General features: G+C 39.8%; 3 protein-coding genes across 3 annotated transcripts; 2 read left to right on the top strand and 1 right to left on the bottom strand.

Moving 5' to 3' along the window:
- Nucleotides 1-2,180: 2,180 nt before the first annotated feature.
- LOC147621105 (replication protein A 70 kDa DNA-binding subunit A-like) lies at nucleotides 2,181-5,575 on the top strand. Its single transcript, XM_086823830.1, has 2 exons — nucleotides 2,181-2,473; nucleotides 3,158-5,575. The coding sequence occupies exons 1-2, from the start codon at nucleotides 2,205-2,207 to the stop codon at nucleotides 5,412-5,414; spliced, it is 2,526 nt and encodes an 841-aa protein (XP_086679956.1). The 5' UTR covers nucleotides 2,181-2,204; the 3' UTR covers nucleotides 5,415-5,575.
- Nucleotides 5,576-43,488: 37,913 nt separating this feature from the next.
- On the bottom strand, nucleotides 43,489-46,297 carry LOC147621104 (uncharacterized). The gene is made up of 3 exons (XM_086823739.1): nucleotides 45,366-46,297; nucleotides 44,827-45,269; nucleotides 43,489-43,512 (listed from the first exon to the last, which is right to left on the bottom strand). The coding sequence occupies exons 1-3, from the start codon at nucleotides 46,207-46,209 to the stop codon at nucleotides 43,489-43,491; spliced, it is 1,311 nt and encodes a 436-aa protein (XP_086679865.1). The 5' UTR covers nucleotides 46,210-46,297.
- A 4,148-nt stretch (nucleotides 46,298-50,445) lies between these two features.
- On the top strand, nucleotides 50,446-51,236 carry LOC147621103 (uncharacterized). The gene is made up of 2 exons (XM_086824481.1): nucleotides 50,446-50,993; nucleotides 51,077-51,236. Exons 1-2 carry the CDS (start codon nucleotides 50,515-50,517, stop codon nucleotides 51,234-51,236), a joined length of 639 nt encoding a protein of 212 aa, XP_086680607.1. The 5' UTR covers nucleotides 50,446-50,514.
- Nucleotides 51,237-72,089: the final 20,853 nt, after the last annotated feature.

Here is a 72,089-nt window from a genome sequence, read left to right as displayed (position 1 = left end):
ATCCAATTCCTTCTTAGTTCTTAATGCTCTAAAGAAGATCTTACTGGGAGTATCACCAACCTTGAGCCAATTTGTACCTTGGCTGCCTTAGCCTTTTGGGACTTAGTTCCTTTTATGTACTCCTCTAGTTCCTTCATAATCTGCATCATTATACAATCTTGCTTGTTCTCATTACAAATTTGTCTAAAACATTTTAGTGCATACCACATTGCCCTTATAGGCAACCACAATGTTAAGAATGTAATCTCTCCACTACTCTGATTCAACCATAGCTTGGAAGCCTCCTTTACCAACAAAATAAAACCTAGCCAACCTAGCTTTGGTTCCATACATCGCTTGGAACCACTTGAAAAACACCTCTTCAGGTGGCTTCCCATAAAGTAGAGGAAAAACCCACAAGTGAGGGCTTTGTGCATGTCAAATAGGGTCTTCCCCAAAGAAAGCTCTTTGCCAGTTTTAAGAACTTTTTTACCTTCTATAAGCTTGGAAGCCATCCTACCCACCTCTTGGTAAACTTCCTTCTAAAGCAAAGCCTTGACATTATTTGTTATGCCTCCCTGGGCTCCAGTGTTAGCATACGACTGCTTATTCCTGCCTTCCAAGTCGACTATGAAGAAACAACTGTCATCCACTACCACGTGTCTTTTTTTCGGGGGCCTTGCCCTACCATCTTCGCTCATGTTGTCCTCCACTGCAAGAGGGTACCTGTGCTAACCCTAAAGCCTGCAAAACCGCGTCATGTTTTTTCCCGCTCTCGCTTTACGCTCTCAATTTCCTAAATGGAGCACTTACTTACATGTTACTTTCTAGAGGTACTTGCCACCTCTCTTTAGCTGCGTTGGTAGCTTAAAATTACTATAATAACCTTGCCTTTAAGGAGAAGTACGTAAAAAAATCTATCTTTAGTTGATGAAGGTACATGCCCCCCCCCCCCCCACACACACACACACATTGTATTGTATTTATAGCATGCTTAATAAATTATATAATGTATTTTAAAAGTGTAATTCAACAATTAAGACTAAATAATAATGACAAAGAAAATATGTTTTGTGAACTTTTTTGGTGCTTGATATAATTTAATATTATGTGTTTGAGAGTATTTCATTAGGAGATTTTTTTTTTGAGATGACATAATTACACAGAAATGATGTTTTTATAGAAGCCTATAACAGCCATAAACTAGTGCTACGGCTCACCACTAACCAAATAAAATGGCTTACCAAAGCATAAGACAACACTAGTCGGGTCCCAACTGAGTTAGTGTAGTGGTCAAGCTTGTGACTTGTAACCTCTAGGTTATGAGTTCAAGTCCCACTAGGCTCTCTCATGTTATAAAGGGACACCTATGCTCGCTTGATGTGTTTGGTTGCTTGGGCTCTTGCCCCTTGAACACTCGAGTGACTCCTCCTCCTCGGGTAGTGGATCACCCGAGATAGGAGGATCCATACGAGACCCCTCCGCTGTTCCAGCGCTCGACTCATCGCAATGATCATGGGGGGTGCCTAATTCGTGGCTCTTGCCCGATGGTACGTGGCCCTTGTCTGACCATGATTGGCTAATTATTGAAAGGGGAAATCGGCTCCACCCACTTGAGTGGGCCTCGGGTGTGTACGGAAAAAAAAAAGACAACACTAGTCGGTTACTCGTGTGCTCCGCACATTTTTTCAGCTTTCTAAAATTCAAATTTTACCCTAAGTTTCCCCAACGTCCTCAAACCTCCTCCTCCTCTTCCTAAACCTCCAAATTTATACCACGTGGCAGCTTTGTGAAACTCTTCCTTAAGATAATACTAGTTGGGAACCCATGCTTCGCACATCTTTTGAGGCTTCTAAAATCAAATTCTACCCAAACTTCCTCCTTCCCTTCCCGAACCTCCAAATTATTGTCACGTGGCAGCTTTGTGAAACTCTTCCTTAAGATAATATAGAGAAGAGAAGAGATATATACAAAATCCTTAAGATAATATAGAGAAGAGAAGAGAAGAATTTCTCTATAAGGGATAGTCTTTTGTTGAAGAGAGAAAAAAATTATAATACTAAAACTGAGAATTACTTATTAGTACTTTATGGCCTACAAATGAAAGGTCAGTTTCAAATCACTGGCGGGAAAATGTATTTTGAACTTTGCATTCATTTTACTAACCTCATCCGCTCCCTGTCCCTGTCCCTGTCCCTGTCCCTCTTCTCTCTGTCTCCCCAGCCATGGCGGCCTCCCTTACTCCAAACGCCATTATTGCCCTCAACAGTGGAGAGGTCGACCTGCATCCCCTAGTGCAAGTCTTGGATGTCAGGCAGATAGGCACTGGCCAGAGCGTACAAGAACGGTATCGCCTTGTCCTCTCCGATGGCAACTATGTGCAGCAAGCAATGCTCGCCACTCAGCTCAACGAGCATGTCAAGTCCGGCGAGGTCCAGAAAGGATCCATCGTGAAGCTCGTCGAATACATCTGCAACACTGTTCAACAACGCAAGTAAGTCAAGATATCTGCAAACCCCAGGTTTTTTTCGTCTATGCCCGATTTCTGTGCTTTCTAGCCTTGCTCTTAGGTTTTTTTTTTCTCTGCCCTAGTATTTCTTTCCTTTTCGGCTTGCAATTAGGGTTTTGTTTTCTTGCGGCTTGCAAATGTATTTCTAAGGGTCTCCGGCATAATGCCATGATGACATCATCAAGGGACGCTATAGTGTTGTGCTTGTCAGGCTTGCTTTTAGGTTTTGTTTTCTGCTCCAGCTCTGTGCTTTTCAGGGATTGCAACAACTAGGTCCTATGTTTTCTGACCCTTGCTTTTTGTTTTCTAATGACCTTAGTTTTCATTATGTACCTGAAACGGATTATGTACTGTGCTTCAAAGCTTTATGTAATTCACAATATCTTAAGTTTTTGAGAAAGAATGGAGTGCCTGGCCTGTCATTACGATTGCCCGTTGTCATGAAGTATGACCTCTTCTCAAGCCTTTGAAGCAAGAATCCAAGCAGTCAGCAAAGCAAAAGCTTGCCATTTGTTGAAGAAAAAATGGCATTGTTTGGCCTCTGTTTGATATCATCATTTCAAGTGTTCAGCACAGATCAAAAAATTGGTTTTCCCGTTTGACATGATATAGTTATCACTAAACTACTTGTAGAATGACTTCTGAGGCAATGTCGGGTTTTGCATGCAGAATCATTATAGTGCTCAATATGGAGGTTGTGGCTTCAGTTTCTGAAATAATTGGAGATCCAAAGCAAGTGATAACCAATGATCAAACATTGAATGCTGCCACCTCAAAAGGTGGTGTTCAGCAACATCAGAGACCTACTATGCAAGCACCTGCAGTGGCACTCCAACCTCAACAACAGGCTCAGGCATATGGTAGCATGTCCAATGGTGGATACAATTCTGGGCAAGGGGCAGGGGTTCAGCAGATGAGGATGTATGCAAAAGAAGGTGCTGTTCCTTCATATGCTTCTCCTGCTTCAAAGTCTGCTCAGCCTGCTGGCTACCAAGGACATGGAGATAGCTCTCTAGGAGGAAGTGCTGAGGTGGCGGCGGGTGGAGTTGGAGCGCATTTAAATCTTCAAGCAAGTTCATATGGAAGACCAGTAGTGGCTCCCTCTTCTTATCAGCCTGCCCCTCTCTACTCCAACCGAGGCCCTGTTGCAAAGAATGAGGCGCCTGCCAGAATTGTGCCTATTGCAGCTTTGAACCCTTACCAAGGTAGATGGACCATAAAAGCTAGGGTTACCACAAAAGGAGAGCTGCGCAGATTCCACAATGCAAAGGGGGAAGGCAAGGTCTTCAGCTTTGATCTACTGGATGCAGATGGCGGTGAGATCCGTGTCACATGTTTCAACAATGTTGCGGACCAGTTCCATGAACGTATTGAACTAGGCAATGTGTATATGGTATCAAAAGGATCCCTTAAACCTGCACAGAGGAGCTTCAATCATCTGAAGAATGACTGGGAGATCTTTTTGGAAAATTCTTCAACTGTAGAGCAATGCTCTGATGAAGATGGTTCAATACCACAGCAACAGTTTGATTTCAGGCCAATAAGTGAGATTGAAAACATGGAAGGGAATGCTATGGTAGATGTAGTTGGAGTTGTTGTGACAATCAACCCTTCCACTACGATCATGAGAAAGACTGGGACAGAGGTTCAGAAAAGAAGCCTTCAGCTTCGTGATACTTCTGGTTGCAGTGTTGAGCACACTATGTGGGGAGCCTTTTGCAACAATGAAGGCCAGAAGCTGCAGGACTTGTGTGATTCTGGCCATTTTCCTGTTCTGGCAGTTAAGGGAGGCCGTGTGTCTGATTTTGGTGGCAAAAGCGTTGGCACAGTCTCCTCCAGTCAGTTACTTATCAATCCTAACCTCCCGCAAGCTCTTGAAGTAAAGGAGTGGTTTGAAAAAGTTGGTAAAAACACATTACCGCAGTCTATCTCTAAAGAAGGTGGCCATGGGCCTCGCATTGACATGCGAAAAACTGTCTCTCAAATTAAGGATGAAGGACTTGGACGATCTGAAAAGCCTGATTGGATTGCTTTGAGGGCCACTATCTCTTTTATTAAGACTGATAACTTCTGCTACACTGCTTGCCCTCTTCCAGTGGGTGATCGCCAGTGCAATAAAAAGGTAATCAATAATGGTGATGGGACATGGAGATGTGATCGTTGTGATAAAGCTCTTGCAGAATGTGATTACAGGTATCTCCTATCTGTTCAGGTCCAAGATCACACAGGAGTCACTTGGATAACAGCTTTCCAAGAGGCAGGAGAGGAGATCATTGGTGTATCAGCAAAGGAATTTTACATGTGGAAACAGGATGAGAGTCCCAAGTATGGGGAGTTAATACAGAAGCTGCTTTTCTCCCAGTACGTGTTTAAACTCAAAGTGAAAGAGGAAAATTATAATGATGAGTTGCGTCTGAAATGCACGGCTGTGAAGTCAGAAAAACTTGACTATGCAGCAGAAAGCAAAGTTCTGATTGACATGATAGGGAAAGTCTCAAGAGGGGAGCCAATCAGTGGACCTACTTTAACTCTTTCGGGAACGGCAAAGTCAGGCTACCATAATGCTTCTGGTGGCTCTAATTTTGGGGGGAGTGGGCAGCTGGGGCCTCCTGGAAATGCAAGCTCAGTTTTTGGAGGAGGATATGCTAATGGGGCCTCTAATAATTATGCAAATGGTTCTTGCTTCAAATGTGGAGGGGGTCATTATGCAAAAGATTGCCCTAATGAAAGGGCCATAAACAATGGTAATTTTGGTGGAGGATTTAATGCTGGTAACTCGATCGAAAGTACGAGCGCTTGCTTCAAATGTGGCCAAGGTGGACATTGGGCTAGGGATTGCCCTGGTCAAGGTGCTAGTGGAGGTTTTGGCAGGGAATCCAGCTATGGAGGCTACGGTGGGAATTCAGGGTATGGTAGAGGATTCTGAAATGCACATCTGATTCTACATAGTAATACCTTGTGGGCTTTAGACCCCAACACCTCTTATATTTTATTTGATTCAAGCAGTGGTCCTGTTGAAATGGTTGTAAATACTTAGGCTGCATGTAACTGTATCATAGGTTTTGCATAAAGATCATTTTTGTTGGAGACGATTTCTGATGCCTTCTCAGATAGAGAAGCACATATCCACAAAAAACATTTCATGGAAATTTGTAGAGTTCTCTGTGACTGGTAATATGAATAATTATCTATCTTTCTGCTCAAGGTCCCATAGAAGGCATTTTTTATATTCATTCTCTTTATAACAAAGTGCACGTACAAGTTTCGTTTTTTATATTCATTCTCTTAATAACAAAGTGCATGTACTAGTTTTTCAAATGCTTAGTCTCGAATGTCATGATATAAGAGGTGGAAGTTAAGAGTATGCAAATAAGTGATTGGAGAGTGGTTCTGCACAGTGGAAGTGGAGATGCTGGCTACAGCACAGTGGGACGAAGAAGGAAGTAAACTACTGACTGATCTTCAATTTCTTGGTGGTTCAGGATAGATTACCAACCCTGTGGACGGATTAAGTGGAGGCTCCAAGCTGGATATGTCTACAATTCATTGATCATCTAGTTAAATGCTAAGTATCAATCCAATCCCACTAACCTGTGAATAGGGCAACCCCCATACATTCGCCATTGTTCTCAGTAATGGGAACTTGATCTTCGTCATACAATCGTCTTCTGATGAGGATGCTGCAGATTCTTACATGTTGATGTTAGCTTGCTAGAATTTCTTCATTTGTCAGCTTTGTCAGAATTTCTTCCAAATTCCTACGATGTTGACGCATTAAAAGATGCGTTAAAGCCTTGTCCCCTCGGGGCGATGAGGAGGTTGTTCCACGTGAGGATTTGGAGTACGCATTCTAGCTTGTCAGACCATCATAACATAGTAAGACTCCATTAATTTCATTAGACTTGCTGCTGTGATAATGGAGTAATGAGTATTAAAGGAAGGTTGAGATGTTGTAGGGGAGGTGTCGTTAGAAACTTTAAGAATTTTTACTTAAGGTGTTAACTTACTTTGAATAGTCACTGTCATTGTATATTTTTATAGGTATAATAAGTTATGATGTGACTTATAAACTCATTATTACTTATGAGACGTGGACTTGTAAGAATCATACTTATCATTACTTTTTTTTATGCATATCTTAGTCACTTTCAGATGTGGACTTGTAAGAATCATACTTATCATTACTTTTTTTTATGCATATCTTAGTCACTTTCATTCATTTTTTGATCCTCCCAAAATTCAAAATTTAAATTTAAAACTTTTGATTTGTTTCTTTTTCCTTCTTCTTCCTCTCCTCCTTCTTTCCTCCACTTGCTGTTCCTCCTCCATGCCTCTCATGCATGCTCTCACTCCACAACTCTACCTTTGCCTCTCCTCTCATCCACATCACCCACATCACTCACTAAGGCTTTTTCTCATGCGCTTTTCTTTCACGTAATTTGCACTCACCAAGGCAGGATAATGCACACTCACCAAGGTAGGATAATCCATGAATTCTAATGTAAGTGCCATGTTGGGTGGCAGTATGTTGAAGATTCCATGTCTATCTCGGATGTAACATCCTTTTACAATGAGTTCAATAACATTTACTTGAACTTGGTGATGGTTCAACGAGCAATGATCAAGTATTACGAATTGACATAGGATAAATGCAACGGAATAGTTGTATTTGCCATCAAGTTGGATGAATGTCAAGTGGTCAAGGGTGTTGAAATATGGTGCCCGTCATGTCATGTATGGGATATATGTATGTGGGAGCAAGGTAGATGAAGCCTAGAATAATATGAAATAGGAATGTATGAAGGCTAAGGTTATTTGGGTATATGAATGGATGAATGTAAGGAGTCAATGGTCAAAAAGTAGGCACATGGAAAGTACAAGGGTGCATAAGGCATGTGGGCATTTATAAACACATGGATGGCACAAGAGTGTGGATGAGAGCTCTATGAGAGCTATAAATGGATGTATCAAGCCTATTTTCTTAATGCAAAAATGTGAGCATGTGATTAGCCTTAATCTATACCTTGTTTATCTTCATTAAGTGTCAACATATTATGCTCTAAGCATGTTTTCCTCTATCTTTCATCCATTATAGCTTTTATTTCCTCATGTTCATGCACTCAAATCCATCTCATTTAACATGGTATCTCAGAGACAAGGTATCCTAATTTCACCTCTAACACACTATACATTAGCAAGTGTTAACACACTCATTACTGTTAATAACAATTATTAGCAACATTATCTTCTTATTTCACTTGGTTGAAAATAGTTGGTTGGTTGGTTGAAAGTAGTTGGTTGTTTGAGAGGTTGGCATTGCCAACACACTTCACCATTGCCTACAAGCCTCTACAAGTATCTTCACGACTCTAGGACGCACTCGTAAACCTGGTGGAATTGAGACAATTTAGTCGGAATTGTGTAGAGGAGCTACTGCATGTGGTGGTTCACATTTTGGAAAAAATCGCAAATTCGCAACTGTTGAGAGATCCGTCAATTCCATCAACACTCCAGGGTTTTCACAAGCATGCTGAACACGCTGATGATATTGGATCTGCAAATGGCTTAACAGAAGTTGAGATCTAGGCTGCATTCTCTTCTCATTAAGGTTGTATTAAGCTCACTAATCCTTAAAGAGAAGTTGATTAATCCCCAATATCAATAGCTCAAGATTACCTTCATCTAGTGCTTTTTTATTCCCTAAATGTGATTGGTTCAATTTTATGCATAACTCTTTAAATTGCTTGCTCAAAATTTGCATTCACCTTTTTCGGTTTACCACGAGATTAGTGTAATTAATGAGTGATGAGTGACCAAGCTAAGCCAAATCTCATCTCAAATCTTTGTAAGGGAGTAGACAGTACTGAGATATCACTATAAATCTCAGCATGACCCTCCTCATTGCATCATGCCTAATTAAATCTCAATATATAAGTTTAGCGGTGAAGGGTTTCATACATGGCAAACAAAGGTCATGTATTTACTCATGCAAAAGGAACTTTGGGGTGATAAATGGAGATGAGCTTGATGAAGGGAGTGATGATAAAGTCAAAGCATGGATAAAAAAGGATAGAAAAGCCATGGCCATCATTGGGTTAAGTCTTGGGGATAACATCATTCATCATATCAGTAAAAACAAGGAGCATACCAAAGAAGCCTAGGATGAATTAGAGAAAGTTTTTAGGGTAAGGGCATAAAATTCGGAGATAAATCTCAAAATTCAGTTCTATGGGCTGAATATGGAGTTAAAAGACTCTTTTGTGGATCATGTAGGACAAATGAAGAATATTATGATGCAGCTTGCAGGTATTAAAACTCCAGTGAATGAAAAGGATGCTATTGCCTAAGGAGTTTTCATCCATGGTCACTACTTTGAGGAATGTACCCGATCTTCCACTTGAAGGAGTTGAAGCATCTCTTATGGAAGAGGACAAGAAGCAAAAGTGTGATGAACAATCAAGCTCAACATCGAGGGGATTCAACAAATCAAATGTCATCATTGTGGAAGGATGGGGCATGCAATGGCCCAATGTCATCACATCGAAACAAGCCTAAACTTGTATATGATGCATGTGGCAAGGTAGGCCACCTCGAGAAGAGTTGTTGGTCAAAGCAACAAAGCAACTTGATGGTGGAAGCAACTCATGAGGATGCTCCACAAGAACACCTTTTCTAGGTGTGATGATGATTCATGTCATAAATTATGTTGATGTCAATATTGGGGTTGGGCTACCCTCGGTGAAGATGTGTGGATGTGATGATGTCTATGATCATGTCTATGATGTCATGCCATGTTGATGTAATCACGTCTATAGCCACCACCGATGATGTAGGCTAAGTGATGTATATATGTGTCTCCATTAAGAGGGGCGGCAAATGTCATGTCTATGTATGTCACATTACCTTCTTGGGATGAGACCCATTTGGACACCAAGGGGGAGTGTTGAAATATGGTGCCCACCATCATGTCATGTATGGGGCATATGTGTGTGGGAGCAAAGTAGATGAAGCCTAGAATAATATGAAATAGGAATGGATGAAGGCTAAGGTTATTTGGGTATATGAATGGATGAATTTAAGAAGAAGTCAATGGTCAAAAAGTAGGCACATGGAAAGTATAAGGGTGCACAAGGCATGTGGGAATTTATGGATGGCACACAAGGGTGCATGAAGCATGTGGGTGAGAGCTCTATGAGAGCTATAAATGGATGTATCAAGCCTACTTTCTTAATGCAAAAATGTGAGCATGTGATTAGCCTTAATATATATCTTGTTTATCTTCATTAAGTATCAACATTATGATCTAAGCACGTATTCCTCTATCTTTCATCCACCATAGCTTTTATTCCCTCATATTCATGCACTCAAATCCATCTCATTTAACAAAGGGTCATCAATCACAAGTTAGAGAGGGTAAGGTTGACATTGATGAATAGAGCATGAGTGATAAAGAGACATCTGAAGATGAAATTATGACACCTTTGGATTTGAACCAAGATGACTTAATGTAAGAAATTCCAATTGATGATGATGAAAGTGCATCAAGTACTATACCAAAGAAAACAAAAAATAAAATGAAAGAGAAGGAATATTTTGGTGTGTAATCTGAGAAATACATTTGGTGGCTGGTTGCATTTGAGGTGTCGATGGAATCACATGATACACTCAAATGGTACTTTAAAAGGAGTTCAACTTCAAATGCAATTAAACAACAATCTACACGGATGGATCTAGAGGAGGATGACATTGGCACATTCAACGTTGAGTGGCACTTGGCAGGTGATCTGAAGACTCTGAAGTGCATGCATGGATGTAAACATGTGACAAACTCAAAATTCACATGCCTTTACTATTGCCACACTAGAATTGAAGATGACAAAGGAAAAAATAAAGTTGATGCTGCGAAGACGGAAAAGAAAAGAATGAATGTAAAGCAAATAGGAAAGATAAATGGAAACACAAAGGCAAAAGGAGAAGACAAAGCACACACACCAGATGGGCCAATGGGATCAAGAGCTACAATCAAAGTCTTCCCTCGAATTTGCATGAAATTGATAAAGACTGGGACCCAATTCTCAATATCCCTCTTCATCATGTCTATCCATGTACACTACATTGCAAGGCTTAGGATACTAGACAAACTTCTCTTGTTGCACGTCAACTATGCAAGGAACATGGAGTCGGAAGAGAGATGTACATAGTCTATTGCCAAACTAGAGGGGATTTTGTAAAAAAATGGGCTTGCATGGGGATCAATCAAATTCACAAAGGATGCTAAGACCTCTAGGCAAACACAAGATTGGCCTAGTAAAATTAGCATGGGTAGCTCAAAGGCAATCAAACTATACAAAGTTTAAGGTGTGGAAGAAAATATGTGACTACACGACACAGAGGAAAATATGTGACTACACGACACAGAGGAAACGAGGCGAAAATGGGATTGAAGCGCGCAAAGGTATGGGTTTGCCTCGATGCTCTTGTTCCTCTACTTGAGTAAGCAAGACTTACAGAGGAAGAGATGAACACCTTCAAGAAGAGGATCGACAAGTTTATTACAGCCATGGTCAATGCATGGGGAGAAACACATATTACACATTACATGGTAACAAAGATCTTGCTAACATGTATATAAAAATTAAATTTATTTATTATACTTTTTTTTGTGTTTTCCAGCATATATTTTACGCACATAGTCCCTTTTTTCTTAACGAATCCAAGTCACTCCCTTTGGAGCACATAAGGAATGGAGCGATCCCATTACCTTGCGAAAGCAGTCTTCTTCAAGAACACTAGGCATGGTAAGGAAATCAAGAAGAGTAACACCCTCCATGAGATGTTCAATGTAATCCCAAAAACAAAAGACTCCCTTATGTTTTATTGTAAAAAATTTCATAAGTTTGCGAAGATAGCTTGACACATGTGCAAGAAGGCCATTGGCGATGGTTTGTAACATGGTGTTGACCATAGCAAGAAGGCCATTGGTGATGGTTTGTAACATGGTGTTGACCACATCAAGAAGTGGTTTTGCTAATAAACTCCACGGTCTAAACTTTTATAAAGAGTTATGGAGATGTACTAATAATAACTTATAGATAGGTCTACTTTTAGATAAGTCACTTAATAGAGTGGTCATTTCTTTTAAATAGCTCTCACTTTTTATTTTATTCACTGTATGGCAACAAAGACAAAGCAAACTGCACATTGTCTTGTCTCTGCACCAACTAATATTGCGTTGCAAGTTAATCTAGTTAGGCATGCACTTTTAGGTTCACGTAGATAGTGTATATATATATCTAGCTTAGAAACCTCATCAACATCCATGAGCACTAACCCTGATTGATAACATACCATCCCCTAACTGTAACCATCCAGTAGATGAGTTTTTTGTAGACGAACTCTTAAACCCCTCTGTCCTCCCTATTCCAATTGTCCCCATTGTTTACAGAATCCACCTCTATTCTAATGACCATATTTGAGAACCCCTCGACTCCCTAACCCTATTATTCCCCCTTAGCCCAAACCTATCGAGTCGGTGGGTTGGGTTTAACACGGTAGTTCTCCTGCATCAAGGCTTAGAAATAATTTCCGTCATTGAAGCAACCGGTGAGGAATTCACTCCCCATAGTCCCAGCACAACAAGTGCAGCCACGCACATGTTATCTTTTAAGGTCTGGTTCCTATTTAAAACCTAGGGAACATTGAGGAGATAAGATAGGAACAGTATTCGCCAGCTCAAGATGTAGGTCAAAGAGTGAAGATGAAAGTGAGCAAACACAAAGTGCCCAGAATATTCGGGGAAGAGAACGAAGCTCTTAAAGCGAGGAAGAGAGAAAGGAAAGAATGCAAGCACTTAGAAGCATCAACACGCCAACAAGCAGAGGAAGAAGCATCCTGCCAAGAAGAGAAGCGATGCAAGCAGGAAGAAGAAGCTCACCAAATGGAAGAAAAATAGAAGTGGAAGGAGGAGGAGGAGGATGCTAGGGAAGCCTTGCACCAAAGAAGAATGAAGCTTTAGAATGTGACCCATGGGCCAATCAGCCAAGGCCACCCCCACTACCAATCATTCCACCAAAGAAGAATAAAGCTTTAGAATGTGACCCATGGGCCAATCAGCCAAGGCCACCCCCACTACCAATCATTCCACCAAGGCAGAGAAGGCAAAGCTGGCTTGGGGTCAAAGCACTCTAAGAGATACAATAATATAAAAAAAGCATAGATTTATTGATGCTAAAGGCACAAAGTCCAAGAAAATGCTGTAATGGCTCTTCAGTTTTGAAGAGATTTTGGTAGGGCTATTTGAGGACTCCATCTTGTGCCTCCATGCTAAGCAGGCCACTCTAATGCGCAAGGATCTACAATTAGCTAAGCGGCTTCGCGCCGCTGATAGGTCTTTAAATCCTAGTACCACCTAGTCTTTCTAGTTGTAATGCAAACATGGACTGGTTTATAATCACTTTTTTAATGGAAGAATCAATATTTTGGTTTTAATATCTTGTCGAATACTGTCTTGTATTTTTCATTTTCTCGAATGCCTATCAAGTTTGTGTGTTTCAAAAATACCATCACATAAAGCATTCATTTTTTAAATATTAAGGTATTTAGGACAGATATAGGTTGCAGACGATCAATCATGGAATGCTGGATGCACGTGGTAGGCCCAAGAGAACTAGGCAACAATTTCTAATGAAACAAAGGCCAGTTTAGCCCATTTTGAGCCCAAAAAGCACCTGGGAGGGTTGCACGGGCCACTCGTAGCACCAAAGGTGAGAGGCCGCCTAGGTAGTGTCCAAGTGCAACATCTCTTCCAAACTTTTCTTGTGCTCCTCCTTTCCTCCCTGCAAAGTACTCGATATAGAGGCAACAACACTTGCAACCACGAGTTTGTGAGTTTGTGTTCCCATATCTGACATTGTAGGTAGGAGAAAAGCTACGCAAATTTTTTTACCACTAAGTCTTTGTCCTTTTCAATGACTTGCATCTTGCTGATGTCGATGCTGCCTGAGACATATTGGGGCCTAGAGGTGAAGCAACTACCTATTTGTTGGTCATCACCAGTCAGTCTTCTATTCTTGTCAAGATCTTATGTAGACACCTGACTGTAAAAAGGCTCTGCTTCTTGATTGCGGCTAGAGTAGAAGTAACTATCTTCTTAATAGAACGACTAGCACCATATGATAGGTACTCCACACACTTTGTGAAGTCATTATCACTATAGTCGATGTTGAGTTGACCTGTTGTGTTGGCGAGGATTAAAAGTGCTTCATCCTCCCTAAGGCCCATGGCCTTCTGAATATCATCCAAAAATAAAATCTCTTGCCCATCCATGATGATGGTGCTCAAGAGTTTGACATCAAGCTTAGGGAGGAGATCATTGATCTCCTCCTCTTCCAACACATGGTTCTCCTCAGCTGGTTCTTTAATGTTTCCCCTCAAACCCGAGTGCTAGGGCACTTCCAACTATAGGATCCAAGGCCTCTTGAATTTGTGGTATCTCAACATCTTGAACTCGCTATGCTGCTAGGTGACCACTTGTTTTTTGCTTTCCCTTTGAGGATGCCAACCCTTCCTTTGCTTCAAACTCATGCAAGAAGAAGATAATTGTCATGTCCCCATGACAAAAAACTTGTTCCAACATTTCTAATCTTGAGGTTCATCACTTCATCAATGGTGAGCGTTGGGTATTTTGTAGAGTAGATAATTGCTCACAGAACCTTTGCAAGCGCTTGTAAAATGCCTTATCATCCATGAAAAGATAGCTTATGTAGTTTATAGGAACCCACTACCCTATCGGTACCATCCAATGCTATACTATAGGGTTTGACATTGGCCTCCATATACTGTATGATCTCGTGAAATGAATCGGTGTGCAACATTAGAGTTTGTTGCTGTATGCCGATTCTTCCATAGAAGATTGATAGGAGCTCATCCTTCCTACCTGCAAGCCCTACCTTTTCAAGAAACTCCAATAAGCTAGGATTAATAGCTACCATTGCTTAAGAATCTTGTACGCTAGAGAGTGGGCTACAAAAACAGTTTTCAAAACTTGAGACTTATAATGAAACTACCATAAAGACAATGCCTTATATAGGTGTTTAATGTGGTCAACTTTAATTTAATAAAAAAAATTTGCACGAGTAAAACTCATATATTTTTTAAGTGTACTGAGCATAGAACCCAGTTAATCAAAAAAATTTAAGCCAACTTTCTGCATACAAATAAACCAATTTTACATGGACAAACATAAGAACCTTACAATTTCATGCGAATAAATTTTACGAGCACAAAAGGGGCACAAAATTTTATGTATAGAAAAATTATACAAATTCATTGCAGGAGATCTTGTACATCCTTATACATGCTTGATTGAGATAACACAAGGAGGCTGTAAGTCAATGCAAGCTGCCAATTTCTATGCCCTATGTCATATCTCCCTGTTGTCCACCACAAAAGTGAAGATACCATCTAGCCCAAAATGCAAAACCAGGTACTTCTCATGTTTGAAAAATTCCAATCATCATTTACTATAATATGGTACATGTCATTTTCATGCACCATTATTGGAAGCTCAACTTCTTGCCTAGTCATGGTATCAGTATCTAAGGGCTTCCACTCATTTTTACTACTCTTCCACCGTCTGTATTGGAACACCATTGTGAGATTTTGCTTGCCTATATGAAACCTCACAATGGTTTTCTCCTTGACCACTAAACATTTAATCAAGACCCCTTGATGTTCAACCATCTTTGTGTCCCAACCCTTTGGGAACAAGCAACATATCACGTGCCTCGCTGACACTCTCCTTGCACTCCACACTTAATGAAAATGAAAATAAAAACATGAAATTGCACATGAACCAAGCCAAGTTGGCTCTATGTGAGCCATATGTGCACTTCATGGAGGCATGGATGTCGACATGGAGCCTTTGTTGAAAGCTTTGAATGGTGAAGTTGTCGGGGAGAGGCCATTCTTGGCTATTAGGGATGGAAGAAAGAGAGGTTTAAGTCTCCCACTCTAAGTGAACAATGAAAGCAAAACACTACAAAAGATCTACATATGAAGAGTAAGTTACGAATACATTTTTTCAAATAGAAGAAACTTACAATTTGCTGCTTCTAAGAAGAAAATAACAAAAATGAAGAGCAAAAGTTATCATAAAAGGTCTCATCGTTGGTAAGATGCAATATGAATGTAAATTCAGACTCATTATCACTAGGTTCCTCATCCTCATGTGGCACTCCTAGCTCATATGTTGCTTTTGGCATACTTGGTAGAGGTCTTAGGACATCCTCACTATAGAATGGCATTTGGATGACATGCAGGTGAGCTAAACATGTATCCCAAAGGAAACTATTGTTAATCCCATTTTGGATTAATAAATATGCTCCTCCATTTGAGGAAATTAATATGTGTCATGCAAAGGCACTATAAAAGTTGTACATTATGAGATATTGGCCACCAAAGGCCTTAGTTAAGTAAGTTTTGGGCGCCCAAGATATAGAGCAGGGATTTTTTGGTCTCCAAACTAGCAATGATGAAGAGGTGCAATCTGTGGGCATGGGTCCGTCAACCCACGCCGGACTTGGTCCAAGGCAAGAAGTACCTATCCAAACTTCAAATTTGAGGCTGTTAAACACTAGCACCACCCGAATGAGAAGAGACATGGAAAGCGCAGCCAGGACTGGTCAAGTATTCTTCCCAACCTTAGAGGAAGTAGAATTAGATCTGAAAAGGATTGAGATAGAATGGCAGCTATATAAGAATTGAGCTTAAGGAAACAAGAGCTCAATACTCAAAGGGCTAGAGCCGAACAAAAGTGAGGGAGATGGGAAGTGTAAACTTACTTCAATCACGGGGTAAAGAGCCGGAAATAGTCATGGGCAAAAGTAGGGGAGAAATTCGAAACTTAGAACCCATTAATGAAGAGCCTAGAGTGGAGGAAGGGTTTGTAACCCTAGATGGAGGGGATAATCTACCAAGAGAAACGGGTGAAGTGGAAGACCGCATGTACACCAATAAGGACATCAAGCAGATGATCAATCATCCCACGTTCTTATAGGACATGGAACTCTTAATTCTGCAAAGGCGTACAGAGGAAACTAATGATGAGCCGTTCCACAATAAAGTGGCTAGACCGTCCCATAGACCGAAAATACCTAGAAGAAGAGCCAACATAGGAAGAGGACGAGGTCTACGTAGGGGGGGAGTAGTTCCTCAAAGACCAAGGACGGATCCAACCATAGATCTTAATGAGCCACAAGAAGATGGATCTGTTGAATATGGCTATGAAAATGGGCCGAGGAATGGTCAGGGAGCTAGGCACTGCTCTCTAGAATCCCAACCCTCCCAAATGCCACACATCATTTCAAAGCTCGTTCAAAAATTCTTTGGGGATGGGGATCCTATTCAACATGTAGAGATCTTTGAGTCCACACGTGAAACCTGCGGGACAATCAGTGATGTAACAATGATTCATGCTTTCTCACTAACCCTAAAGGAAAAGCACATCAATGGTTCCGAACCCTCAAACCCAAAGATAAGGTTAATTTCACAAGGCTCAAGAATGTGTTTGTGCCTAGCTTTGCTAGAAGTGGCGACAGATGGAGTCCTGTGTGGCGCACAGCTGCACAACATCAAATAAAAGGAAATGGAGTCGATGCAAGACTATGTGTCTCAGCTAAAGCACTTAAATGCAAGATGCAAACTACGGGAAAGGCTAACTAATATTGCCTTGCTTTCGGAGATGAGTTAGAGACCACAAGATGCATGATTATCTGTTATTAGCCCGACCGACTACTCTAGATGCATGTTGTAAACTCGCAATTGAATATGAAGATAATATGCTTGAATTGCCACAACTAGAAGATGTCAGAATATCTTTGGCAGCAATGACTTCGCGCGTTTTGAGTCACCAAAGAGATTGGAACTCGGAGCAAGAAAGTCAAAAGCATGATTGTAGATAAACTCAGTAATACAATCTGAAAAAATTGAAGGTAAAAGAGGGAAGAGAAACACCTGGGCATGGGCACACCCATCTTAACCCCCGTAGAGAATTGGTGTGGTTCTCAATGTGTAGATTGAATCACACTACCACCGAATGACCATAGTTAAGAGCAACACCACTACTCTATTGTGCACATTGTGTAAAATTAGGGAATCATGACACCTCCATGTGTATATATCCAAGTTTCCAAATAGTTGCATAGTTGTCGGCACACCTAGAGCTCCATTGGCCTTACCAGCACCACCTATGTAAATCACTGCAGGTGCAGGATATCCCAACTCTTCCTATTTACCTAGGGGGATGTTTTGGGTACATGACACTTCACCTCTACTGCCACCCGTTCTACCACCACAACTGTCACATGCTAAAATTAGCCAACTATTGATAGTAGAAGAGCCATCAGAAGATATGGATATGGTGCATGAAGTAGAACTCAATGGAGAGTACTATGAGGAAGCTACAGAGATTGCGCTAAAATTTTGTCCTACAGAATAACATGCTAGTACTTGTTTTTCAAACCACGGTACAGTGGAAGGGTAAGGACATAAACTCAAACATGAGGAGAGGACTGCTACAATGTTTTGGTTACGCAGTGGACCGTATCAAATCACTGAATGTCCAAACAAGAATGTGGTTCATATGCACCAACCCCGACAATTGACTGCTCCACCCAATGACATGCCAGTCCTTGTACTAAATGTGGGATTGATCATTTGATCAAGGATTGTCCATACCATGCAAGTGGTTCGACTTCCACTTCTAACTAGGCCACTGTCCGGACCATTAGTATGCAGCCTGGAAATATCACGCCACTCAATGTCGTGACATGAGCCCAGGCCCAATTGGGGGACAAAGGGAAGAACCGAGCAAATGCAACCACTTCCAAAACTGGCCGGAGAAGGAGAGTGAAAAAAGTGGGTAAGTGTGACACTAGGGTCACAATCCAAGATGGATCTGAAGAAGATACGATCGACACCAGATCCACCCAATCAAGAGAAGAAGGGGATCAAATAGTCAAACAAAAAGAGCATGACCTAGAGATGTAAGGGGAAAGACCATCAACCCCTAAAGGAGTCGATGAATACCCAAATGTTGAAGAGGAGATAAGAAAGCTCGAAGAAGCCAGGGCCCTAGTAGAAGAGTGCCCAAGGACTACACAAAGACAAGTTAAGGGCTAACCGGGTCAGGGACACAATGTATCCAAGAAATGAACCAACAAGAAAAAGAGAATTGGGCGTACCTACTCCAATTCCAGAAGAGACGGAAGAGGGATCTTAAGGAAACACGATGTCAAGAAGTTTTGAGGAAGATGCGTGGAATGAGTCCATCCATTCATTCCCTAGGGAGGGATACGAGACACACACATAGAAGGAACCCTCCATTGCCACCAGAGAACCCAAAGACATAGGCAGCCTTGCGGCTGTACTGTCCACTTTTGTGCAAATGCCATTGGGACAACCGCTACGCAATTCACCCAACATTATAGGCAAACATAAAGGAATGGGTAGAAGGCATACTAAGACCAACCGACACACTACATAGGATGTTCTGTCACCTCTAGTAGAAAGAACCTTAAAACACACAAGGGAAAGAACAACCAGAGTCATCAAGATACCAGTTAATCAATTGGGGTGTTATTATGAAAGTGACGACACTAATGCTACAATCCCAATTTATCATATGGGTACCAGGCAGCACTGGCTATCCTAGATGGTGGGGCGGGGTTAGTATCATCACAAAAACAGTGTTGGAAAAACTGGGAAAAACCCGATCTAAAAAGAGCAGATCTTATTAGACGAAACATCTTCAAGGCCCATTGGGCTTTTAGAGAATGTGAGACTCAAACTCTTCACATTTTGCTACCATCATACATTTGTAGTAATGGACTTTCTGCATCAACCATAATCATATGACATAATATTGTGATGAAGACCCTTCATGAGGGAATCCAAATTGGTGCACGATTGGGCATTAGATCATGTGTATGTGCGTAGGGATTCACAAATTTTAAAGATAGATATGAGAACGTGGAGAGCACATCCCATGGAAGGGTAACTATTCGGTAATGATTCGGTCACAAAATTGAGCGGACCACATCCGTACAAATATGCCAGCCCACAGTGGAAAGTTCCAAAGAGGAAGAGGAAATGGAAATGTATGCATCACTTCCTCCTCTAGATATCAATGAAAACTGGATGCATGTGCTAGCTACCATAGATGTGATGCAACCTTGAGGAACCCAATATGTGGAATCTGGAACTAATCCCACTACCTCTATCTGTATGGTCAATTAGCAAACCATTGATGAGGAATCAAAAGAGGAGGTCTCTAGCATCGAAGGGACTGGATCATAAGGTCATACCAGTGCCCAACGCCTTAGAAGATGGTGAAAGCAGAAATGATACATTGCTCGACGAAATGCCCTACTACAAAGAAAACCCACGGATGCCTAATGGCTAAGATACCTTGAAGCCACTAAGGTACATGACGAGTTTTCTAAGGATTGGGGTGAGGAATTGAGTAAGATATCACTTGAAGGGAAACATAAGGAGGAAGTCATCCTTTAAGAACTAGAAACACCTAAGCTTAATACAACGAAAGCTGGGTGCCGAAAACGAAACAAAGCTTTGGCAGAAGCTAAGCGAGAGGCCAGGAAAGTTATGGCTAAAACAAAAAGTGAGAATGAGGATAAACCAAACTTGCTTTCATTTCAAAACCTACAAAGTTGATGAACGAAAGGTGGTCCGACTGATGGCAAAAAGACTTAAGTAAGATGGGTTGTCCACATCATATGATGGCCCAACTGAAGTCAAGGAAGTTGATATTGTGGGACCAGGGGAGGAAACTAAACCTATTTATATCGCTAAGGACTTGACTTCGGTTGAAGAAAATGAGCTCGTTACTTGCCTTAAGGAGTTTAAGGACTGTTTCGCCTAGAACTACAAGGAGATGAAGGGTGTAGCACTTGAGGTGGTGTAACATACAATCCCAATTATGGAAGGATCAAGACCAACCAAGCAAAAACCATACCAGATGAATCCTAAATATGCGACAATTATAAAGGAGGAAATCGATAAACTCATTGCTATGGATTTCATCTATGAGATAGAACATATGGATTGGTTGTCACCAATCGTAAATAGTGCCAAAGAAGAATGGGAAACTTAGGGTATGTGTCGATCTTAAAAAGGTCAATGCAGCTAGTAGGAAAGTCCATTATCCATTGCCCTATACGGAACACGTTTCGGAGGGAGTAGCTGGTGAAGAAGCTTACAACTTCTTGGACAAATTTTCAAGCTACAATCAGGTGTCTATAGCACCAGAAGACCAGTATAAGACAACCTTCAATACAATGTGGGGGACGTTTGCCTACAAAGTCATGCCTTTCGGTCTCACCAATGCCCTAGCAACATTCCAACGATTAATGTGCACAGCCTTTAAAGAGACTACTTGCAAAAGTGGTTGGAGGTATTTATTGATGATATGTGTACACACTCTCGATGGGCATACTATCTGGCTTGCTTAAGAAAGGTGTTTGAGTGATGTCGATTATATTGTATATCCCTAAACCCTTTAAAGTGCCAATTTTGGGTCAAACACGGTGTGATATTGGGACACAATGTCTCTAAGAACGGTATATCCACAGATGCCACATCAAGATCAAGTTGATCTTGGAACTGCCACCACCCACTAATTACAAAGGTGTGCAAAGATTTTCGGGCCACATTGGGTATTACCACCGCTTCATAATATTCTATGCTAAAATTGCCAGGCTATTATACAAGCTACTCATTATCTTTGAATGGAATGAGGAATGCCATGAAGCATATGATCAATTAAAGCAAGCATTGGCTAGCGCGCCGATTGTAAGACCACCTAATTGGGACCTTATAATTCATGTGCATATCGATGCATCAAACTTTGGTATTGGATGTGTATTGGCACAGCCTGGTGAGTTCAAATTGGACTACCAAGTCTGCTTTGCTAGTTGTCAATTGAATGATGCAGAGGTGAATTACACTACCACAGAGTGATAAGGTTTGGCCATGGTTTATGCAGTCAAGAAGTATTGACATTACCTGTTGGCTAACAAATTCATGTTCTTCGTGGGGACCATTAAGCCTTATTATATTTGGTGAACAAGTCTTGTACCAAAGGAAGAATCACACACTGGTTGCTATTACTATTGGAATTTGACTTTACAATTATGGTGAGAAAGGGGACACAGCATGTGTTGGCCGATCATATGTTGAGAATTCCGAATGGGGAACCGAAAAAACGGGTGTTGACGATGACCTCCTTGATGCTTGTTTGTTCAAACTGGACATGGTGCCCGAATGGAGCAAGGAAATATCAGATTATCTAGCTTATGGTTTTTCGCCAAGAACGACCTTGAACAAATATAAAATGCGACAGCTTATCAAGCTTGCTGCACGTTATCAATTAATTGCAGGAGAACTATATAAGCTAGGAAAGCACAATGTCCTAAGAAGATGCATGAAAGAAGATGAGTTCGTTCACGATATTGGATGAAGCACATTCAGGGATAGCCGGAGGACATTTTGTTGGAGAGATTACGGCTCACAAGGTGCTTCAAGTAGGACTATGGTGGCCTATGTTGTTTGGGGACACCATAGAGTTTGTCAAAAGGTGCGAGGAATGTCAGCGATTTGCTATCCCGTAACAAAGGGACAGGATGCCACTCACCCCTATTATTGTAAGACAACCTTTCGAGAAATGGGAGATTGATTTTGTTGGACCTATTAGTCCAACGGCGTATCCATCACAAGCCCGATATGTAATCATGGCCATGGACTATTTCACAAAGTGGGTAGAAGCCAGAGCCTCTAAGCGAGCTGATGCACGAACAATAACAAAATTCTTATATGAGAAAATTATCTCGAGGTTTGGCTGCCCATTAGAGTTAGTCAATGATCGCGGTTCACATTTCATTAATGAGGTGATTGATCACTTACTTGCTAGATTCCTAGTAGTCCACCGGAAGTCATCACCTTATTATCCACAGGAGGCTAATGGTCAAGCAAAGAGTACAAACAAGATTTTGTGTACTATCTTGATGAAAACATTAGAAGTAAGTCGAATGGATTGGGAGCATAAGCTAACCTTCCGTCTAGCTTATGGTGTTGAGGTAGTAATGCCTATGGAATACCTAGTTCCAAGCTTAAGAATTGTAGTGCAAGAACGTTTGATGGAAAATACATTAACTGAAAGGCTAATAAATTTAGAGAAGCTTGATGAAACGAGATTAATTGCATCACATGTACTTATGGTTGAAAAACTACAAAGAAAACATTGGTTCAACAATAACTTAAAACAAAAAGAACTGGAAATGGAGGATCTTGTCCTGATGTATGGTGTAGGGAGCACCAGAAAAAAGAAACTCAAGTACAGAGGCCTCCGACCCTTCCGAGTGTTTGAGATCACATCTCAAGGGTCGGTTAGAATTGAGACAATTGAGGACATACAAATGGAGGGTTACGTCAATGGGAGAAAACTTCAAAAATATTTTGGACCACTGACCTAAGAGATGCTCTTGCAAGAACATCTTTTAAAACTATGGAAGGAGCTCACATAAGAAAAAATCCAGCAAGCTCAAGAAGAGGCTAAGGCAAGGAGGGCGCCAAGCCAAATAGATACCCCAGAAGAGAATGTTGCATGTGAACATGGCTTCACTAACTCTCCTAGACGAAGGGGAACTAAACATTGAGCCAACGTGACTCAGGGTGGGACTCTCTAAACGGCTAAATGTCATGCAATGAAAATCACATTGATAGATATGGGATCAAGTCATAACCTGATCTCATATGAGACATAGGTAGTCTTAGATAAACTGCACCTTGAAACCACCAATGCATAAGTACGCAATGTGCACTTGACAACTACGAAAGCTGAGGGATTTTTAAGTGTTAATGTTTCCATCAGAAATAATTCCTTGGTTGGGAAGGTGTTTGTCATGCCTACTACAGGTTACATGGATGAGGCAATGATCCTAGGACAATCCTGGATTTGCACCACGAACTATTATATCCAATGGGAGAAGAGGACAACACTTCTGAACGAGGGCAACAATGTCATTTCCGTACTCTTATATGGAGCCCGATAAACACATGGAAGCAGGCCATGATTGAGGATATAGAAACACCGAGCACGGTGACATCAACTGAGGAAGCAAAAAGGCATCAATTCCATAATCCTATATAAAAAGCATCCCAAGTCACAGAGTACACGACAGTGGGTGCCTAAGGGTCAACTTGGAAACCAGCTCTACAAGGATGAGAAGGGCGCCAATAAGGAATCAACAAGAAGGGTTCAAAATGGAGACAAGGGTCAAAGATGGTCTTCACAGGTAAGTTGGCGGTACTCCAAACAAAACAACATTCCACAAAGCATTCATAAGCAATGGGTTTGAAAGGACTTGCTAATGGCACAAGGTTATTACCAAGGCAATACAACAGTATGGGTGCCCAAACTCCACCTACCGTTTGCAAGCACCTCCGAATACAAAGGAAAGGGTAGTAAAGGCATTCAGAACCGATTCCCAACTAAAACCAATGCTAAGAGTGCACAAACACTAGTGTGGAGGAAGAAGCCAACCCAACAAGATGGGTTAAATAGAACCAAACCAATACTTGTAACCACCTCGATGAAGGACCTGAACAAGGACATTGAAAGGAGGAAAAAGAAGGTGCAACAAATGGACATTGATACAAGCTCCAATCCAGAGAACTCAGTAGAAACAATGTTCAGTTGGGTGGAGGGAAGAATCAAGCACTCTCACACGGAGTTAAAATGCCAGCAAACAACACCTACCAAGAAGTGACAAAGTACCACCTTGGTTTCCATAGCAATAAAAAGATGAAGGTATCCATTGGTCATAAAATGGATACAAGGTAAAACTAGGTATCATTCACTTCTTTGAATGCACGGTTGAGTGTCTAAGCATAAAGAGAAATATAGGGTATCAATCTTGCACACACATGATCCAAAAATGTTAACGCCGTGAATTGATCTTAAATGCTTCATGCCGTGAACTGGTACAAAAGGTTCATGTCGTGTATTGATCCAAAAAGCTTCACACCGTGAACTGGTACAAAATAATTTACACCATGAACTAGTCCAAAGTGCTTCATGCCATGAAATGATTACTTTTTTTGGACCAATCATAGAAGACACATGGCATTCTTCATTAAGGCAGTTGCCCACTCCGATGGCTGTGCCATAAATTTAAAATTCTTTCCTTTTTTTATCATTTTGCATTCACCAGTTGTCATCGTGTGCACAACGGAGCAATCGAGCGTTCCTTGCATCACCTTCCTCCTCACTTCTTCGAGTTCAATCAACACATACGCGTTGAGGTGGGAGCTTGGGACTTTCCTTGTGTCTTCTTTTCTTTCATGTATTCAAATCATTGAATTCCTTGGACAAACAATGTCTTTGCATTTCGAACAATGTCTTTTGATTGTCGAACAATTTCATAAACGTTGATTGACCTCGTGATCATCCTTGCACAAAACCCCGCTCCGCGGTTCGATCAAATCATGCATTTATCAAATTTATAAAAAATGAAAACCTAAATAACTCATGGGGCTACAACCAAAAAAACTTGCAAAGTCACCGGCTATGACCAAAAAACCTACAAGATCACGCTACGGCCAAAAACCTGCAAACTCACGGAATTCCAATACTTGTAACTACCATTTCACGTAACTAAATCTAACGGAATTCCAACTCATGAAACTAACTCTCACGGGTTTAGCCCATTTCACGGGATTACCCCTCACACGGCCTGCACTTTCACGATTTTAACACCTGCACTTTCACGGTACTTAATTGGACCCTGTCATATCACAACTAATATACCCTGTTAATTGCTCACACCACTAACACACTTCCCATCACAATTAAATTTCTTACCATTAAGAAAAAAGAAAAAGAAAGACAACAACAAGGCGTGGCACATGCCCCATCAGTATATGGATGGATCTTTTTCTTTATGTACAAATGTCAACCTCAGACCCAAAAGTTGCAGAGACCCCCGTAGTCACACAAGCTAGTGTAACGAGATCCCCAGTGAGCCAAAAGAAAAGACCAACACACGGGGCCCGAAGATGAACTACTTGGGCCCATACACCCAGGCATTCCATGATGCCATAATCAGCAAAGAGATCCACATGGCGCATGGAAAGGTGGCTTTATAATACCATAGCCCAGAGTGCCTCCAGATTCTACAAGATGTAGAAGTTAAAGACAAGATGGAGAAGGTGGGCCTTAGGAGGATGTCACAGATTCTTCCCAGGCTCTGCAGCTCCCACCAGTAGTAAAGATACATACACATGCCGTTGACAAGATGCCCCTAGATGCAATCTGAAAAGAGCTCGTACAACTCTAATGGAGACGAATACAAGAATATCAGGGATGAAGTCACATAAAAGGCATACATGGCTATGTCACTGATCATGTAAGTGAAGCCAGTGGACAAGTATAACAGGGTGCCACTGAATCGAATAGCAAAGGTGCATGAAGAAAAGGAGGAGGATTGGGCCTATTACATCCATAGGGAGATGGAGAATTACCTTAAGGCCCATCAGTCGAAGATTTGCAACCCATCGGATGACACAAGTACTCAACCATGTGGCTCGGAGGCCTCTCCCAAAACCAGAACCAGAAGAGAGAATGTAATTGTTGGCACTCCTAATAGAGCAACCAGCACTGACTACTACGAAAATGCAAGAAGGGCAAGCTGTACTCTCATGGAGACTAAAGCGATAATGAAGGAGATCAGGAGAGGAAGAAAAAAGAAGACTAAAAGAAAGATGAGAAGCCTCATACCAGATGTTGCTGAAGAAACACAAAGAAATAGGCTGAACTCGCGCAAGAAATACAATCGTATACCAAGAAGTACTAGGGTAGCAGGAAGCTAGTGTCAGCAGAGCGAGGCAACACAAGAAGAGAGGACAACAGCACATCACATGACTCCTCCTCAAAGCCCGTCCCAATTAATCTTCAAAAATCTGTCTCCCCTGAAGAATTCCATGATGTCAGACACACCTGCGGAGTTGTAGCCAGAGCCTTAAGTAGAAGTAGTGCCAGCAGCAGAACCCCAAGGACTTGAAGAAGCTACATCGCTCCCAGTGCAAGTTACAGAAGAGCCATTGGTGGATACAGGCAAAAGACTGATAAAATTCGTGGTGCTTATGCTAGATCAAGATGAGTGGAGGAGAGAGACCCAAAAAATACAAGAACAAATCTTGTTTATTAAGTTGCTTATGCATACAACTTGGCCTTTGCACACTACATAATGCCTTCTAGCTTCACCTTTAAATAGGTGAGTTAGTGGACCATAAGTCCATTCACACACACACCCTTCTCCTACCCTTTTACATGACCTTAATCTTTTAATACCCTCCCTCAATACCAACTATGAAAGAATTGGAATAGGTGGTATTGGACATAGGTTGCCTTTATAACATTAGGCGTACAAGGTTAGGAATATAGGTGTTGTTACATTGAGATTTAAAATAAGTGCTCAGAGGAGGTAGAGGTTGATACAAAGTTAGCCTCTGACTCTTTGTTAGGACATTTAGAAGTGATATGTCCTATTTGTTTACACTTGTTACATTTCATCTTGTTGGGATATTTGATCCAACAATTATTTGCAAAATGACCTACCTTTTTGCAATGAATACACCTTACTTTGCTCACTTGATGTGACAAAGCTTGTTCGATATTCAATGGAGTCGATGCATTTGAAGATTCAGCTCCTCCCTTTGGCCTCTTTTCTTCATCAAGACAAGATTGAATGACTCCTTCAAGGGTGGGATTAGGTATGTTCTTCAGGGTGGTGACTAAGGTGGGGTACAGCTTCTTGACTGCTTTTAGCAAAACAACCACTGCATCATCTTCATCCATTCTCACATTCACTGATGCAAGTTGAGCCATAAGGCCCTTCAAGTGAGAGATAAAGGCTCCAATGCCATCTCCCTCTTTGAGCTCCAAGCTAAAAAATTCAATTTTAAGTGAGATCTTGGAATTCCTACCACGAGCTCCATAGAGCTTGCAAGCTCATCCCATTTCTCCTTTGCAGTCAGAAGCTGGTCCACATGGTGAATAAGAGCCTCATCAAGATGAAGCATGATGATGGCTTGTGACCTCTCATCATCTTCAATATCTTCAGCCTTAGTTTGATCAATAACCTTATGCTAGATCAGGATGAGTGGAGGAGAGAGACCCAAAAAATACAAGAACAAATCTTGTTTATTAAGTTGCTTATGCGCATACAACTTGGCCTTTGCACACTACATAATGCCTTTTAGCTTCACCTTTAAATAGGTGAGCTAGTGGACCATAAGTCCATTCACACACACACCCTTCTCCTACCCTTTTACATGACCTTAATCTTTTAATAAAGACCACGGGCTGAAGATACACCAAGTCCAAGCAAAAGGAGATGTCTAGAGGACGAGGAGGTGATACTAGAAACTTCATTCCTACATAATCTGGATTATGAAAAAATCTTTCAGGAAACTCTGGAAGGACTAGATGAGTTCTTGAATTTGCCACATGCAAGACTGGAAGGGGTCACAGCCACATGCAAGACTGGAAGGGGTCACAGCCACAAGTGCTTCAAGATGGGAGCAAGAACAATGGGTGTGGCGGTGCCATCTACTCACAAACCACATGCTCCATGATTGCAATGCCACACTCTGGAAGTAGGTTTAAGAGGCAAACAACCAAGTCCAAACATTGCACGAACACCTAACGACAGAGGCAACCCATAGGGATGTGATCCTAAAGAGTTTAAAGGCAACCGAGGAGCAAGAATCCAAGTACCAAGTGCTGGAAAACAATAATCTAGTTCTAAGCCAAACTATTATAAAAAGAATTAAAGAGAATCCAGATTTGAAAGCGCAATTGGAGCAAGCCAAAGAGAAACTTCAGAAGGAAGTCGCACATAACCAAGAGCTAGCAGCTATCCATACCCAGTAGGTACAGGAGCTCAAGCACACTTCCCTAGCCAAGGAAGAAGAGCTACAAGGCCAAATCGAAACACTATCCTTAACTCTAAAAGAAGCAAAAAATAGAGTGACCCACTTGCAACAAGAAAGAGAACAAAACAACAAGGTAAATTCAGAGAAGATTGGAGCACTTAATGACACCATCAGTACACCGATCAAGCTGAGATACAAAGAATGATGATTACACACCAAGAGGCAATGGTGCAAGTCACACAATAGCTACAAGACAGTCAACAATTGGCTGCAGAAAGACTTCAAAGGATCATTGAGGCTCAGGGAGAGAGGCTACTGCTAGACAAGTGCAAGAAGAAGCAACAAGGTGCTTTGAGGAGCTAGATGATGCTGCCAGGATGGTTAAGGAAACAACAATTTCAAACCTTCTCAGCACCAAGGATTCATGCATCCAAGAATTGGAACGTCAACTAGCCATCCAAGAACGAAGTCAATGGTAAGAACCAAAAGATGAGATGTGCCTACTCCTTGAGCGAGCCTCAGAGATAGGTCATGCCAGTAACTCCTTGGGACCCTCCTCAAACACTTACTCTCTTTTTGTCTACACTAACCCTCTCATTGCTTCAATATGATATAAACCTATCTGGAGGACCTAAGCCTAGGAGAACTAACTAACACTCATTAAGCAAAATACCGAACGTGATGCTGATCCCACTATCATCATGGGAATTTTTCGGGGGGGACATAGTACTAACTGATCCTCAGGATATTTACTTTTATCCCTTGGACCCAATTATGCTAAACCTTCATAGTTGGTGTCGGGTGCTCCAAAACTTCAAAATCCTAAACAACAACATCGATAAATTAGACCTGTTTGTTTTCGGATGATATTCCTAAACAGACCGGCCAACTACGAGGTTGTAGCCCAAAGTTATCAATGGATCATAAGCCATGGGTGGCTAGAGGTATACAATACTCACTAGCACTTAAACCTATGTGAATCCTCTTTATATCACCCTTTTGGTATTCTAAAACTATATCATAACATCTACAAGCATCTAGAGGCAATGTTAACAAACGTCCTTTACACTTTTGATAAAACACATATTGAATATCCTAACATAAATCTCGAGGATATAACTGAGCTCCAAGATTTTATGAAACTCCACAAACCTAGCCACCCACCCCAAGTTCAGGCCATGGTCAGGAAGAGACTTCAAGTTCATCTTCTAACCCTACTTACCCCGTGTATTCTAATGTCGCTAGTAAATTACTTAATCCGTATCCTAATGCTCCACCTACTAACAAGTCTCAAGCAGACTGCATTTTTTCTACTCTCCCTTTCTTAACCCTTAGAATTTCCCACTAACACTCTTGCTCTCCGAGGAGGTACCGGCACGTGACCTGTCTCCACCATGGCAAACTCAGGAGGTACATCCCACAAGACACCATTGAATCTTTTAGTGATACTATTCTGGAGTCCTTGTCTGGTGCAGAGTATGAAGAATTCATAAGAGCCGCCGGTAATCCAATGCTAAAGCCAAAACTTATGTTCAAGGTGTTAATGCAAATAACACCATTTAAACCAACTTAGCAAATGGCAAATTTTACTAGAAGCATACTCAGATGTCACACCGACAAAGCAACCCGATGTACCATACTCTCTCCGAGCACCTCGCTCTGAATTAGAAGAATTCCTACCTTTGGCTGGAGAGGGCACTTTATGGTCTAACATGCACGACACACCAAGTTAGCAAACCCACAATTGGCCGATCTGTTGGAAATAAGAATGGTGACATTTATGATCAGTTATTGCTTCCACAGGTGGAGGAAGGCTCACCCAGTCCACACAAGCAGTCCACACAAGAGGGGGGTGTATAACAATTACCCACAGATGATGCAAACCCCAAGCTTTGGAAGATTTTGGCATACAGCCAAACTAGAGAAAAGAGTTCCTCACAATCCCATAATACATCCATGAATATATGTGTGCACCACCAACTCTAAGAGTGGATCCCTTGTACATGCCACTAAAGAGAAGATGGACACCTTTGGAGTTTCAAGAGGCCAAGCAATGGGATTCACTTGTTATAACTTCCCCATCTTCATGCCAACCACATTTATAGACATAAGAGAACAAAGGAAGCAGATGCTGAATTGGATACAAGCATGGTGCGGTATCCCCCCGGACCCGACAATAGTGGCCAGCATTTAATTCTTAAAATTGCTCTTGGTCCTGATTGATCAACCCAAGGAATAGTATGATGGATATGATGCTGAGTTGCTGCAGTTTGATATGAATCAAGGACCCTCTGACAGAGGCATGATATTGTATTATCATCACCTAAGGTGTCTTCCTGCCTATATGCATGTCACATTCAAAGACATGGTCGACACCAAATCTGGAGATCACACTCGGCATTCCGAAGAACCCCAAAAAAGCTTCAATCACACCGTAACTTCGACTATCCACGTGAGAGTGGCGACTAGGTCTTTCGATCCCTCGGTGTAGCAGGTTCTAAGGACAAAACCTACATCAGGTAGGGGGGATGTTAATCGCATTTTGGATTAACAAATATGCTCCTCCATTTGAGGACATTAATAAGTGTCATGCAAAGGCACTATAAAATTTGTATATTATGAGATATTGGCCACCCAAAGGCACTATAAAATTTGTATATTATGAGATATTGGCCACCCAAGGCCTTAGTTAAGTAAGTTTTGGGTACCCAAGTGTGAAATGTGCCAATTGTATATAAGGCATTTTCTCATAATGAATGGACACAATCCCCCTTTGTGCTATTGAGAGCTCTTGTTTGTTTCTTGAGAGATAGATTAAGAGAGAGCATTCTAGCACTTGTGCCTCTTCTATATTTGTATGTTGCATGCTTGTGTTGAAGAGTGAAAGAGAGTGATTGCCTTATGTGGTGGTGCGAGCAACTCAACGGTGATAGGTGAAGGGGGAGCTTGGAGGATTGGAGCTTCTCAAGTGAGCTTGGAGGCCTCAAGGGACACAAGTTCGAAGAATTGGTAAGTGCCCTATGATAGTTGTGTTCTATTTCTCTTCCCTTAGGTGAATGCATTGAGTTCCCTCTTGGAGGTGTGGTAGCCCATGACAACTATCAATGAAGTCACCTACTACGATGGCCCAAAACAGATAAGTATGTGGTCCAAAAGGAACCTTTGGCATGGCATCTATACTCCACCCTTAGCTCCTCTATGGATCGGAGCTGAGCTATCTGGGGATCTCTCCTAAAGTCGCTGAAGAGAAGCAAAGCCTCAGAAAATGCTCCTCTCCTACTCATGGAATCCAGCTAATCTGCTCTATGCTACCTCTTGCAGTAGTAGTAAACTGCTAATCTCACCTAGGTATACATCCAAGGTGCCTGCAACAACTAATCCTGAGAGAAAATACAACCCCTCCCATATCAACTCTATCCTGCTGCATATATGGGAGTCCTGGATGAGGCTTTCATGGATCTAAGTGCTCAAGTGGTTGTCCTGCATCCAGGGGTCCTCCATAGATAAAATAATTGGAGCGTGATCTTAGAGAAAGTAGGGCCTGCCAAAATACCGATCATGCCCCCATAAGTGCAAGCCCACTCATCCCCATAGAATCTATCAAGTTTGGAAAGATTAGGGCAGGTGATCCTCCTATCAAACCTTGAGAAGCACAAACTCCTAGGGCTACGTCCAAACTCTGGTAAATGCTAAGGGTCCTCTCCCTAGGAGTCAAGATCATCTCCTCCCAAGAAATGTACTCTAAGCCAAAAACTGTAGCCATGCCTCCTTCGGCGAGTATATCCTCTATTAACTCTATCATGTTGAATTCCCCACCCATACACCAAAAGTCAGCCTATGAAAAGGACTAGCAAATTGTACTCCATAAGGTGGATCTTCCTATAAAACGGCATTTAAAGCATACATATTTAAAAAGTCCACATAGTCCTCGCCAATCCTTATGGTCACCTAGTGATCCTGACGAGTGTCAATGGTGCCTAAGCCAACTATTTCTGGTAAGAGCTTCTAGAAGGGGCCAAAAGAGGGAGACCATGGAGTGTGACTCGAGCCTCGTAGAATCTTCCCGGCAGCAACGACGGGTGCACCCCTCGGAAAGATGGTTCTTCTGGAGGAAGAGAATAGCAATGGGTCCCCCAACTGCTGCTACTCTATGAAGCTCTCCTCTAAGGATGCCAAGCCTCTAAAAGCACTAAGGGCCCCCCAAACCATGGATGTTCCATCAAGCAATCTGCATATCTAATCTCTATGGAAAGCCGAACTATCGGAACTGCCCTCCACTCAAAGAGTCTTGTGCATGGGTTTTGACAGGAAGTAATCATAGTCAGTCCTAGGATGAAGATGCGCCAAGTGGGTGCAGATCCTACCCTCCATGTGATGCAACTCTCTCCGAGGCCGAGAATAAGCATAATCTCGACTCCACCTACACAATGTAGGTATCTATAGGAGGGGGGGAAGGGAGAAATGAGAAAAGAGTCCTCTAGCTTGGAGGCCTGGGAAATTGATTGTCACAGGAAAGCCTAAAACGCTAGCTAGTCTGCACCCCTTCTAATTTCACACCCAATTGTTGAAATTTCATACGTTTTCCTTGATCCCAATTTCATATTTTAAACTCAATCACATCTTATTTCACAACGAGTTATCATAATTTCCTATGTTTTCATTTATTTCTCATTTTTTCCCAAATGGATTTAACAATAGTCACTTTGAAATCTATCCATTTTTTCTCATTTTTTCCCAAATGGATTTAACAATAGTCACTTTGAAATCTATCCATTTTTTCTCATTTTTTCCCAAATGGATTTAACAATAGTCACTTTGAAATCTATCCATTTTTTCTCATTTTTTCCCAAATGGATTTAACAATAGTCACTTTGAAATCTATCCATTTTGTCCACAAAGATGAAACAAAATGAAAAGAAATGACGAAACAAATGAAACATTTCTTATGACTCTGGTCTACTATCATTTTCATTTGGTACTCGAGTTTGGAAAGAGTCGTGTCTTCTAGCTTGCGAGTGCACTTTTGCAAGAGATGCACTCCATGCTACAAATCGTGTGCAAGAAGCAAGCCAAACATATTGGTCCTTGTAACCGATGATGACTCTTGTTTTAGGGGACTTGGAGAAAATGGGAATGCAAATCAAATCTCTTGGTGTGCTAAGTCCCTACCTCTATAGTCACTGTGGTTAGGGGGTCAAAGTCCCAACACAGAGGATGTGGATTTGAGTGTCGCTTGCTAGAACATGCTCTAGCCCACATGAATAAAAAATTTCTTAGTATGATCATTAATAAAGTATTTAATGTTCCAATGTTTCTTGCTCGTGTGTTACATACCATGCAGACCTAGAGCTTAGTATGTACAAGCAACCTTAGGTTGAAACATAAAGCTTCCATAGGGATATCGCGAATGCATGTGTTAAGTGGACCCCAAGTTTCATGAGAAAGTGGTTTCTTTTTAGATTCATTTTAGATACATGTCCTTTGGATGCAAAGCTACCAAAGGTCGTCTCTATTTAATCTATTTGGCTTCTAATTGGTCAATGCTTGAGCCTATAGTCTTGGACTGTTGTTATTGGAAAAGCAGTGATGCATCCATAGCGAATCCTTTGAAAGTCCATCCAGCAAAAGGGGCACAGACTTATGCCAAGTGTTCCATCAATAGACTTGGATATTTTGAACAGGATGACAAAGAGTTTCTTCGAAATGAGGAGCTAACCTCTTTTCCTCTTCACTCTAGCTTGCGATGAGATGTTCAAAAAGGCATGTAAGTATTTTTATCTTTGAGTGTGACAAGATGCTTGCCACTTCGAACTGCTAGCCATCTATATAAACAAAAAATAATGTTTAAGTTAAAGATGAGCTTAAAACAAGAAATACTCATTTATTCCATTATTTTTCTCTTTTAGAGGGCAATATTTACATGAAACTTTAATTTTGGTCCTTGAGATCCACAAGATGATAGAAACCCAAGGTATATGGGACAACTATCTTTAAAGGAGGGATATATAAGGTGAGGAGTTGGTATATCTTTTCAAAGGTAGGAAAGTGATGATGACCAATGAGTTAGAAATAATAAACTTCTTAGTGAGCTTCAACTTCAATAGATCATTATAAGCAAGAAGTTATCTTCAAGACACTCATTCTTGTGGTCATATACAGACATGCTTTGCTACCCACCAACCATGTTTCTTCTCTTCCCAGATAAAAAAAAGAATAGATCTTCAAAGTGCTCATAAGCATGGATACTCTAGCACTTCGTGTTTCTTAGCATCTTTAACAATAAGGACAAGGATTCCTTAGTCAACTAGGGTCAAGATTCTCTCTACCAAAACAATTTATTGGCTTGGATACTAAATGTAAGACCCGTAACATCAAAATATCCTACTTAAGAGCCAATTTGTATATAAAGCATTTTCTCATAATGAAACAATCCCTCTTTGTGCTAATTGAGTTCTCTAGTTATCTACTTGCTCTTGTCTATGTGAGAGGAGAGTGTTGAGATTAGAACCTAGAGTAATTATTAGTTCACGTTCCCTTCTATTCTTTGCATGAGAGAGAATAGAGAGTGAGAGGAGTGTGAGTCTTATGCAAGATGTTGTGCCAAAGCTTTCTTAGTGAAAGTGTAACCTCTATGGGGATACCCATTATTTCATTTCGAGACATTTTATTTTGGATGTACCTTTTATATCATCTACCATGATTAACGATATGATGTCTACCAAGATTAATGTATTTAATCAACTGTGTGCAGTGACTAATAAATTATTATTTTGGATGAAGGTGATGATTGAGTGGCGGATCCAAGTCCTCAATCCATTCCCATGCTTATAATTATTGTACTTATCTTTCTCCACTCTTTTTGAAAGTTATGAAAGAGGTAAGGCGATAATTCTAAATAAGAACCTTGAAGAGGTTTATAAATCTAAGATTGTACTTGGGTGATGGTCTTTAAGATTGTCCACTCATACACTTTTATGACTTTTTCATAGTTACACCATCAAGAGTAATGACATGTCAAATATATAGATGTTACAACCCTTACACATGGGATGCGTACACATTGTTACATAGGATTTACATGCCAGTAATACATAGGACATGCAGATGCTATGTGGGAAAATCAATGGCGACATACTATTGCACATCATCACTTATAATAATAAGTGTGAATTGGTAATATTCGTGGGTGACGATTGTAGGCCAAAGACCCAATGATGTGTAGCATGGAGTACCAGGGGGATATGGGGATACATGAGTACAGTGTGTGGTCGAAAAAGTACATACTAGATGCCCGAGGTCACTAGTATATATAGTGGTTGGGTGGTTAAACATAAGCTAGGTTTATTTTTGCTATTCTCTCATGTTTTTTGCATGAAGCTAGATAGAGAGACCTTGCCTCCCTTGCATGGAGATCTTACATTTGGTATCATAGCCTAGCCTTTGGTTCTGGGCTATGGGGAGCTTTGCAGTAGATTGGAGCTTCACTTGAGGTTGTCAAAAAGGAGGAGAAGATGTCGCTACAGCCGTTTTCTTTTTGTGAATTCTGTCGACGCTGCAGTTCTGTCCGTCTTGCTGCTTCCGTCTGTCGACGTCCGTTCATCGTCGTTGCTGTTGCTATGGCCGTCACTTGCTAGTCGCCTGGCCAACCTTTGTGTGGTGTTGCAAGCCACACAACAAGCCTTTGCTTGTGTACTCCTTATACAACAGCCACTTCGTCTCTATCTGGGCCTTGCTGCAATCGACGCCACTCGCATTATCATCGTCGTCGCCTACAATGCGCTTCTTGTGGCCAGGCCACAAGCATCCAACATGGGTGCTAGCTAAGCTAGCAACCTCTCTCTTGCGAACCTGCTATAGCGCCGGTCCCAACAAACAAGCCAAGCCGCCATCGTCAAGCTTTGCCGTCGACAGTAAACAGTGCACAGCACAGAAGAAACAAAGAAAAAAAATACCACGTTTCTTTATTTAAAAAAAAGGCTTATTTCACACAAAATTAAAGGCCTAAAGGTCTTTTTTCAAAGGTGTCTTGGAGGTGGTTTATACGCGGAGATCTCCCCAACAACAAATCTAACAACAAATCTCTATTTTCAGTGGACTGTTTCTTGAAGCTCTTGGCTCAATCTTTGAAGGTGTTGCACTTCACTGCTTCAAACTTCATCGAGTTTGACATTTGTATGACAAGGGGACTCACTTATCCCCACTTCTTGCATATTCGTGAAAATGGATTCCCACCACTCTGCTCCACAAGCACCTGAATTTGTCCCATTTCACCAAAAAATGCACGATTTGAGAGAACAAATGAATTTATTTATAAATGATATATGCACCATGATAACACCTATAGTACCTCAGCCCCGCCGACTTCGGATTCCCAGGATTAAAGCCAAAACTTACTTTAAAAGATTTGAAGCCACCAAAGTACGTTGGCACTTTACGTTATCACAAGGCTGATGCAGTAGATTAGTGGCTTTCTAAGAGCAATGCTTTTCATTATGTGATATCATAGATGAGCACATTAGAATCTAGCATGCTGTGAAATTTTTACAAGATGTGGCTCATTGTTGGTGGAGGAAAATTCAAAAGGACAAGGCAATTCTGAATACTTGGGAGGAGTTTAAAGATATGTTTTTTCAAAATTTTGTGCCTCCAGATGAGCAAAGTAGGGAACTTAATACTTGGGTTTTTATCTCTCTGTTATGGCTCACCCTAACCTTCCTTGAAACACATCCAAAAAGAGATTACCTGGTGAACCGCAACTGTCGTGAATGGATCTTTCCAATGGCCGAGCTCGTAACCCTTAAAGTCTCCAAGCTTTACAACTCCTTGAGAAGCAATTCCATCGCGTCTCCCGCCGCGCGAGTGTTGTCACACCGCTGCATTGCACTATGGGTCCTCGTCCCTCCTCTCACCTCACCTCACTTCACTCACACACACTCACTATAGCATGCATTGGGAAGAGAGATTAGCAAGAGAATTAGCAAGACTAAGACTCGATTGCACAATGGGAGAGTATGTTGTATTATGAGAGAAATTCACTTATATACATGGCCATAAGTGTTCACACTCACTTAAACTATGGCTGGCCAGGCACTTTAAGCTCACAAGAGGCCTAATGCTATTACAATGACTACTCTCATAATATATCCATGAAGTATATCACTTAAGACTTCATCCTAACTTGCTACCACATGCTCTTGAAGTGGGAATCACCATAAATACTCTGTCACACCATTACGGGCACCCGTCCAAGTTATAGCTTGGACACTATTGCTTTATATCTTGAATGTATGACTCTTTGGTGTATCTACCGTGACTCCTTAATATAAGATAATGGTGGTAGCTCTTGTTAATTCTAGAATTGGATTAACATTCTCCCCTTCATGATGGCGATCACGTCCGCGTGATCGCGTTGTGAAGACCTTTGTGTGGGGAGAATGAACAAGCTTTGTCGACGGCTTTGATGTTGAATGATGTTCAATGGTCTTTGTTTCTCCGGAAGAAATAAGAAAAGCTAGTTAATGAATGAAGAGGTTAGTGGTCTATTGGGAATTCCTAACGGGGTGGGGGGTGGAGTTTTTTGCACATGATTGCATTTTTATATTTATTTGAGCCCCTTTTTTGGCTCAATTTACTTTTGGCAATCATCGGCAAGGTTACATGTGATTTTTGTTAGTTGGGACACTAAGAGACGTTAATAATGGGAGAGAAGAGAGAGAAGGATCCAGAGGAACGTAGACTTAATCATCAAAACAGGATGGTGATTCTCAGTTCCTCATTTGATTTATTGAAGCAACATTCATCATGTGAAGTAGTTGGCTTGTGATGATGTCCCTTTGTGTGGCAAGATTCTTGTCAAAAGTTGTTGAGTAGGATTTGATCCTGTCTTCTTTTGTCCATGTGGTGATTCTCAATTCCTCATTTGATTTATTGAAGCAACATTCATCATGTGAAGTAGTTGGCTTGTGATGATGTCCCTTTGTGTGGCAAGATTCTTGTCAAAAGTTGTTGAGTAGGATCTGATCCTGTCTTCTTTTATCCATGTGCTTTTTATGTTTTTATTCATATTTAAGTGCTCTTGTGAAGCAACTTTACATGAAGTACAAGAATTGAGTCATATAGACTCTTATTGAACTGCTCTGTGTTGAAGTAGCACTTGTTGGTGAGGATTGAAAGAATTATGTAGACTTACGAGGCTAATATAGATATCTTCACTAAGGATTGAATATTATTGATTTGTGAAGATGGTGGCGTTGTTTGGAGAGGTTTGTAATTTAAAGGAAAATTCCAGGTGATGGGTTGTACCATTGACTAGGCTTTTGCTCACCATGGCCCCCCGATCCAGGGATGTACCTGGAAGTTGTTGATAGTGAGGCTTTGGTGCAGATGTTCTCCAGTGCATGAGTATGGATATGTACTCATGGAGGCTTTCGAGTGCTGTGTTGAGAAAGAGGTTTTGACTATTGAGGTACCCAAATTTGATTGGCACCTTCATAGTAGCCTTGAGCTACATGTAGCTGCTTCTCGACCCACATTTTGATACTATTAAGATACCTTGATTTTGGTTGTCGTGGTGGAGTTTTCTTTTGGGTTGATGTGGAAGGTTTGGGGCCCTCCTTGACTTTGGTTGGCAGAGGCTGTGCGTTTGAGACTCATGGGCATTGTTGATGATGATGAGGTTAGAGTCTCTTGTGGAGTGGCTGTTGATGATGAGGTCTTTGAGCATGTAGTTGTCTCCTTTGGTGAGGGTTGTCGATGAAGATGCATAGGCTCCGGGGTCTTTCCTTTGAGTTCCTTGTTAGAGATAGATGGTTTGCTATGGCAACTTCTTCAGGAATAGATGTTGATTGCGAGGCCTTGGCATTAAACTTCATAGGTGAGGATGGGGTTGAAGGAGTAGAGGCTTTTTTGGAGTTGTTTGTTGATGTAGATGGTAGGTCGTTATGTAGAGGGGCTTTTGTGGAAGAGGCTTGTATCCTTTTGCATTCAGCATCATAGATATCCATTAAGGTTGGATGCTTTTCCTTGTAATATGGTATTGCTAACTTTTTATCGTTGACCATCATGATGACTCTATCGCTAGCAAAGCATAGTGGTGCTTGGGTAAAAACATTCCATTTATGTCCTAAGATTAAATCTGCTTCCAACATATAACCACCAAAAACTTGCAAGTGAGGGGGTTAGTTTCAATATACATTGTATGTTCAAAGTACCCCAGACATGGCATGTTCAAGTCTTGTGTAAAGGTAATCCCTTCAGGATGTGCCATGAGTGTTAGTTGACCTAATAAATCCCATAGCTCGAGGATAATGAGATTGTGTTCTCGTGTTGGATAAAGCTGTGCTTGAGCTGTGGTGATTTTATTTGCAATTTCCAATCCAACCAGAATCCTAGGGATCTTTTCAGTAAGATATGTTGGAAGTTCTAGCTCCTACAAGATTTCTTCCTCTTGTAGTAATAGCAATTGTACATTGCCTCCAAGAGTGTTCAAGGTTACTGTTTGCATGGATTCATCTAGTGAATACAACGATTCACTTATACAAGTTCCACCCAAGACGACATCATACTCAAGGGAATCTAGGGTAACATGAAATGTAAATTTCATATCACCCATCGATTTGTTGAGTAGTGTATCTAAAGTAACCTAGAACTTCAATGTTTTGTCCATTGGCTCCTTGTGCAAGACTATTGCTTGTAGGGATGAGTTTAGGTTGTTCCAATAACACCGAAGTGTCTATTGTCAAGATGTTATGACTAGCTTGAGGACTAATCAATACGCGTTTGCACTTAATATCATTGCCCTCAGGAAAATCCAACCATACCATGATAGAATCTTCCAAAGGAACCATGGCTGTTTCGGTTATTGTTTCCTATTTCTGTTTCATACTCCCATTCACTTTTATCCTCTATTTGGGTCTTAGCTTTTTCAAGAGTACCCAATGCGTACACTGGTACACTTGGCCCTCTGACAATTCTTAATGAGGTCTGTTGTGAATCCTCACAGTCTTGTTTTATGGAGTTCTTTACATCTTGGTATAACTCAGGTTGAGCCATTAAAGGTGCGAGTGTTGATATGATGCTGGCTTTATCTCATGAGAGAAGAGCATTCCTCCGAATGAGGTTTTGAGAGACTGTTTTAATCTTATAAGGGAATTATCAAACTCTGCACGTGCTTTCTCAAGCGTATAGTTTGTACAATCTGTCCTCCCAAATGACTCTTCTTTAGAGAGTATGTCTTCCTCTTGAAAGGGAAAGCGATACTCCTCTAGGCTTTGTATTTTGGTTACTGTTTTAGGATTGGCATTATGAGGCTCAATCACAACCGGGGACCCTGTAAGTCATTCAGCCAAGCTAAGCATGCTCTCCTGATCTTGTTTTTTGCATTCTGCATATGTCATGTGATCATTATTATCCATTTGGGGTGGTTGGGTGGGTTCTAGTTTCTTGATTGGTCTATGTGGTGCACTAAGCGAAGAGTAAGAACTTGTTTCATCCTCACTTAGTGATGTACTAGAACTTGTTTCATTCTCTGACTTTCTTTGGTTTGTCAGTTTTTCATTATATTTACCCATGCGACGAGATCGAATTTTCTTTTGGGTTTTTGTATCTTGTGTCGCATATATGGGTGTTGAGGTTTTTGTGGTGGTCTTTGAGGTGGATGCTTCTGCATCATGTATAGCTTTTGGCTCTTTCATGTTTATGTCCCTTTTTGGGTTTATGTCCTCTACAGTCTCCCTTTCCCTGTCTTTTAATTTGACCTTAGTTTCGACAGTTTGTTATCTTTTGTTTTTCTTGGTTTTGGAAGGTTTTGTTTTCTCTTTTGTGTTCTGGTTTAAAGTATGCTCTTCTACCCATGTTGAGCTATTATCTTTTGCATTCCTTTTGACTGTTTCTCGTGCCTTGGCTTGTAAGCACATTCAAGGGTACCATGGACAATTGCCCGTTTTGTACACTTAAGATATTAAGAGTTGTATTTTGTGAGATAAGCTGCATTGATGCAACTCGTCTTGGGCACTCTTAAAGCATGTGATCAATGCCACATCGTTCACACATTGGTCCACAAGGTGTCAGTGACAATGGACATGGAAGTATTCCAAATTGTGCAGTCTACCACCTTGTGAGGTCCACGATAATAGAAACACTGAAGTGTTCGATTAACTGCTTCCTGATGAGCAGTTTCTACCCTTTGGATTATTTCTGTTTGGTGCACAGGAGATAGAGGTTTTGAGTACATTGTGGATGAAGTCATACATTTTTTAGTATCATGGTCAAAGGTTTTACAATATATGCAATATAGAAGAACAGGTGCCTTGTATACACAATGAGGATTGGGATAGTCATAGTGATTGTATTCAACACACAAGGCATTTTTCTCCTCACTTTTAGAGACATTAAGGATGTCTGGTTTTGAAGGTTTTCATCCTCTCTTAGAGATGTTGGCTGTAAGGTTTTAAGAAAGGTTGCATAAAATTCCGGGAATGTCAATTCCGAGATCGATCTTTCTTTTGCCATTGCTTCACTTGGTTTAGATGAGGAACACCTCGTAGCATGATCATCTTCTAGCATGTTGTCATCTAAACGTATTGCTTCTTTGCAACATTGATCAAATGTTTTCGGATTGGATATAATGATCAAGTTGTGTAAGCTGTTATTCTTCATCTCCTTAATTGAACATCGATTTCAAGGTTTTGAAGTTGGTCTTGATCGCCGGCATCAATGCGATGAGCCATCAACTAGCTTTTCCCTCCAAGCATAAGTTCAACGCGCATGTATCTTAGTGGGGCAGTTGGGATTTCCAAAGGCTTCACATCTCTGTTTAAACATTTAAATGAATTGAACAGGGTCTGTTGTTCTGTCGTATTTACCCATAATTTTGGAAATTTGTACGGCCGCATTGCTGTATGAGTCACTGAGGCCATATGTGAGTGCTCTTGTTAGAAGAGACTCAGTGAGTCCTTGGGCCACCGCCCTTCCTAGACTAGTGAGTATGTCCAAGGTGTGGGCATCCAGGAAAGGGTTGGTAGGTATAGGACTTGCAGGAATGTTAGGCAAGGGACTAAAGCCTGGTGGGATCGAAGTAATAGGGGATGTAAAACTCGATGACACGTATGTTATAGGCATGACCAATGGCATTGGGAGGTGAATTTGTGGCATAGATCTCAATGGCTCGAAGATGTCAGCCATTGGGTTCAGTGCTTGTGTGATCCCTGGCAATCCCTCTATCGTGGCCATGTCAGAGTGCCTAAATGCTCTTTAATGAGCAATCACAGTTTTTTTAAAAGTTTTTTTTTTTTTTTTGCTTTTTATACCTTTCCATAGCCCGTTTTATAGCCTCAAGAGGCTTAGCATACTCTTCGTTGAATTAAACGGGTGTCTGTTTGCCCTAATTAGCTTAGGTGCTATACGCACGTGAATGATCTCTTAGAGATATTTTTCCAAAAAAAGCATATGCTAGGAACTTCCCAGATGGAAGAAGAGGTTCTAAAACCTATTTTCCATCACTCTCAAGATGAATAAAAAATTCTAAGAATTTTTTCCCTGTTTCGCAGCACGTTTTTAAGGGTATTCCAAAAAAAGGAATTTTGAAAAACTATGTATGAGGGAGTTGTAGTATTTTTGGAATACTACAACTTTGTCTCCCTGAGTCATCCGTGATTTTGTCATTTACACCCTCAAAAAGTAGCCCAAATATGGCTTGTCGTTGTTTTCGCGCTAATTTTTACGATTTTTCGTGGTTTTTGGGCTTGATTTTTGGGTCGAATTTTGAGGTTACTGGTCGAAGGCCAAAATGGTCGGTTTTGACTTTGGACAGCCAAGTCCAAAGTGGAAGAGCTCGATGTCAGCTTTCTGATGAGCCCTAGAGCACCTTCATCGGATATACGGTTTAGGAGATTGACAATTCCACAACATCCAGCCATTTGAAAGTACAACTAAACCATCAAAAATACAACCCATTTTTGAAAATGCTAAAATATCTCAAAAAACACTATTTTTTAAACTAAAAAGAGTATGAGCTCCTAAAAAGCTTAAAAAAAACTGTTAAAAAGTGCAAGTTTTACACTTCAATACTTTGAAAGATGATAGAGCTGCTCATAAAATCACACATTTTTTGAGAAAAAAATACTCAATTTGCAATAAAATAATAATGTCCACAAAATTGGTTACAATGAGAGGTCTTATGCCTCTCGTGTTAAATCTTTGACTTTCTCCAGAAGAATTTTTTTGGTTTGTTCTCGTAGATGACCCGACTTTTTCAAGGTAAAACCATAAACAAGAACTTCCACATCCTCCATGCTTAGGCTATCCACGCGACGTTGACTACGATTTGCTTTCTTTCCCTTTTTATTTACTCGAATCATCTCTGGATAATATTTTCCTGATAATGCATCATCTCCATTGACCTTGTACCAGTGGACCTCAATTGAGCTTACTTTTCCATTTTCCTCAAGGACTTTAAGTACCTTTGCCAACCAAAAAGGACATCCGCTTTCATCATCTGTTGCTAACACTGCAATCATTGCACCTACAGTGAGCTCCTCAATATTTCCTTCCCACATTTCCTTCTCTTGCAGTCGTCGTTGACTAGTCCTTCTAGCACCAACATACGCTTCGCGAGTCTCCCCATGCACCAATGTTTGCAATTCTTCAGGCAATTCTGTTTGTTGATTTGGCATTTGAATATTATCATCACGGTCTTCAAGTTCTTGTACTCTCCAAAGAAAGGGCTCCAGATTTATCAGTGATCTTGAATTGCTTTGAACTTCCTCAATCAAGATTTCTTGCTCATGAAAAAATGTATTCCACCATCCAAGTGAGCAAGCTGGAAAATACACATGTGCTGATTGTATGGTCTCTTTAATTTCTATCAAACATTGCTGATAATTGATGGGTCGCTTTTCTTTTTGAGCTTTTGCTGCTTCAATGCTTGATGCCAAAAGCATTTTTGCTGCCTGAAGAATTTGTCGTTCTGGGACACTGAGTAAAAACTTCAAACCATCCTGAGGATGCCATGCCTCTGAGTTAGAGTACTTCTTACACCACAAACGTGTTTCAGCTTCTTTTTCTTTTATTTTGAATTGATGTTGGAAACTATGGTCATTAAGCTGAGCGAATGCAGGGCTTGCAAAATCTCCACCTGTTGCAAACTCTCTAAAATCATAGGTGCCTTTCAAAACATGAATTTCTGGCGTAGGATCATAAGCTTCTTTAAGAATTATGCACACCTCTGGAAGGTCAAATGCACTTTTCCTAGCAAGTTTGACTGAAAACCTACTAAACATCTGATCAATTTGATCATGAGTGTGACCCACCAACAAAAATCCAAGTTTGACCTTTTTGAAAACTTTTTGCTGCACCAACATACTCAAATAAGCAAGCACTATTTGATTTTTGTTTTCCCTTGCCGTATTATCTAGCTGCACATAAAGTGTGCTAGGTAATTCTCCTTGCCATTCACTTACTATTTTCTGAATTATGGTGATGGTCAAGTTAGGGTCGTTGTGTAAATTTGGAAAGTTTATAAAAACTTTTGACGTCATGATGCCATTAAAGATGAGGGCTCCAACAACGTGTAGTTGTATGAAATTCTCTTCCTTCAAATTCTTTGGAGCACGCATAAAATGGGGTATCAATGTCTTCTTTTGATCCATTCCATCTATGACTAATCCCAAATACATTTCTTTCTGCTCAAGGCACTTCTTTCGATGCTTTGCTAGCTTTTGACGCTCTGTACTTTGTTGTTCTCGATGAGCTTTAAGTGCTTGTAGAATAGGACCTGAAAACTCAAAACAATGTAAAGCTAGTTTAAATTATACCACTTGGAATTCTCATTCATAAATTAAAACGTACAAAAAACACAAATCAAACATACCTTTTTCTTCAAATGTCTTTGCAACATCTCTTTTGGCTTTGAGCTCTGCACAAATTTGACAAATCCCCATTCTAGTTTTCTTGGGAATTTTCACATCAGCAAAATATTGTTTCCAAACTCTAAGAAATGAAGTAAATGAAAGAGATGACATGTTTCTTCCTTTCAACGTTTCCACGTAGAGGTTGTAAACTTCTCCCTTTGTAAAATTATCAGGCAAATGGGTGAATTTTGAATTTGGCATGCGCTCACCATTGTAAGTGACAAATCGTTCCATCCAGCTCTTGAGAAAACACAGCTGAGGAGTCTCACGTGTACTAAATGAGTACCGTGAATCTTCTTCCACCCGTTGCAACTGCTTTAAGATCTTTTGCATCCGCTGATTGCTTAAACAAAACACTTGAAAAAAACACTTTCGACACACAATCGTGCCAGAAACTGTATATTTTATCTTCTCTCCAGACCTTAATAAAAAACCATGTAATGCTGTATTTTGTTGAGCACGTTTTAAAGCAAAGAAGTTTTCACGTTCCTGCTTAATTTTTCTGAATCCAAGTGTCCTCAAGCAGTTTTTTTTACAACAATACACCCTACATGCCTCTCTCAATGCATTGCGATGCAAAAACTTGTCTTTTCTTCTCAAGGGAGTGGTTGTCTCCACACGAATAGGCTGAACTAATGATGGAGAAACTGGAACATCGGTATCAGAATTTGATAAATTAGCAAATAGTGGGCTTGTAACATCATCATCACTGATAGATTGGCTCAGACTTTTAGGAGTGAGTACGGATACAGGCACTTGAAAAGAGCAAAATGAGCTTGAGAGAGACTTTTGTTGCCCTGCCATGACTAGGAACTTCACACCTCTAAGTTTCTCTAAAAAACAATGGTCTAAGCTACAAAGTGGAGTGTAATCTCAAATCCAAATAACTTACTTTTAATGCTTAGATTCAAAAATAATAATATTAATATAAATATTAAAATTTATTAATTATTATAAAATATGGGACTTAAAAGATGAGAGGAAGTCCTTTTTAGAGACACATTCCAAGGGTCTGCCGCTAAGAGAGCCACAAGAGCATTTTTTTAAATTTGGAGCATTTTTCTTGAGTTTAATTCTGTAAGGTATGCATTTTCTTGATTACTTTGTTATTTGTTACAATTTTGAATTTTTCTTTCATTGTCATTTGGTTCAAAGTTTGCTACGAGGAAATTATGGCTAAGAAGAAAAACAAAAATATTATCTAAGGAGGTAAGTGATTTCAAAAATAGACTTTTTTTAAAAAGGTATTTTTTTGAAAGAATTGTTTGTCTTTTAAATACACAAAAATACCAAAACGAAGATTTCATACGTAAATTAAGAAAAAAAGAGGTTGAAAAAATAATATTTTATAAAATAAAGATTTAATCAATAATTTTTAAAAATTATAATGACTTCATTTTTTAAAAAGCTAATTCTTGTGTTGTATTCTGGAATACAACACAAAAATCGATAAGTTGCCATGTTTCTTGTGTATTAAGTAGTTTGTATTCTAGAATACAAAGCTTGAAGTCACATTTTTAAAAATTTAACACTTATGCACTTTGAGATTGTATTCCAGAATCCATTGCTTGTACAAGTTGTATTTTGGAATACAGCTTCTCTCAACACTTGAGTTGTATTCCAGAATATGAAGCTTTTACAAGCTGTATTCAAAAATATATTTTTTCTCTGTACTTGAGATTGTATTCCAGAATACACAATTTCAACAAGTTGTATTCTAGAATACAACTTCTTTGTACTTGAGACTGTATTCCAGAATACACAGTTTCAACAAGCTGTATTCTAGAATGCAACTTCTTTCTGCACTTGAGTTGTATTCCAGAATACACAGCTTCAGCAAGTTGTATACTGGAATACAACTTCTCTCTACACTTGAGTTGTATTCTAGAATACAGAGCTTCAATAAGCTGTTTTCTGGAATACAACTTTTTTTTACACTTGAGTTGTATTCCAGAATACACATCTTCATCAAGTTGTATTCTGGAATACAACTTCTCTCTTCACTTGAGTTGTATTCCAGAATACACGGCTTAGGCAAGCTGTGTTCTACTGTAAACCAAACTCAATGTAAACCATTAGAATAGACCTTCATGCAAAAAAGATTTGCTTTTTATCTAATTTTAGAAGACATGCAAAGAAAGCAAAAGCTCTCGAGTTCGCGTCGCGCGCGCGACTAAAAAACAGCAAACTGTAGTTTTCACATAAAAAACAGAGGAGGAGCAGCCCGGGAGTATTTCAACCAGGTGTCCTGGGGTTTTACCCCCCTTTTGAAGCCAACGGAACGGTCAGAATCTCCATCAGAGCAACGTAGCAGAAGATAGATTTTGGGATAAAGCAAAAGCTCTTGAGTTCGCATCGCGCGCGCGCGGCAAAAAAACAGCAAACTGTAGTTTTAATATAAAAAACGGAGGAGGAGCGACCTGCAAGTATTTCAACCAGGTGTCCTGCGGTTTTACCCCCCTTTTGAAGCCAACGGAGTGGTCAGAATCTTCATCAGAGCAACGTAGCAGAAGATAGATTTTGGGGGTAAATTTTTCTCAAATTGTGTTCAAGAAAGAGGTTCTGTAAGTACTTTGATGATACAAAGGATCCTAATTGTTTTGGGTTTGATCTATTCATCTCTTAGTGCTTTCTCCTCTCTTTTATATCTGTGTATTGTGGTTAGAAGCTTCTTGTGAGTTGTATTCTGGAATACACAGCTCTAGAAAGTCATTTATTGAAATTCAATTACAAAACACATCTTTGGAGGAAACAACCTGTTGTATTCTAGAATACATCTCTCTCTCCCTCTTTTTCTCTAGTGTGCTGAGGAGCTCTCTCTCTTACATTCCTATCTCATGTTTGCTTACACATCTAGGTCCGTTCTTGCATGGAGGTTAACACACACTCTCTCTCTCTCTCTCTCTTTTTCTCTATGTCTATTTGTTCTCTTTCACTTTTTGTCTTTCTCGTTTGTTTGCCCTACATACACATTTACTAATCTTAAATGTTGTTTCATTTAACAAATCATATTTTTGAAAAATATGATTTTATCTCTATTTTTTTATCTTAGCAATGAGATAATGATTTTTTATTGTCTTGTTTAGGTTTAAGATGGCCTCACCAATACGTGATGCTCGAACTTCTAAGAAGCAAAAGAAAAGTAATCAAGCAACTGCATCTGTCCCTGTGGGTGGCTCAGGACGTTCAGGAGTCTTGACACCTTCTCGATCTCAACCTGCTCCAGTTAGTCCTCACTTTCAAGCACCTCGAGTAACTGTGACTCTTCCAAACCCTGATAGACGTCCAAGTGAGCCAAGAAGACAACTTTTAGCAGCTCACCAGTTTCCAGAGTTACAAGATCAACCACCATCAAGCAGAATGGTTTTAGCTACTCATGGACTTCCTCCATCATCTCAAGGAACCACACCTTTAACTCAACATCAGCAGAAAAAGTCCTCAAGCATGGAAGCTACAACTCTTTGGAGTAGTGCAAGAGGTAAAGCACGAGAAGGATTTGCTTGGACAATTCAATTTGGCATGGTAGGTAAGCACAAGACAATCGTTGAGCCAAACACACCTTTCCTTTCTATTGCGAAAGAAAAAGGAGACTCTGAAAATACAAAGTATTTAACTTATGGTCGCATTGTTGAAGTCAAAGAAAGTATATCTCGTGGGATCATTCATCATCTGGTAGACAACAACAAAGGAAAGTTTCTTGCAGTTAGAGTTTTCTCTGCTAATTTTCGGCTTGAAGAGATGAATCCTGTTTCTACCCAGCAAGAGTTTAGAGATGCAATGATTACTCGCAAACGGGTATGGATATCTTTCTCTCGACCTTTTTTTCATTAGTGTTAAAAAAATTTCTTATCTTTGTGTATTCTAGAATATGTAGAGAACTGTTATTCTTTTTTAAGTTTGTTTGAGTCATGTCTTTCAAACTTATATATTGAAATACGTAGAGGTCAAGTCAACTCTAGTTTGCATGTATTCTAATAAACATGAAGTTTGTCTAGTCTAGTTTGTATGTATTCTAGTATACACGTAGTTCAAAAAACTTCTTATCTTTGTGTATTCTAGAATACATTGAGAACTATTCTTTGTTTTTTAGTCTATTTAATTCTTGTCTTTCTAGCTCATATCTTGAAACACTTAGAGGAATAGTCAAGTCTAGTTTGTATGTATTCTAGTATACAAGAAGTTTGTCTGCTCTAGCATATGCTAGAATGCATTCTAGTATACAAGAAGTTTGTTTTGTTTAGTTTGAATGAATTTTAGCAAGAAGGAAGTTTGGCTTACTTTTTATGTCTGGTTTAATGAGTTTACCATGTATTCTAGTATACAAAGAAATGGTTAAAGTGTTCTTACTTTTACATAAGTTACTCTTTGGTTCTTACTTTTAAGTTCACTCTATCAAGTCTTAAAATCCTCTTCTACTTAGAATGACTTTTTCTTTTTCTTTTTTTGTAGTCTTTTTCTGAAGCATTTCAAGAGCATCATGATAATTTGTACAATTCCAACCACTCCACTGATGATTCTGATTATGAAGAGAATGAAGGTACAGACATAGATGACTCAGAAGAAGATGTTGAAGTTCTTGAAGAGACTTCTGGGTCAAAGTCTCAAGATGTGAGTGATACTTTGCTTTCTGGACCTGGAGCTCCAAAGTCTGATCCTTCAGAATCTTCTGGTCTTAATACCATAAGAAATAAAGCCAAAAAGTTTCATATGGTTGATGAGAGACCCTTAATTTTACTAGTGTCTAATATAGAACGTCCTCCATTAGATCCTGTTTCAAATAAGAGACCACTAGAAGTTCGAACCATTGTCCCTGGACATGTGAGTAATCTTAAAGTAATGATGAAGGAGAAACCAACAACAAATGTTTTACCCCTTCTTGTTCTTGTGGATAAGTCTTCTTGTGTTAAGAAAGAGAGTTTTGAGAGATCAAAAATCAATCAATACAAATACTTTGTCTTGGGGGGAACTCACTCTCTCATTGCTAAAAAAGAGTTATGTGCTGAGTATCCTCATGTAGAGAGCTATAAGATAGTCCTAGCATGGGTCTATGCTGGGTTAGGTGATGATGATGCAAAGCTACTTGCCCTTGATCACAACATTGATTCCGAGATGCGACTATCCATGTCTTTCTTACAAAAGATAAGATTTTTTCACAACGAGTGGATCAATCATATTCAGCAAGGTCATAAAGTTGATGAAGCTTTCAAAATCAAGCTTTGTGAGCAAGTTGGTCTTGTCACAAAGAAGTCAAGCAAAGCTGGACGCTCTGGAAAAACAAATGTTCGAGGTCATGACAATTTCTTTCAGTTAGCCTTTCGTGATGGAGAGATATGGGATCTACAAGAAGACATTTTCAAGCTTTGGGAGGAAGGTAAAATCAAAGGGCAAAAAGTAAAGCTCCCACCTGGAAGTCAAAAGGGCAAAGGAACAGGGAATGAGGACACTTTGAAGCCAATTCCTGAAGAAATGCGTATCACGAATTGGCGAGCAATGCAAGGAATACGCGAGAAAAATATTATCATACCCATCTTGGCACGAGTGAAAGGAGGTTCTTTGACACTCGATGAAATGGCAAAGGAATTAGAACAGTACGTTGCTAATTCTTCTTTTTAAATCTACTTATTTTATTTCATGTAAAGTTGTTTTTTTATTTTGTGTTTTTTTGAAACAGGCAAAAGACTTTCTTGTACATGCAAAGAATCATGATTGAAAAACTTAATTGCAAGGATTGGAACGAGGTTCAAATGTTTCATCCCATCACTAGTCAGCCAAGCTCCTTAGAGCGTTTCATTTATCTTTTCAAAAATGCAGTAAGTAAACTACATATTTGAATAGATTTTTTTTTATTTAAGTGTTTTTGAAGGTTTTGTAAAAATTTAGATCAAATATTTTAAAAAATTGATTTTGATTTTTGTATGTGTATTCTAGAATATATTTAATGTTTACTTATTTTCATTTTAACAAGTCTCGAGCACCTCGTGCTCCCATAAAGAGCATTCCTCAAGAGTTTGAGCAACATTTGAGTCGCGCAAGGGCAGAGCGGAAGAGATTAGAAGAGGCACAAACTTTGGAGACCATTCAAGAGGCAAATATTTTCATTTCTGATGATGTGTCTGCAGAACCAGTTCAATATTTTGTTCATGAAGGCAAAGTAGAGAACATGGAATCGTTTGTGACTGCACAACATTTTACTTTAGCCATTGCTGATGCTCCGTATGGATTTAAGGCACCACACTCAATACACGATGAAGTAAAGTATGGTGTAAGTGCATATAAAAGAGTCATCGACGCTTTCAAAAAGGTCACAACGGCTGAATCATGGGCACTGGTAATTTTTCATGCTCATGATCAAATCTCTGCTGCAGAGAAAGCATTCGTTGACAATCAAATGGTCCATCAGCTATGCATATGGTATGTTAAATTTCAAGCATTCTTTTGCAAGTTACAAAAGCTTAAGTTAAAGCCTAACTTTTTCTTTTGTAGGACAAAGCCTAACATCAAAGGCTAACTTTTTCTTTTGTAGGACAAAGCCTAACATCAAAGGCTATAAGCTTGACAGACTTTCTTTTGCTGCCGAGTTTGCTACCATTGGTTTCTGGTCTCCTGCGGGTCCGAACAGTAAAGGAAATTTTAATTTTGCTTCGAAACCTAACCGAACAAATATTTTTGATAGACCAGGCGTGTGTCGAAAGCTCAGGGATCTTTCTGGTGATTCAAATGAGATCATGAATCCTTATCAAAAACCACAACTTTTGATGATGGATTTAATTGAGCTTCTATCTTTAAAAGGAGAGTGGATCATGGATCTTTTTGCGGGGACAGGTAATCATGCAACCTTAACTTATTACATATTTTATATTGCTCATTTAAGTGAGCTTTACCATGTTGATTCTTTTTTTCTTAGGAACAACCACTATTAGTGCTCTTAAAAAAGGAAGGAATGTTGTTGCTATTGAGCTAGATCCAGTTCAAGTTCGTTTTATTCAACAACGAGTCACTGCAATGAAAGAATTGCCGGATGAGTTTCAAGAGGTTGGAATGAAAAACATGGCAGCAAACCCAAGAGTGGTGGATGCATCTGGAGAACCTCAGCCTCCCTTTGGACCTGATGATGAAATGCAATTTGCAGATCTTGAGCCTTATGAAGATCCACATACTGTGGATATTGATATTCCTCTTACGGAGTCAACACCACTCATTGTAGGACGCGAGCAAACTGATGAAGAAGTTAGTCATGAAGAGGAGGAATTTCCTATGCTAGAATAGATTTAGACACTTGTAGTTTCAAACAATTTTTGGTATTTAAATCCTCATTGGGGGTCTTCAAGGATTTCTAGGTTTTGAGAGTGTTTTGAACAACATTTGTTTGTATTCAAAACTAGCATTACAAATCTTTTTGAGGAGCTTGCGTTTTGAGATTGGTTCAAAAAATTAGTCAAATGTTGTCTCTATTGAAGCATTTATAGGAATTGTCTCATAATAAGACTTGTTTTTTTAATCAATGAAGATTAATTTAATCATGACATTGAAGTTGTGCGATAAAAGTAGTTATATTTTGCTTTCTAGTAACGATAGCAATAATTTTGTATTCAAAGTGAAGCTCTTTGTTGTGAGTCTCTATTGCAACTTTTGTGTCATGTTTTTTTGTTTGAAATATTCTAAGATTTTGTAGGGATAGGCTTGTACTTAGACATCAAATAGTGAAAAATTTGGCAAATTTTTAATTTAGCGAATGAATCACTTGCAAGTATGTTTTAAGTTAAGCAAAAAAGTCTCTTTTTAAAGTTCTACTTTATTGGGCACGTCAAAGATTCTTTTGGTGCTAGATTTGGATTGTTTTTAAAGGATTTTTTTGGTCTCTCAAAACTACAACTCACGATCGGTTGTATTTTCAAATGGCTGGGTGTTCCACCATGCCTATGGTAGGAAGACTTACATTGAGAACCCTAGAAGATGGAGTCACTCCTATGATACCCCATTATAAGATCTCTCTATTAATGAATATTATTGTGAAAATTATAATGGTTCTGCAAAAAATTTGTATCAGGTTTAATGACGACCTTGAAAACTTATCATTAATGCTTCATGTACTCCACTCCTTTGGACCACATCTTTCTATATGGATGAGCCCTCTAATCCCTATATAAGTGAGGGAGGGAACTCTAAGAGTTATATCCTTATCTTTAAGCCAAATCTTTACTTCTACCAAGCAACCAAGAAGGGGGGCAAGAGAGGGTGTTCAATTAGGGGCTAAAACACTACCAAGCAAAATCTTATCATCTTTAAGCCAAATCTTTACTTCTACCAAGCAACCAAGAAGGGGGGCAAGAGAGGGTGTTCAATTAGGGGCTAAAACACTACCAAATTTGCTAAAGGTTCTATCAAGCTCATACTGAAGTGGTAAGTAGCTGTTTTGATTCTTCACATAAAATCCTCTAAATCTCATTTTGAAAAAAGTACCTAATTTTCTTGTCAATATTATAATAAATTATTTTGCATCCTTCTTGAGTAATTTGTTGATTGTAGATTTATCTTTAGGTAATTTCTAAACACCAAAAAATCCCCAAATAAAATATCCTCGTAATTAGTGATTAATTAGAATTTTATGAAATGTGATTAGTGAGCTTATTTTATAATTAGCAAAGGATAAACATGGTAATTTAAGAAATTGGAGTTAGGACCATGAACCAGTGCTTAAAGCTAAGTCCCCTATGCTTTCAAATCCAAAATTAGGTTAATCTCTAACTTAATATTTAATTACCCTTTTTAGTATAAGGAAGGATTATTAATGAGAGAGAAAGGTGAATTAGAGTTTCGACTACTTAAGCTGAGATCCTTTTGTGAGTATTGAGGCCTTCATATGCGTATATTTTGCTAGCTAAGATTCAGGAGCTTTTTTATTACTAATCGCTCTAAGAGAGTTAGTAAGTATCAGGTAAATTACTTGGAATTTACATAAAGTGACCATACAACCCTCGTCTTAGAGGTTAGCAGAGCTTGGGCTTAAGGAGATTAATTGTTACTGATCAATCTAATAAGTAATGTGTTAGGTAAATTATGTGGAATTTACATAAAGTTACCATACAACCCTCATCTTAGAGGTTAGTAGAGCTTAATTGTGAAGAAACTATCTAAAAGAGAATTAGTAATGTATTAGGTAAATTATGTGGAATTTACATAAAGTGACCATACAACCTTAACTTAAAGGTTAGTAGAAATTGAAAAATTGGTCGAATTAGCTAAAAATGTTTAATTTTGGATTATTTCTAAAAAAATTTAAGTACATTGTTATAAATATTGCCTCGAATTAGTGGTAATTAAGGATTCTTAACCTTGTTTAAGGAGTGAGGCACCTTTAGGAATTTGATGCAAGTGACGATGAACCCCTTTGCAACTTAAAGAAGTTCAAAAATTAGAAGAATGATCGATTATCACTATGGAAATAGTGACCTAAGTTTTTGACATTAGGTTAAGTTTAATACATTGTTTTAGGTATAGTTTGGGCCCAAATACTTAGAATATAGGCTTCCAAAATAGGAGTGTTATTAGAATTGCCTTCTTATGTGTAAAGTTAAATTAATATGCTTTCTTATTAAAATTAATATGAAGCCAAATGTGTGGGAACAAAAGTCTAACATCTCATGAGACTATGGGTATAAATGTGAATGTTCTCTTTGGGGACCTACAAGGTAGGACCTAAAATTAAAGTTATGAATTTATTTAAAATGTGAATGGATGTTTGTAAGCACATGCACAGGGAGAGTGCAAAATTTTCTTGCTTGTGGACGAACCGAGAGGTGAAATTGTCATTGAAGGTGATTAGGTTATGGTGTCTCAAAGGCTTTTGATGCAATTAAAGGATTATTTCATTTTGTACAAAAATGTTGAAATGCATTAGAATTTTGTTTTATGAATGATGACTGCTTCCATTAAAAATGGTACTATGTATTGTTATGTGTAAGTGTGTGAAAGAGAAAGGAGGGTGAAATTACAAAGTGGGTGAGTTAAAAAGATCTTCTCTAGTGTTGTTTCTTGATGTGCATGATTTATAAAGCTTAAATGATCAATGTGATTCTTTGTCACTCTCAAGGAATTGTGCGTTTAAGTTAAAGAATTATATCTTAGCTTCTGAGAAGGAGAAACAATTAGATTAGGATGATTTAAGAATCTAGGATAAATGTCCCTAACATAATATAATAAATGAAACGCAAACGAACCACGTGTTTAAGTTAAAGAATTATATCTTAGCTTTTTGGAAGGGGAAACAATTAGGTTAGGATGATTTAAGAATCTAGGGTAACTATCTATAAACTAGGGAGCCACTGGCTAGGCTAGAGATATGGACAAATATTTGTTATACCGAGAGATTTAAGATTTAGTTGGTCGGGTAGCATTTGCCATCTTCTTCTCCATTTATCTCTTCTATGCACCTAATACTCTGACAACTATATGCTTGCGAATCCGATGTTCACTCTGGCTCATATTGTACTAGAATGGTACCCCTACTCTTGGGTTATCTAGGACTAGCAGCTCACTTCTTGGCAATGCTAGGAGCGACCTTCATTCTAGGAGTAGCCCAATACATTCTATATAGATTGTAATGATTGTGACTAGTCTCGTGATATAGCATTGCAACACATAGGCCTCACTTAATGTATGGATTTACATTCTTTCACCCATCGCCCTTTGCTAATTACTCTTCTTTCACCCATTTTGTGAGGTACTTGAGTTCTCTCATCTCTTCTATAAGATTCACAAATAACTACATGATGGTCCCACGGTTCCATTTTTGCTACTAGAAGTTCTACAGGATTTATTCCCCCATAGTGTTGATCTAGATCCCTCCGTGTGGCGAGAGACTTTTGGTTTAATTCAAAACTAGTGTCTAGTGTTATCAGGGTGGTCAACTCCACTTGTGGTCCAATACCCACTTCCTATCCGCCGCGGAGCATGATGATGTGTCATGCTCAAGAGTAGGATTGGAATATGACTTACCTGGCCCAACCGTAAATGCATAAGCACCTGATGCATCATGTTCAAAAGTAGGATTGGAATATGACTGAGCAATGATATTACCTGATTACAAATGTATAAGCACCTAATCTAGTCCCAAAACCATGTGTCGAGCTCGGTATTTTTTTTTGTTTTTTCAATATTTTTGAAATTTTCTTGTTTTCTATTTTTAATTATTTTTTTGGTGATTTTTTAGTCTTTTTTATTTTTATGTTTTTTTTAAAGGTTATCTTAATGTTTTTTTGTATTTTTGAGATTTTCTTAATCAAGTCAAAGGATTTGTATAAATCCCTCTGTTACAAATTTTAAATTTTCTAACTCACTGGAGAATCACATAATTCAACCAAGTGTGATTCTAGTTTCAAAAACGATCCTCAAATACTCATCGTTCCCCTAAAAACTAAATATTTGCATCCAAGGGAAAAAATTATGTGCTAATGGAAGAAAATCTCTACTCCTCTCCCTCCTTCAAGATAAGTTCCTCCCCTACAAAGATGGCACCATTTGATAACCTCCAAGTGAGCCTTCTAGCAAAAGCTAGGAATCATCACTTGCCAACCTCTTTCTTGAAGCATGGAAGTCCCTTGTTATTAGGAATAGTGATAAGAGAAGCCTAGAGGTGTGTCAATCCCTCTAGTTTGAGCCTTCAATCCTCCATGACAACCCTTCCATAGACCATGGCCAAGCTAGAAAGCTTGAAGCCACCCCCTACTCCTAATCCAAGCATTTACGAGCCACTCAAATAAAAGCAAGCATGCACACATTTCTCATCACACACACAAGCAGTCCATCACCACATGTATATAACAAACACAATCAAAAAGGTAGAAAACTTTAGAGAAGAAGAAAGAAGTTTGTTCACTAGAAGATGTGTTCTTCACATTATAAGTAGCTTATATACAAAGGGATTTGCCCAACTTCCCAAAACTTATGGGGTGCCCAAAATAGACTTTGATGCATATCCAAGCCTTATATGGTCGGCCTTCCATTAAAGTAGGCCCATGGCTGTGCATAATGTGAACCACTAAGCTAGTGCGGGGAACTACAAAAGTGTGAATGACTATGGATTGAGGTAACATCCATTGGGAACAAAGCTTACACCAACACACAAGGAAGTATGTGTGAAGGTACAAAATCAAAACAAGCACTTTACCATGTGTGAAATATGGAGATTGTGCAGAAGGTAGACATGCAAACAAAGTACACAAATTTGGAAATGGTGGCAAGAAGGCCACGTACGTGAAGCATCCATGGATATATGGTTAAGTTGGTGGAAAGTGCACGTTGTTTATTGGGAAAATCTCATATTTGCAATATGTATCACAACCCTACTTTGATAATATTGGTGTATAAAATTCTCACTTACTTTTTTTAAATTGAATATAGGTGGAAGAGTCATGTAGTGCAAGGACAAATCTGGGGAGGTTACAATGATTGAATGGGGCTAGGTTTAGTCTATGGAACTGGTCTATGTAGAAAGATTAAACTTTGAAAAGTGGGTGGCAAGGTGGACCCAAGCTTGTGGTGGCTACTTTTCAAAATGAAATCAAATTATGTCATAAAAAGAGTAACTGGGGGAGAATAAATTAGAATTACAAGTTATGAAAAGGAAAGAGAAGTTACCTTCATAATCAAGGAGTCAAGACATCTTATATTGAGTCTCAAGGAGAAGTTATGAAAAGGAAACAGAAGTTACCTTCATAATCAAGGAGTCAAGACATCTTATTGAGCCGCTTGATGTTACATGCTATGAGACTTATGAAGGGAAAACACGTGGTGGAATTGTATACATTTTCTCACGTAAGGATTGTTTGAGTTAGACCATGGAGAGCTTTGCTGGGATATCCAAGCATCGGGACATTATCATATGAGGTTCTACGTGAGATACTCTACCCTTAGTGTAGTTTCCATTCCTAGATTATTGTGTATATAGAGGCATCAGGGATTTCATATTCACGTGATCACAGCCTTTTTTCTTGTGATCACAGCTATTGTTCACAAATCTCAATGTTCACAAAATTCACAGTTCTCAAATCCTAGAGGGTGGGATGACCTGGTAACCCACAATTGGCCCGCCGGGCTACAAGTCTGGACCGCCGGGCGCGCAGAAGCCCGCCGGGCCCGTCTCTCGGCCCGGCGGGCTATATTGTAGTATAAAAGGGTGGTCCAGGGGGTCACTGTTCACAGAATCTTCCTTGTACTTGGTGTAGGTGGTGCTAGTGTGATCAATTTGATGTAATTTTTAAGTTGAAAGTGTTGGTGTCATTTAATTTTTTGCATACGCTAAAGTTTAACGTTGTTTGTGATGCATGTGCATGTGTCGTTAAATGTTAAGAGGCCCGCTCTGCAGATGGCCGAGCGATTGGCTAGGTCTGCTGATGTGCACTCTTAATATTTAACTTATGTAGAAGTTTTCATTGTGGCACGGTATCTGCAAATGGTCGGTTTAATGACATGTGTGATGCTTTGCTACTTAGTACGGTATCTGTAGATGGTCGGTTTACTGATTAGGTCTGCTGACACCAAGCTATGTGGTGAAGTTTGTTTTTGTTATTTGGTTTGATAGTCATCTGCAGATGGTCGGTATACTGACTAGGTCTGCTGACGATGTGTCAAAGCATTTAACTTGTGCCATAGTTTTCATCTTAATGCGATATCTGCAGATGGTCGGTATACTGACTAGGTCTGCTGACGTCAAGTTAAGTCGTAAACTTGTGTTTTGTGTTTGTTTTTGACGATGAATGTGATTATTTAGTTTGCATGACATGAGTCATCAGTGTGTTGGATGTAGAAATCTCTTAGTTAGCTTACAAATAGCATTTTTTGTGGTTATAAATGTTGCAACTATTTGTCAATTATATTGTGCAGATTGATGGCGACGCTTGCACTTACTCCTGAAATCAAGAAATCAATTCGTATCAAACTCGTTACCTTCATTAGTTGCTTGTCACCTAATCACATCGAGGGTATTGTGTCTGATAGGAATCGATTTGAGCAAATATTAGGTGAGGTTGTCCGCGCAGTGAAAAATATCCATGTGGGTGCTGATGGAGTAGCCATCAAGCATTTTGTTACTAGCATTGTGGGCAACATGCCTAGATGCGCTGTTGACCTAGGTGACGACAGACCAGCGGAAACAAATGAATCCAAGCTGGAGCACTTCCACACAAAATGGAAGGTAGAGAAAGAGAGGTCCAAGCGTGCAAAGGCCATAGACACCCAAGCTATCCTGAGCAAGAGAGTTCGCAAAGAGCTGGATCGGCCTGCTGCTGATGAACAAGAAGATTTATCATCTGGTGCACGTGAGGTCTCTAAAGGCACCCACTTGCAGCGCACAAAGCATAATACTAACTGCAGCATGACAATTGGGTTGCCTGCAGAGGCCATCATCACAGAAAAGAAGATGGGCTCTGGATCGTACGGCGTTGTACATAAATGCCATATTCAAGGTGTCTCCTGGTTTCCAGAAGGCATTTCTTATTGTGCAAAGCAATTCCTTGGTAGTCGAAGGGCTCAATTGAAGTCTTTTGCTCAGGAGGCTTCAATCGACCTAACCCACAGGGGCATAGTGCACGCCATTGGACACCCAAGGAAGGAGCCATGGATACTGCTCTTCCCCCTCTTTAATGGGGGAAGTCTTGGAGATATAATGGAGTGTGTTCCGCCTCCTAAGGGGACCCTCAGTTCCATGCTTGCTGCAAGCAAAGGCAACAGATACAAGAAAAAACAAGTGGCTCCTCATGAAATGGAGCGATACAAGTCTTTGATTTTTCATGCTCCCGAGCTTATCTGTGCCCTTGTGAATACCATGGCCTTTGCACATGCTGAAGGGATCATCCACAATGATTGCCACCCCTAGAATATAATGATAGATTTCACCAAAGAAGGGGTGCCACAGGTAGGCATCATTGACTGGGGTCTTGCATTGAGGGATGGGATTGAGTTCAAACCCACAAATATCACCAACAAAGCAGAGCACGATCAACGCCCCTGGAGAGCCCCTGAGCTCGCAGATGTAAGGTCCCCTTGTCCATGGAGCAATGCATCAGATGTCTTCTGCTTGGCTTGGGTGATTGAAAAGTTTACATTATTTTGTGCTGAGTTTGCAGAAATGACCAAAGTGCCGTGGGTGGGTAAAACTACCATCCACACAAATTTGATTAAGGAATGGACGGCTGCCTATATGACGCCATCAAAGGAAGATAGGAAGACCATGGCAGATTTTGAGGAGCAATTGAAGAATTTGGAAGTGTCACCTGCTGCATGCTTACGTCCACTATCTGAGATGACACCACACTTATTTTAAAGCCTCTTGTAAATGATATGTTTTGGTTGGCTATCTATTCCATGACCTGCCTTTAATCGACTGACACTATTTTGGTCCCAATTGTTAAATATTATTTTGATCCCAATTCTCTCTCTCTCTCTCTCTCTCTCTCTCTCTCTCTCTCTCTCTCTCTCTCTCTCTCTCTCTCTCTCTCTCTGTGAGTATTTGAAAATAACAAGTTTGCAGTAAATAAACATTGATTTTATAAACTTATACCTAACATCTGAAAATAACTTTAAAGCTATTCCTAAATTAACATTGATTCTATAAACTTAAAGTGTATACATACTTTTTCTCAGATGGCTGATAATAATGAAGCCGCAAAGAAGGCATTTGAACGCTTAAAGCAAATCTCGGGCAGCACTGGCACTGTGAATGATGCGGCACGTATTGCCGGACGCACCTCCAAATGGGCACCTGCCCATGGATTACAGTATGCCCAAGTAAATAAGAATGTGTCCAAAGAGATGGTCAAGAGCATCTGGCCTGACGTCTCCAATGATGCCATAAAAAAAGGGCGCTTGAAGCTAACACAATGTAGTGTTCCTTTAATTATCGAGCATGCGGAGCGCATTTTTGTGGATGTCATGGCCCAACCCATGCATCACGGTGACTGTCCCCTCTGGTTTGCTAAAATGCTATATGCACAATTTGTGCAGAATTTAGTTGTAGACTTTAGCTCTCGACCTCCTCATCTACATGTGGAAGACATTCGGAGTGAGTCAATCACTATGCCTCGAGATGAGTTGCAACTGGCCATTCTTGGAGCCTCAATGGAAGTTCATCACACGGTTGATGAGCTTCAAACTCAAATCAACCAAATTAGAGGCACCCAAGGCCCTCAACAGACGGAAGCAGCACCAGAGCGCGGGCAAGCACCTGAAAGTTCAAGCGCTAGAGATATACTAAGAGAGAACAAGCTCTTGAAGAGACGCATAACGCAAATGGAGGAGCAAGGCCATGCAAACTCTCCTATGACGGCATTTGAACACCCGAATAGTTTGGAGCAACCACCTCTACATGGGCACGAAAGTGGCGGACCATGCCCTATTTGTTATAGTTTCTTTCACTCATGGTCTGGCCACTACACTGTCCCATGTGGGCACATGTACCACTTGACCTGTCTTTTGCAACACATGGTCAACAGTACTACGTGTGCTTTGTGCGGCAAAGAATTTCACAAAAATTTGTATATATGTTTTAAATTGGGTGCCGACTATGATCGGTTGACCAATGCACGACACATGGACGAGTTAGAGCCGCATTTAAACTTATCTCTCTCTTAAATGCAACCCTGGAATTTAACAAGATTCGGCAACTTTGTTCAAAAGATTTCCAATGCCCTCTCTCTATCTCTCTCTCTCTCTCTCTCTCTCTCTCTCGCACACACACAAACACATGCACACAGATTACTTTGGAGTGTGTCAAAACTAACATGATTTCGTATTCTAAGTTTAACATGACATGACTAAAAACCATACTCTCTAAATTGACACTAACATGTTTGATATCCAGTTGTTGCAAGACGGATTACTTTGGAGTGTCTCAAAACTAACATGATTTCGTATTCTAAGTTTAACATGACATGACTAAAAACCATACTCTCTAAATTGATCACCAACATGTTTGATATCCAGTTGTTGCAAGACGGATTACATTGGAGTGTGTCAAAACTAACATGATTTCGTATTCTAAGTTTAACACGACATGACTAAAAACCATTCTCTCTAAAATGTTCACCAACATGTTTGATATCCAGTTGTTGCAAGACGGATTACTTTGGAGTGTCTCAAAACTAACATGATTTCGTATTCTAAGTTTAACATGACATGACTAAAAACCATACTCTCTAAATTGATCACCAACATGTTTGATATCCAGTTGTTGCAAGACGGATTACATTGGAGTGTGTCAAAACTAACATGATTTCGTATTCTAAGTTTAACATGACATGACTAAAAACCATTCTCTCTAAAATGTTCACCAACATGTTTGATATCCAGTTGTTGCAAGACGGATTACATTGGAGTGTGTCAAAACTAACATGATTACATCAAACGTGAGGAGCGTCTGCGGGTGGCTTTACTAACACCAAAATCGGGTTGCAAGTTTTCTTCTATCTCTTCAATAAAGCACAAGTTATCGCTCGTATGTGGGACATTAGGCTCTACATCTCCATTCTCTTCTGCATCATACTCATCCTGAGTAATGTCATATGTCCACTTAGGCATCTCTTCGTTGTAATCATCTGACTCAATTGACTTCACCAATTTATCATTACAATACATATACACCAACTTCTCAGCTCTATCACTCAATAAACGATTTCTGCTAATAGAATGCACATACTTGTAACTGCTCCAATTACGTTCAGAACTAGAATTTGAAGCACATTGCGCAAGCACTCTCACAGCTAAGCGTCGCAAAGTTGGAACACTTCCCCCATTCAACATCCACCATTTCCAAGCAGGCTGTTCCTTAGCAAGCTTTTGCACAAACTCCAAGGCAAATCTACCTTCTTTCAATTTATACTTGGTTAGCTCAATTACCGCTGTTGCTTGCTCATCTGGATCTTCATAAAATCGCTCCACAACATCATAGAAATCATCGATTACCTCCTCATCTAGGGCATTCACGTCCATATGCCAGTATTCTGGGTCAAGACAATATGCAACACTATGCAATGGACTATGTGCTCCTACCCACCGAGCGCTTACATACTTGGCCAAGATATTTCTCCTTGCTCTGGTGAATGGAGGACTCCAATGCTTGACAACAGTTTTAGTGGGCTCCTCTGGGTTTGCGAGGCTTTCTTGAATGGACCACCATGCCATCCAAACCTTCCCGATATTTGGCAATCTAGAATCCAACTGGCGCAAAGCAAGCATAACTGGCATCATAACATGATAACAATCTGCTGCTTCCTCCCATAAACTACGATCCGATATCAAAGATAGCGTGTACCTCACCTTTTCTTTAACCTTTTCGGACTGGTCAGCCTCCCACTCAGAGAAGCCAGCACACACAAAGGTTTCCATGACTGCATTCCTATTTCTTAGGAGAGATTGAAGCATATAAAAATTAGTGCAAAATCTGGTTTCACAAGGCAACTTTAGCATAGTTTCCATGCGTTGACGATACATATCTAAAACACGTTGCCGTTTGAGCACAAATTTGACAATCTTACTTGCACTATCGATAATCTCCTTGAACCACTCTGTATCAGCATTTTTGTACCAATCTTGTAACACCAAGTTAAGGCTATGAGTGTTACAACCAAATGTATAGATATTGGAAAATCGAGATTCCAACATACGACCTGCTGCTCGACAATTAGCTGCATTATCCATAATCACTTGAAGCACATTTTCAGACCCAACTTGGTCGATAGCATCACCAATGATATCGGCGATAAATTGACCAGATTTAATTTCCCCGGAGCTATCAACAGCTTTGATAAAGCATTCCCCACGAGGACATACCAACATTACATTTATCAATGGACGTCTTTGGGCATTCGACCAACCATCACTGACAATTGTGCATCCAGACTGATTTGTGGTGTCAATTATGAGTCTTTGAACGCTTTCCCGTGTGTTGTCATAGCACTTGTCAAGTAATTGATTTCGCATGTGGTGATAAGTTGGTGGACAAAACCCAGGTCCATATTCTCCAATCTTCTTCCAAGCCATCTTCCATGAATCTTTCGTGACCATAGACAATGAAGAACCAGTAAAGAAGATCGCTTTCGCTAAAGCAAGTTGAGCATCCTCTAAAGCAGTGGCACGAAAGCTGTCAACTAGATTAGTTTGTCTGGTACGAGACATACCCACCTGAAACTCAGGAGATGCATCCATCGGTATTGAGACATCTGGACCTTGGGTGTCATTTTGGCAAGTAGTATGTGTTGGAGTCACTCCTTGGTTGGAGATCCCTCCACTTGATGCTGCCAAATTCGGCGATTGGTGATTTCTTGCACAGAGATTGGGCCTCTTGTTTTGTGATGCTTGTTTACTTATCAAAGCTCTAAGGCGCTTTGCAGCATCATCAGCTCCTGCACCCTTGCATTTACCTCCGGGATTTTTTGTGCTAGTGCCAAGCAAATGCTCCCTTATTCTGGGAGCACCCCCAGATTTTACCAAGCCACAAAAATTACACTTCCATTCGACAAATCTAGAAAGATTGGAAGCAAATTGCCATTCAGGTCCCGGTGATTTTCCTCCGCTCCTCCTCTTGCCACTTTGAGACGCAACATTCAAAGTTTGTGCTGTCATATCTCGTTGCAAGGAAACTCCACTAGTTTCTAATGGTCTGTTGCTTCGTTGGGTTGATGTGCCGCAATTAGAAGCAACCATTGTAACACCTAAACAACAATCATGCAAGATTTGAGATCCAAAACAGCCTGAGTAAAACTAAAATATGCAATTATAAAGTCTAAAACCCACTTCTTGCCAATGCAACCGAACGTTTGGTGAGATGCATTTGAGGCAATCCATCCCTAAATAGAGATGATGTCCCGAACATCTCACCACCTATATCCTCCTCTAGAGAAGCTCCTACCCAGACCAAATGGCACTCGAGTAGACCACCCAAGAGGAGGTATTGCTAGTCGACCTAAAGAAACCAAACGTTTGGTGAGATGCATTTGAGACAATCCATCCCTAAATAGAGATGATGTCCCGAACATCTCACCACCTATATCCTCCTCTAGAGAAGCTTCTACCCAGACCAAATGGCACTCGAGTAGACCACCCAAGAGGAGGTATTGCTAGTCGACCTAAAGAAACCAAACGTTTGGTGAGATGCATTTGAGGCAATCCATCCCTAGATAGAGATGATGTCCCGAACATCTCACCACCTATACCCTCCTCTAGGGAACCGCCTACCCAGACCAATTGGCACTCGAGTAGACCACCCAAGAGGAGACATTGCTAGTCCACGTAACAAATACGATAAACCATTTACAATCAAAATCTTATAAAATACAAAATATTATTAACAAGCTTCAAACAAAAATCCAGAATATTTATACTCACCTCTTGTGTCTTTTAGCCTGAGGTGAGCCACCCAAGTGCTTTGGTAAAGCACATTTGGAAGTGAGGGGAAACCCTTTATATAGGTCCCTCCAAAACAGCCAAGTTTTTGGCGCAAAAAAAGGCCCCGGGGCCCGCCGGGCTAGATAAGTAACCCGCCGGGCTAAACAGTGGCCCGCCGGGCCAAGCTAGTAGCCCGCCGGGAAAACTGGGATAGCAAGTTTCTCCCGGTTGTGTGAATATCTATGATATTAACAAGTGTGTGAGAGTGTTATTAACTAGTGTTATTACCACTTCGCGGTTAACGTGATCACGTGAATGAAATCCCTGAGAGGCATAGAGGTCTTAAGATTGATATCAAGGCCAAGCCAGGTTGAGATTTGAGTTTGAGAATACGATCATAGGATCTGATTCCATCGCACACAATTTCACAACTTAAAATTGAAACTTAAATTATTTTGGTTTCTCTTTTAGATGGTGGATTGGCAGATGGTAAGGCCTTATCTATCAGGAGTCCTTGGGCTTTCAACCGAGGGTGACATGATAGCAGTCACCTTTGAGCATCTTCTTTTCATAGCTAGTGGGACACTTCAAGCACATCTATTTTTGGACCACGACAGAGTGAGACATAAATAGTTTTCATGATAGTGTATCCTAGCGCTCTCTGTAGCTCAAATAAGAGGTTGTTAGAGAATGTTTCTCTCGTGATGATACTCATAAGATTGGATGGCATAACAGGGGTAGCACTTTGTGGATCTCTACATCGTGATCTTAGGGTTCAACCGTTATAGATGTATAGGATTCTTCGAAACTTTATCCCATGTCACATGATTATGTCTACTAGGCATGCTTCTAAGCATGTTTATCATGGCATGTCTACTCATATATATCATCGCTCCATGAAAGCGAGACTCAGCATTGCTGATGACAAACCTCATTGTACGTAAATAAATCCTTATAATAAAGGGATGTCTGTTTTGTTTTCCATATTTATAAATTTATAAATAAGAATGCAAAATGGCTCAAAATTTGCCTCCACTCAAGAACAATAAGCTATTTAGGCTATGTTCCAACATATGACTAGTGATAGAGTAATGGCTACGTACTATAACCTACTACCTCAACTACTATAAGGAGTATTATTTGTTTAACTCTATGCTTCAAATTTGATTCTAGCCATGATTATGGAAAACCTAAATCTTACAAGAGAATATAGGAGTCGTGGGTAGAAGTATTGTTCACCTAAGAGGAGTACCTAGCCAAACTTAACCATCTTAATCTTTGTATCTTCTATATAGAAAGTTTGTAATAGTAGGTGAGTACTAACATTTTTAACTTTTTGGATGAACGAGTTGAGATTTTTCAAAGTAATGTAATTAAATTTGAAGAAATAAAAGGATTGTTTTCTTTTCTTCAAAGAAATTTTGTTACTTGACCATTGTAAATTTTGATGTGATAAGAGAGTTTTTTACTTTCAAAGAGGAACCATGAACATGCTGGTCATCAAGCTCACAAAACAATGTTGCACCTGTAATGGAAGTATTAGACAATGATACCAAGGAAGCACTCCATAGGTCTCAACCATGTCCATTTTAAGGAGAATGGAATAACCTTAGCAAAGTGGTTTTAAATTGGACCAACTCTATGAATGAATGTTTTGACATAGCAGGCCTGGTATGAACGACCCTTAGTAAATGGAGTTACTCAAATAGTTGTAGGAATCATGTTGAATAAAATCATCTGAATCAAGTTCAGCTTAGGTGGGAAGACATGAAAGCATAGATTCATTAGAAATTTTATCCCCCAAGATTCTAAGAAGATAAGATGAACAAATTCTTTGGAGCTATCTCAGGTAGGGAAGTCTATTGAGGGATATCATTAGTCCTATGCCAAGCTTACTCATTATTTCCCATTAATAGATGATGTGATGCTTCTCTATCTAGGTTCATCCAAAAGTTGGATTCCTCACAGTCCCTTTTCTAACATTGTTTCACATAAAAGCACTATTTCATAGTGCTTTCTAGCACTACTTCACGGTGCTTCCTAGCATTGTTTCACAAATGCTCCACAAAAAAGAAATGCTTGCTAATTAACACAATGCATGAATTTTAATATTATAATGCTTGCTAACATTACATTTCTAGTACTACTTTATAGAGCTTTCTAGAAGTGGAGGATAAGGTTTGAATGTTAATTTAGGGTAGCGCTAGCATTATCTATTCCATAGTGCTTTCTAGCACTATTTCGTTAGAAAAGTAATAGTTCACAATGCTTTCTATCATTGATTTATAGTGCTTTCTAGCATTGTTTCTTCACAGATCTCTTTGCTTCTAAGCACTATGAAGTAGTGCTTTCTAGCATTGTTTCTTCACAGATCTCTTTGCTTCTAAGCACTATGAAGTAGTGCTTTCTAGCATTGTTTTTTCACAGATCTCTCTTCTTGTAAAAGCATTGTGAAGTAGTGCTTTCTAGCACTGTTTCACAAATCTCTCTACTTGTAAGTACTATGAAGTAGTGCTAGAAAGCATCCTAAACCCAAACCAAAATTCAAATTCTTCTCCTCCACTTCTAAAACAACATAATAAGATATTTGAAACTTTATCGTTTACTCTCACTCTGGCAACATCGATAAGACATGATATCTTGTCGAAAAATGGAAGGTTACAACTCATAAACATTGGCATAATCCATAATAGAAAAGTAATATATTACCACTTTTATAGTTATAGTGGAATCCATCCAATGATGAAATATTTACAAAATGTTGATTCTCCATAGTATATGGCCTCAACTATCTGCCCTTCTGATCCTCCCCTTCTCGCTTAAGTCTCTAACCCCCCCTCTGCTTGGCATTTTTGGTGGTGACGAGGTCATCCCCCCGAACAAGTTGTTCCATCAATTCTTCATCTTACCAAGCCCCAAAGACATCCTCACTTTCCAATTTCACTCGGCAGTTTGATGCCAGCTACCACTGCCACATAATAACTATGCCACATGAGGAAGAAAAATTGATTAGTTCTCTACAAGGACATGTTTGCAAACTTTGGCAAGATGAAATAGGTCCCTAGTGTGTTTACAACACACTTATACAAGCTATCATCCAAAAGCAGAGTGTTTTATTTGTTGAAGGTAGGAAATTCTTACCAAAAGTTCTAAATTTTGAAAGAATATAGGCTTTCCCTTGGGCATTGTGTCATCACCTATATCACACCACTCTTGGCCTATAAACCTTGAAATGACACACTCAAAATCTTTGAAACAAAGTTGGAAGCATCGCATAATCATGTTCACATATTTGGCAAGCACAACTCCATGTTCACATATTTGGCAAGCACAACTCCATATAATGACATAAAAGTGGTGTAGCACCCAAAAGAGAAACACCTTGGCATCCTTGCCGCCGGACAATGTGGGTGACATTACTATCCTCATCAACATGCTTAAAGTTTTACTTCCCCCAATTGGTGAGATGAATTGATATTTCATTGCACCAAATGTCTGCATCAATAGGCCATTCATATTGATTACCAAGGCCCACAGATCTTCTTGCTTCAGGATCGGGACTATGTCAGGTTGAGGCAAATGTAGCAACAATGATGGCCATTTATAGCTTGAGAACATAATTGGATTCCTACTTGGCCACACAACATTGTACTTTGCTTTAGCATTCATACACCAAGATTTGTTGGGCTTGTAGGGACCTTGAGATTTGCACTTTAATCACATTTTAACACCGTTCTTGTTCCAAAATATGTACATCCACAATTTGGCACGACTGACAAATGATTCCATATTTCAAGTATTCGTAAACACACCCAAAAAAAAGAAATTAAAAGTTTAAGAATACCAAAAAACAGAAAGAACCCATGGTCATCAAGGATGATATGGAACACATTTTCCATGAAAAAAGTAGTACAACTGGGAAAGAAGGGGGTGTATCCCTCTTACAATCAGCCAACTTGTAGAGTATGGCAACCACTAGGAGCACAATAAATTTTTTTTAAATAAAATTCAAATACAAACAATGGCCTATACGTTGGTCTACAATTTCTTGCATGCACGTGGCATAGTGTTGTTAGGAGGGCAAGCAAGTGGGATCCATTCGTGTTGTAATTTTTTTTTCTTGTGTCTCTTCCATGGTTTCCTTCTCGACAACAATGGGGGTTGGAGCATTCTCTTCCATAGATGCCTTTTCGTCAACAAATAGGTTGGATCCTTATCTCGAAGTTTTGGACCCTTAAGTGTCCTATGGTGGTTGTTAACATTGTTTTACAACTAGAAACTAACAAGCACTATTTAGAGAATGCTACTTTTGAATGCTTGTTAGCACTAATCAACAGGTAGTATAAGTTACCTAATGCTTTCAAAGGTAGAAAGCACTAACATAATACCTATGGTGGTCATTACTATAAAGTAGTGAAAAGCTGCTTTTTGTAACATGTGTTTGTTCAAGTAGTGTTTTTTGGTGCATTAAAGCATTGGATGACATAATACCACATATTGGTTGCTACTTTTAAATGCTTGTTTGCATTAAGCAACACACAAGATTTACTAGTTAGCCAATGCTTTCAAAGGTAGAAAGCAGTAGTTGACTAACATAATACCTGATGGGTCAATACTAAAAAGCAGCTTTGTGCCAAGTTTTTGTTCAAATAGTGCTTTAAATCATGAAGTGACATAATATTGGTGGATGGTGATTTTGAATGCATGTTAGCAGTAACCAAGAAGTAGCATTGCTAGTTAACCAATGCTTTCAGAGTTAGAAAGCAATACCTATTAGGCAGTACTAAAAAGCAGTGAAAAGCATCTTTCAACTAGTAAGCAGCATACTCTCTAACCAATACATGTAAGTGTACAAGTAACCAATGCATGTAAGTGCTAGTTGACATTTCTACCTAGAGATTTGCTACCACATTATCAACCAAGTGTAACACTTTACTTGATGTTGGTCTGTCAATGGACACCCATGTATCGTATGGGATTTGAGGTACTTTTCAAACCCATTTATGTTAATTTTACATGCACATCTATGGCTGTGAATTCCAACTCTTGTGTACAATAACTTTTGTGCATATGTGTATGAAGGATCTCAAGTAAGCTCATCTCACAATCCTCTTGTGAGCCCTAAACGAAAAGAAGCAAGTAGTCATTTGAAGGGTGAAGGACCCTAGAAGTTTGCTGTCAAAGAAATGTTTGAGGAGAACACTGATTTTGGTGGTGGTCAGGTTAAGGAGGGTTGTGTGACTCTACACTTTTAGTAGATGTGCTAAAAGATGTCAAGTTGGTGATGATGCAATGGGAAGCCCTAGTGGCGAGGTTACCCTGACTCATTGTTGTTAAAACTAGGGTGGAAGAAGTGCAAGGCAACCTATCATCTCTAGGATGCCAAGATTGGTAAAAAGCAACAATGTTAATAAGCAACATTATTATTCAAAATATGCATTATGTATCTGCGAGATAAGATGTGGGGAAATCATGAAAGTAGTTCCAAGTTCTTTGAGAACATATGTCAACTGTGTGGATTCTGAGACCAAACTCTAGTTTTGATAACGTCACTACTTAAAGATAATAAACAAAGCAATATATTACACATCCTATGACATCGACATGTTTGTAATTCCATGTAGAACCATCGAGCATGTAGATCACTCCATCGCAAATAATGTGCACATACTAATCTTAACTGCTAGCACGAAAACTGGCAAAACGTAAAAGGTCTTAGGGGTGTTTGCATGAAAGCATGCAAGCACCCACTGCCTCGCTCTAAAAACTAAAGCCACACGATGATGCATAATATTCAGCAACAATAATAGTTAGGATCAGGCTGGTGGAGGCATGTGGCGATGATAGAAGAATGACCAAAGTCCCCATGTCCCTCTAGGTGATTGAGAATGCCCCTAGCAAACTCAAGATGCTAACCCACATCCTTAATTTTCTAAGGCATCCCTCCCTTCCTATAAAACAAACCACCCATGAAAAATTTATCAATTATTTAATCTACAATATCTAGGAAATACACAACACTATTGTCAATTATCACAGTAACAAACTTGTAAAAAAAAACCTGCAAGGAGGCCACACCTACACGTCAATCGATTGTTGTTGGCGAGAGGCTATCTAAGAAAGCCCATATATATATATATACTTTGAGCAACCTCTTAGTCACTCCATTCTCATCTCATCAGCATGCTCTACTTCTTTATAGGCTAACAGTGTGAAGAAGCCCATCTAAATGCGTTTGTGCTTTCTCATCCTCCACAGCATGTGTGGCCTTCTCCAGTTTCCCCTCCTTCTCCTCACTCCCCTTTTTG

The sequence above is a fragment of the Cibotium barometz genome, chromosome 30, assembly GCF_041138505.1.
Source record: "Cibotium barometz isolate CiBa-2024 chromosome 30, ASM4113850v1, whole genome shotgun sequence".
NCBI lineage: Eukaryota > Viridiplantae > Streptophyta > Polypodiopsida > Cyatheales > Cibotiaceae > Cibotium > Cibotium barometz.
This window is presented reverse-complemented; position numbering and strand designations above follow the sequence as displayed.

What these genes read in the sequence shown, in the direction of transcription:
- LOC147621105 (XM_086823830.1), top strand. Translation starts at nt 2,205, where the DNA reads ATGGCGGCCTCCCTTACTCCAAACGCCATTATTGCCCTCAACAGTGGA. An exon ending in AACACTGTTCAACAACGCAA is followed by an intron (nt 2,474 to 3,157) that starts GTAAGTCAAGAT and finishes TTTTGCATGCAG; the next exon opens with AATCATTATAGTGCTCAATA.
- LOC147621104 (XM_086823739.1), bottom strand. Translation starts at nt 46,209, where the DNA reads ATGGCAGGGCAACAAAAGTCTCTCTCAAGCTCATTTTGCTCTTTTCAA. An exon ending in AAAGACATTTGAAGAAAAAG is followed by an intron (nt 45,270 to 45,365) that starts GTATGTTTGATT and finishes TTGAGTTTTCAG; the next exon opens with GTCCTATTCTACAAGCACTT. An exon ending in AGCAAAAAGTTTTCAAAAAG is followed by an intron (nt 43,513 to 44,826) that starts GTCAAACTTGGA and finishes TAAGCTTTTTAG; the next exon opens with GAGCTCATACTCTTTTTAGT.
- LOC147621103 (XM_086824481.1), top strand. Translation starts at nt 50,515, where the DNA reads ATGCGACTATCCATGTCTTTCTTACAAAAGATAAGATTTTTTCACAAC. An exon ending in ATGGCAAAGGAATTAGAACA is followed by an intron (nt 50,994 to 51,076) that starts GTACGTTGCTAA and finishes TTTTTGAAACAG; the next exon opens with GCAAAAGACTTTCTTGTACA.